At 44.8% G+C, this 64,056-nt stretch overlaps 1 protein-coding gene and 2 non-coding genes across 4 annotated transcripts; all 3 read left to right on the top strand.

The window, feature by feature from the left end:
• The first annotated feature begins 1,061 nt into the window (after positions 1-1,061).
• LOC126023681 (U6 spliceosomal RNA) lies at positions 1,062-1,166 on the top strand. Its single transcript, XR_007500778.1, has one exon. It is a non-coding gene; the product is annotated as a U6 spliceosomal RNA (small nuclear RNA).
• Positions 1,167-40,778: 39,612 nt separating this feature from the next.
• Positions 40,779-62,361, top strand: LOC126022533 (tubulin alpha-1B chain). 2 transcript variants are annotated; one of them, XM_049783483.1, is made up of 5 exons: positions 40,779-40,877; positions 42,969-43,191; positions 43,330-43,478; positions 43,719-44,021; positions 61,530-62,361. In XM_049783483.1, the coding sequence occupies exons 1-5, from the start codon at positions 40,875-40,877 to the stop codon at positions 62,205-62,207; spliced, it is 1,356 nt and encodes a 451-aa protein (XP_049639440.1). In that variant the 5' UTR covers positions 40,779-40,874; the 3' UTR covers positions 62,208-62,361. The 2 variants fall into 2 exon arrangements, with proteins under 2 accessions (XP_049639440.1, XP_049639439.1); XM_049783482.1 differs by lacking the exons at positions 40,779-40,877; positions 42,969-43,191; positions 43,330-43,478; positions 43,719-44,021 and adding exons at positions 58,865-59,008; positions 60,484-60,706; positions 60,850-60,998 and having other exon boundaries at positions 61,227-62,361.
• Positions 45,041-45,144, top strand: LOC126023737 (U6 spliceosomal RNA). The gene has a single exon (XR_007500813.1). It is a non-coding gene; the product is annotated as a U6 spliceosomal RNA (small nuclear RNA).
• Positions 62,362-64,056: the final 1,695 nt, after the last annotated feature.

The raw sequence follows: 64,056 nt of genomic DNA, 5'->3' as shown, positions 1-64,056 counted from the left end.
ACACTTAGCCTAATTATTTAACATTTAATTTAAATGGTAAAAACAGAATGCACGGGCCCGGAGAGAGCACAGTGGCGTTTGCGTTGCAAGCAGCCGATCCAGGACCAAAGGTGCTTGGTTCGAATCCCGGTGTCCCATATGGTCCCCCGTGCCTGCCAGGAGCTATTTCTGAGCAGACAGCCAGGAGTAACCCCTGAGCACCGCCGGGTGTGACCCAAAAACCAAAAACCAAAAAAAAAAAAAAAAAAAAAAAAAAAACAGAATGCACCTTAGCTTCAGGCTGTCATCATTCAATAAACTAAGTCTTTTGTCTGCTTTGCAGAGATCTGTGTTTGAGGCCAAATGAGGAAGCAGTTTGTCCTCAGATTATCCTCCCTGCCCCCCAGACTTCAACATTGTTTTAAGTTTACAGATAAGAGGCAGTGTACCTCGGGACCAGCCCATGAAGAAATTTTATCGTTTATTCTGCACAAACCACCCTTGTTGAAAAGAGTGCTTCTCTGATCTCTCACTAAAACCCCTTCTTGTGAGTGCTCAGACAAGATAGTTGCTTTTAGGACATGAGTTTGCTATTTCTCACCCTGCTGGCTTATTGCCAATAAAGCTCTTTCTCGATCCATCACTGTTTCTCTTATTCAATTAGCCCCGGAACTACAAAGGAACGGAACCTTCACAGTAAGTTTTTTTTTTTAATCTAAAAATGATTTAATAGTCAGAGAATGCAGCCAAACCCAGCACAGCTAAATTGAGCAAGAACTAGCCGAGTACCTCTGGGTGTAGCCTAATCCCCTTCCCCAATCCGTAAAAGAGAATGCTTTAACATGGAACCAAAAACATCCAGAATTGCCAATCCCTGGTTTAAATGTGGAAACAGGGCAAAGGGTCCTGACCAGGAATAAGCCAGCCACACCCCAGCCTGCAGCTCACCTGATGTCAGCTGCCCAACATCAAGGTCTATGCAGCAGCTCTGTGCCTGACAGCTGACCCTTTCTAGCTGCTTGGAATTTCACTTTAGGCAGACACCAGAAAAAACGCTGTGTGGATCAGAAAAATCTTATGGAGCTGGAAAAGACTGGGCTGACATTTTGGTTGAAACGATTCAGAGAAGATTAGCATGGCCCCTGCATTAGGATGACACGCTAATTTGTGAAGCATTCCATATTAAAAAACAAACAAACAAGCAAAAAAGACTACAGTTGTATTTCTTTTTTTTTTTTCGGTCACACCCGTTTGATGTTCAGGGGTTACTCCTGGCTAAGTGCTCAGAAATTGCCCCTGGCTTGGGGGGACCATATGGGACGCCGGGGGATTGAACCGCGGTCCTTCCTTAGTCCTTCCTTGGCTAGTGCTTGCAAGGTAGATACCTTACCTCTAGCGCCACCTCGCCGGACCCTACAATTGTATTTCTTTGGAATTTACCCAACTATGGTCATTTTAGTCGCTTCTCCTGGCATTCTCAAGGCCTTTTAGAACAGTTGCTACTCTTTTGGAATTTCATTTGCTCATGAAGTATCAGCTGCTTTGTGAGAATTGCAGTGTCTGCTCTTTCTTGTCAACCAAAGTCAAGGCTGTGTGGAAGCATGCCCTCCTCCCTGCTCCCACACACTGAGGAGGAAGTGAGAGCTGCTGCATCAGCAGGCTTCTCCTCAAGGTCCCAAGCTGCTAAAATAATTCTGAAGCTAGATAAGGAACAAGTAAGCAGGTGTCAACAAATTTAGAGATACCTTTGTAATTCAGGCAAAGGGAATACCTTTTCATAATACTGCCTGTTAGGTTACTGATCCTACCCTAATCAATAATTATACTCCACCCTAGGGTGACCTGGTAATAGTATATTGGATTATTCCTTACTTGATGTTCTGCTCCCATTCTAGAGTGGTACCTGATTCTTGTCAATAGAAACAGGGGTCTGAGGAAGACAAAGGCTCATTCTTTCGTCTTCTTCACTGAGCTGCACTCCATCTTAGGAGCAGAAAGCTTTTGTGGTTTGAATTCCTTGCTTGAGCACTGGATTTTCTGAACCCATTTTTGTACATTTTCACTGTGTGAATTATTTCCTCCGGATTTCTACAACTGGAACTGTTCCCCCTGTCCTAATCAGACAGGGGAATGGGAACTGCCTTTCCTCTCTGGGAGCTTGGTGGGAATCAAACCTCAACCAATCTCCTAGAAAACATGACACTTCATCGCCCTGTGTTTATAGAATTGGCTATTACTCAGACAGTCCTCTACTGCATGAATTTTATGGAGAGAGCATTCTCTTCAATACCAGCATGACGGCACTGGACAAAAAGCACTTTGAGGGTAAAAGGACTTTCTTGCTCTCCCTTCCTGTTCACTTGGTGCCTATTAGACTATTGCAGGATGCCCTCCAGAATAGCTGGGAAGGAGGGAAATGAGACAATGGTGGTGGGAAGTGGGAAGGGATGGGTGTTGCAACATTGTACGACTGAAAGGCAATTTAAAAAAAATCAGGGGTGGGGCCGGAGAGATAGCATGGAGGTAAGGCGTTTGCCTTTTCATGCAGAAGGTGGTTCGAATCCCGGCATCCCATATGGTCCCCAGTGCCTGCCAGGAGCAATTTCTGAGCATAGAGCCAGGAGTAACCCCTGAGCACTGCCAGGTGTGACCCAAAAACTAAAAAATAAATAAATAAATAAATCAGGGGTTACATGATAGATTACAGAGACAGGAATTAAATATATGTGACCTCCCCCACCAAAACATTTTAAAAACTTTTTAAAAATCATAGACTGTCAGAGCAATAGTATAGTAGGTTGAAAACAGTTGATTGGGGTTCTATCCCTGGTATCCCCTATATTCCCCTGAGTCTGCCAGGAGTGATTCTTAAGTGCTGAACCAGGAATAATCCTGAGCAATATCATGTATGATCCAAAATAAAAACAAAACACAAAAGACCACTAAAAAATAAAAATTCATAACAGACCAAAGAACAATGAGGGTTCTGAGAACAACTCTCTGCCTATAGATGTAAAGCCAGAAGGTTGTGAATTCAATGCTCTGCCCCACATGCTAGATGTAATCCCTCTGGCTCTGAATTCCTGGTGATACAATTAAAATGTGTGACCCTCAACAATCACAAAACAACAACAAATAAAAGGCAAGGGGAAAGGAACAATGAACACCAATGTTCTAATGCTGAATTCAGGCTTGCTTTCTGTTGTCAGGAAACTGGATAGAGACCTTTAAAGTTAGAAAATGGAAGTGGGGGTGGGGATGGAGGGATAATACAGCTACTAGGGTGTTTCCCTTGCATGCAGCTAACTTGGGTTCAATTTCCCAGCATGCCATGGTTCTTCAAACCCCTTCAGGAGTGATTCCTGAGCTTGGAGCCAGAAGTAACCCGAGTACCATCAGATGTGGCCAAAAAGTGAATATAAGATATTGTAATTTTTCTGATGAAAACACAGCTTTCTCTTCCAGAAATTTGACCTAAATGACTTCATCTATATCTTTCCACAACCACAAAGGTTGTGCTATTTTACATAGGACAAAACATTATCAAAATCACCAACTAAAAGTCACTGCAGAACTTTAAAGTAGATCACTAATCAGTCTCCAAAGGCCATGCTTGCAGACATTCTTGCTGCAGAGCAGCTGCAAAGCCATCATCTTCCCTTTATTAGCACCTTTCCCTGAGGCATCACTTCACAGTCTGACATGGGGTGTGGGGAGCAAACATAACTCCTAATAACTGGCTGGGGTGGCATATAGGGCACTTGCCTTGCACGCTCCTGACCCAGGTTCAACACCCAGCATCCCAAATTGTCCCTGGAACACAGATAGGAGTGATTCTTGAGTGGAGAGCCAGGAGTAAACCCTGTGAGCCCTGTCAGATGTGGCCCCAAAATTCCCCAAAGACCAAAAACCTCCTAGTATTCAAGACCCAGAGTAATAAAATAATTGGTAAGATTCTTGTTTTGCACACGGCTCACCCAAGTTCAGTCCCCAGCACCGTTTGATTCCCAGACTTTGCCAAGAGTGATCCCTGAGTGCAGTGCCAGGAGTAATCCTTGAGCACTGTCAGGTGTGGCCCAAAACAAAAACAAAAACAAAGAACAAAAATGAAAAAAGAAAAAGAAAAGGTAAATGCTAAACTTCAGAGGATGAGAGGTAACAAATATAACAGACACACTGCACCTACCTGACCTTTCAGCTTCCTGGCCTGGAAGGTCATCCATCTTTTCCTTCCTCTCTCCTCACACTGCAATGAGCACACACGCTTGTCTCTACCTGCTCCCTAAAGACCAAGAAGGTTCAGTGTTGCCCTGTGATGCCATTAAGGTCTTTTAAAGGTCCAGGAAAGGTAGAGAGGGAAGAGCAAAGGTGATGGACTGCTATATAATACTTAAAAGAGTGAATCAAGAGGCCAGAGAGATAGCATGGAGATAAGGCGTTTGTCTCACATGCAGAAGGATTGTGGTTCAAATCCCAGCACCCCATATGGTCCCCCAAGCCTGCCAGGAGTGATATCTGAGTGTAGAGCCAGGAGTAACCCCTGAGCATTGCCCGGTGTGATCCAAACCCCCCCACAAAAAAGAGTGAATCAAATAGAAATCTAAAGATCCCGTAAGAAAAAAATCTCTGTAAGGGCCAGAGATTTCACCCCAGCACCTCTAGGAGTGTTCTTTGAGTAGTAGCTGGAAATAAAAAATAAAAACCAAAATATCTCCATAAGAAATAGTAAGTTAAGGGGCCAGAGAGATAGCCTGGAGCTAAGGCATCTGCCTTCCAAGCGGTGATTCCCGGCATCCCATATGGTCCCTGTGCCTGCCAGGAATAACCCTTGAGTGCTGCCAGGTGTGACCCAAAAACAAAAAACAAAACAAACAAAAAAAAAGTAAGTTAAATAAGAAAAACAATACTGGGGCCTGGAGAGATAGCACAGCAGCGTTTGCCTTGCAAGCAGCTGATCCAGGACCAAAGGTGGTTGGTTCGAATCCCGGTGTCCCATATGGTCCCCCGTGCCTGCCAGGAGCTATTTCTGAGCAGACAGCCAGGAGTAACCCCTGAGCACCACCAGGTGTGGCCAAAAAATCAAAAAAAAAAAAAGAAAAAGAAAAGAAAAGCAATACTGAACGAACTTGCATGTACCATTTATATTTTTTAAAATATGACTTATATAAATATAGAAAAAAGACAAGAAGAAATGTTGAAGCCAAATTTGATGTTACTTTTGTTTTATTGCTTTTATTTATTTGGTGAAGCAAGAAATTTTTCAGGTTTTCTTTTTAATTTGGGAGGGAGAGGCATGTCCACATTGGGATGCTTGGGATCAAATCCAAATTCTCTGTGTGCAAGGCATGCTGTACTATCACTTGGCCCCATAAAGCAAGAAAGTTTTAATTGAAACTTACTTAGAAAGATGTGAGGGGAGGTCATCTCCTCTGGGAGACAACCCTGACTGGTCAGTATGGGGCTTATGGCTGACAGAATAAAGTTTTGTTTAGTTTTACTTCAATTGTGTGGTCTCATCCTTTGACTCTGGACCCTAGCATTTGAGGGTTCATCTGGAATCAAACAACAAAGGTGCCTAGGTCCTGCAAACATCACTGGGATCACCTCAAGCTGTTTAGGTTGCAGAATTGAAGATTGAAGAAGACACAGGAATCTCCTTGTTCCTCATGGTGGAGAGTCATAGCAGGAATGAGAGGGACCCCCTGCAGATCCAGCTGACTCAGCTCCCAGGACCAGGACAGAACGCAGATCTTCCTGATGTGTCACTGCACGTAACATGGACGTCTCCATTATACAGGGATAGCACACTCCAGATGTGTCTACTGGCTTTCCTGGTGAAATGCCTAATTTTCCCCAAGAAATAAATCAGCTAGAAGGCCCGTTGGTGGCAGTCAATCATAACCTCTGCATGGATTACTGGCTATATTTCTGACATGGCTATGACATTAAATATCTCTTTACTTTTATTTATTTGGCTTTGCCTCCCTGCTAAACTACAGATACTCGGCCTCAGTTATCCTGCAATCTTGTGTGTGTGTGTGTGTGTGTGTGTGTGGTTTTTGGGTCACACCCGGCAGTGCTCAGGGGTTTTTCCTGGCTCCATGCTCAGAAATCGCTCCTGGCAGGCACGGGGGACCATATGGGACAACGGGATTCGAACCGATGACCTTCTACATGAAAGGTAAACACCTTACCTCCATGCTATCTCTCCTGCCCCTATCCTGTAATCTTATAGAAATTTTCAGCACCAAGATTGCTAAATTCCCCGCTGGCTAGTATATTTGCAACTCAAAGGTTGAGCCAAGCCAGTTCCCAGCAACTTGCTTTTTCCTGCTCTCAGCTGAATGGTGCTAAAACAATAGCTTCTGCCTTTCTTGAATTCTACTTTCCGGAGGCTGTGAACTTCTTGCAAACCAGAAAACATCTATCTCATGTTTCACCTTACCTCTAGCAGGGCTCTTTCTCACCTACTGTATTTGCCGGCGTATAAGATGACCCCCTAATTTTGCAGTTAAAACATAGGTTTAGGCCTATATTCGCTGTATCAGACAGAATTTTTCTGTGCTGCAACTGTATGTACCACAGTGAGCCAATCACAACAAGCAAAGGTTCAAAGGTTATACTGTAATAGACTTCCTCTCTGACTCTGGCCCATTTGAGCAGGCTTTTGACAGTGTAGATTCGGGTCCAGAACATTGTCTAATTTGCATGCATAAAAAGCCTGCTTGGATTGGCTGAGTTAGAGAGGTAGTCCAAGCAGCCTTGCAGTGATTGGTGCAGGATCAAGTTGGAAAATTCGTTTTGTGGCAATAGTCAGACAATTTTCCTTTAGCAGTATATTGAAACATTTTTCAAGATATATTCGGTGTATAAGGTGACCCCCGATTTTCGGTTGACTTTTTGTTTCAAAAGTTGTCTTATAAGCCGGAAAATATGGTACATCAGGTAGTTATTTGATATGTAGATTCTAGGGTCCAGTACCATTGTGTTGTTTCTCCTAAGGATCCTCTGCCCTTTGTTTTCCTGAAAATACCTTGCATATCAGTGTCATGCTTAAAATGTCATCAGCTGGGGCCGGAGAGATAGCATGGAGGTAAGGCGTTTGCCCTTCATGCAGGAGGTCATCGGTTCGAATCCCAGCGCCCCATATGGTCCCCCTGCCTGCCAGGAGCAATTTCTGAGCCTGGAGCCAGGAATAACCCCTGAGCACTGCCGAGTGTGACACAAAAACCACAAAAAAAAAAAAAATGTCATCAGCTGAAAAGTAAAGTTTGTCGTCTCATGGATGTGGGTCCCCATACAATGCATTTTGTGTGGTCTCAATTATTTCATATTTCATATTCGTCCGCTCGTATACCTGTTTTCCTCTCGTGAAAGTACTATGACCCACGAGAATTGCTCAGACGCAACATGTCCGCAGCACTGATGCTCCTGCTATTGGCAATGATTTTGGGACAACCAGCAAGAATAAACATCCAATTTGCTTTTGAACTATACTTGGACTCTGACTCAGCCTGTAGATGGAGGGTTTGTGGGTCAAATTGTCACCCCAGGGATCCCTCCCCTAAACTTTGACTTATGCGATTTGTTTGGGGTTTCTAATTATGCTCCACAAGGTCTTCCACTATTGATATGTAAGTGTTAAGAAGTGGGTAAAGGGCCAGAGAGAAAGCATGGAGGTAAGGCATTTGCCTTTCATGCAGGACGGTGGTTTGAATCCTGGCAGCCCATGTTGTCCTCTGTGCCTGCCAGGGGCGATTTCTGAGCATAGAGCCAGGAGTAACCCCTGAGTGCTGCCGGGTGTGACCCAAAAACCAAAAAAAAAAAGTGGGTACCACACCATGTGTATGGGTTCCAGGGTAGGGAAGTTGCCCTGAGAGCATTCTCATTTTATGTGTGTCCAGAAGGGAGTCCCCAAAAATGTGAGGGGAGAGGGTGAACTTTCACTGCAGGGTGTAGGAATGTGTCAGGAAAGCCACCTGGCAGCACAGAGGGAGCCAAACCCTGAGGCTAACGCTGGAGGTCTCAGGTAGAGTTGGGAATGCTGTTAACCAGAGCTGTCTTGGCCCAAGTATTAGTAGAGCCTTTAAGAGAATACTTCCAGACTTACTACCTAGTAGGGAAGCATCACTTAACACAGGGGTATCAAACTCAATATACCTGGGGGCCGCAGGAGGCAAAGTCGGGGTGAGGCAGGGCCGCATAAGGGATTTCACAAAAAAAAAAAAAAAAAAAGTCCTCAAACGTCATTATTAACAGTTTTTTTTTTTTTTTTTTGGATTTTGGGCCACACCCGGCGTTGCTCAGGGGTTACTCCTGGCTGTCTGCTCAGAAATACCTCCTGGCAGGTATGGGGGACCATATGGGACACCGGGATTCGAACCAACCACCTTAGGTCCTGGATCAGCTGCTTGCAAGGCAAACACCACTGTGCTATCTCTCCGGGCCCCATTATTAACAGTTTTAATTATTTCTTCTGAACATAAATAGAACATTGAGTGAAAATCATGAACAGTTCTTCTGAACATGGCATCTTTTGCCTATTCCTTACTGCCAGAGACTTGACAGCGCTTCTTCTCACAAATCTGAACCACATTTGGCTTTAGAGAGGAAGCAGTTGAGACCCTCAGTATGGCTTGAAGATGATCATCATTAAGTCTAGACCTGTACTTTGACTTATTGAAGTTCAATGTGGAGAATAACTTTTCACACAAATATGTGCTCCCAAAAAGGCACATGGTGTGCTTGAACATTCGGGAAAGCTCAGGGAAGCTGGGGGCAATTCTCTCAAAACTTGCCCATGCATGTCTGCTTTTCCACTAATCTCCCTGAATTTGGCTTTGAGATCAGAGTTGCATTGCAGATCAATGAGCTCCATTTGAAGCACAGGAGGGACATCTTGCACATCAAAGGAAAAGGGGTCCACAAAAATTTGGAAAGTGGCTCTGTGCTTTTTGAAGTCTGCAAATCTGTGATCAAATTCCTTCTCTAGCTTAAAAATAGCATCAACATATTTCTCACCACTGAATGGTATGCCTGCATCCACAAGTTCCTTGCATGCTGGGAAACGGCAAAGGTTTGTCTGAGAGAGCTGGGATTTCCATAACACAAGTTTTGTGGAGAATGCTCTCACATTATCATAGGCAGCACTGATAAGCTGCCCCGGGCCTTGTAACATCTTGTTTAGTACATTCAGTTTATGTGTTGATATCATCAAGAAAAGCTAAGTTCATGAGCCATTTGTGATCACTCAACTCAGAAACAGCATTCCCATCCTTCTCCATGAAGGCTTTCACTTCTTCTCTCAACTCAAAAAATCTTTTCAGGATATTTCCCCTGCTGAGCCGATGTACCTTGGTGAAATAGAGCACATCTCCATATTCTGACTTCATTTCCTCTAAAAAAGCACAGAACCTCCTGTGCTTTAAGCCCCTGGATCTGATTTGGTTGGTGCATTTCACAACAACAGACATCAGAATTTCACACAGCAGGCATTTACTGCAAAGGGCCTGCTGATGGATAATCCAGTGAAGAGCAATGGCCTTCTCTATACCCTCCTCTTCAAGTTTTTTTTGAACAAGTGCCACCAGTCCATTTTTCCTCCCTGTCATCGATGGCGCTCCATGGTTATTATTCCAACAAACCTCTTCCATGGCAAACCTGCATTCTCAATGGCATCACACAGATGCCGAAATATCTTATTAGCGGTGGTCTGGCCATGCATTGGAATTATTGTAAGCAGCTCCTCTGTCAATTCAAAATTGCAATCAATGCCATGGACATAAATTGTGAGCAACTGAGTATGCATCAAAACATTTGGCTTTCTCACACAGTTGATGATAAATGTCACTTGACATGTCAGAAATGCGCTCTGCCACAGTGTTGGCAGAAAGACTGATTTTGCTAAACTGACCTTTCTTTTCTGGACAGATAATACTTGCAACCTGTAACATGCATTTTTTTAACAAACTCTCCTTCTGTGAATAGTTTCCCTGCCTTAGCAATCATCTCACTAACCATGTAACTAGCTTCGACTGATACAACGAATGTTGGTTGCTTTCTTGAAGAAATCTTGTTGCCTCATTAGACATGCTTTAAGACTGGCAACCCGCTTGGCTCTCTCATTTTCTTGATATTTTGCACATTCCTCAGCATGTTTAGTTGAATAATGGCATTTCAAGTTGTATTCCTTGTGCAACTTTCTCTGAGCAAATAAGACATGTGGGGATGCCCATTTGCTCAACATGTGCGTCTCCCACTTTTCCTGAAATTGTCTGTGCTCATCATCAATCTTTCTCTTCATTGCAGGCTTTGATGAAGTCATGATGAAGGTATGACAAAATCTAATTCTGTAATAAACTTCTCTCCCTTCTCTCCTTTAGGCCTCCGATAATGCAAGGGACAGCGGGCAGGAGCAGCGGAAAAGGTGCAAAGTATTCGCGATTATTTGCTTACCAAATATTCGCAATAAAAAATCACATTAGTTGGGCCGGGAAGGTGGCGCTAAAGGTAAGGTGTCTGCCTTGCAAGCGCTAGCGTAGGACGGACCGTGGTTCGACCGCGGTTCGATCCCCCGGTGTCCCATTTGGTCCCCCCAAGCCAGGGGCGATTTCTGAGCACATAGCCAGGAGTAATCCCTGAGCGTCAAATGGGTGTGGCCCAAAAACCAAAAAAAAAAAAAAATCACATTAGTTATAAAAAATTGCAAAAAATCGCATTAAACATTTGCATATCCCGAAAGGAACTGCTCGAGGTATGCTAATGTTTAATGCAATTTTTTCTTACTAATGCGATTTTTATTGAGATTATTCGGTAAGCGAATAATCGCGAATACTGCGATATTTGAAGGCCGGCTGCGGGCCACAAAATGTTGTACGAAGGGCCGCAAATGGCCTGCGGGCCCTGAGTTTGAGACCCCTGACTTAAGACAAATAAGAAGGAGGAGGGAGCCAGCAGTACAACACTGCTTTAATGTAGCAGTGTAAGCCCCAGCATCAAGCATGGAATAGATGAGTAGAAGATAGCCAAGGATCAAACTTCCCCAGAAATTACTTAAGATTGCTGATTGTACGTACATCTAGAGCACTCTCTGAACACCTTAAAAGAAGTGACCTTAAAAAAAAAAGGGACCGGCGAAGTGGCGCTAGAGGTAAGGTGTCTGCCTTGCAAGCACTAGCCAAGGAACGGACCACGGTTCAATCCCCCGGCGTCCCATATGGTTCCCCCCAAGCCAGGGGCGATTTCTGAGCGCATAGCCAAAAGTAACCCCTGAGCATCAAATGGGTGTGGGCCCCTCCCCAAAAAAAAAGAAAGGAAGTGGCCTTGCAGAACAGGAGGAGTTTGGACGTAGGTTCTTAAAATAAGGTGGATTGTGTATGGCCAAGGGAACAGGGGGGTTATCTGGAGGATGCCGAGGCAGGTGAAGGCCAATTTGCAGGAACGAAAAGATTCCACCTCTGGGTATGAACAGTGTTTCCCAAAATCACCTTGGATAACTGCCTTGGCTAGGCCACTATTTATTATTTTTGTGATGCTCTTAATAGGTTTCTGGCATAATTAATTTCCTCACTCACTTTAATCAGGCACGCATAGGTGCAGTTAAGATGCTTCTGCTAAGGTCCCAGTAAAGGCCCATAAGCAGGGACAGGGACGAGGAAGCACTAGGTGTTAGACAAGGATTTGACTCAGGTTCATAAAAAAAAGGGGGGAATATGGGATCCTGGGTTCTGAACAAGGAGGGATGCCGTTTTTTAAGGGACCACATGTTATAAACCTCTTAGACTTCTCTTCCTAAAGCCTAAGATTCCCCCACTCCAATCTACCTGGCATACCAGGTAGCCTATCTGGAAAGGACACAAGGGAGGGGCTGGAGAGATAGCATGGAGGTAAGGCGTTTGCCTTTTTTTTTTTTTTGGTTTTTGGGCCACACCCGGCGATGCTCAGGGGTTACTTACTCCTGGCTGTCTGCTCAGAAATAGCTCCTGGCAGGCACGGGGGACCATATGGGACACCGGGATTCGAACCAACCACCTTTGGTCCTGGATCGGCTGCTTGCAAGGCAAACACCGCTGTGCTATCTCTCCGGGCCCAGGCGTTTGCCTTTTATGCAGGAGGTCATCGGTTCAAATCCTGGCCTCCCATATGGTCCCCCATGCCTGCCAGGAGCAATGTCTAAGCCTGGAGCCAGGAATAAACTCTGAGCACTGCCGGGTATGACCCCAAATAAAAAAAAAGCCAATCATTTTAAAAATCAACAGAAGCGGGCCCAGAGATAGCACAGCGGAGTTTGCCTTGCAAGCAGCCAATCCAGGACCAAAGGTGGTTGGTTCAAATCCCGGTGTCCCATATGGTCCCCCGTGCATGCCAGGAGCTATTTCTGAGCAGACAGCCAGGAGTAACCCCTGAGCACCGCCAGGTGTGGCCCAAAAACAAAAACAAACAAACAAAAAAATCAACAGAAGCTAGAACCTCCCTGTGTCCCCTCCCTATATAATCTGACTTGTGACCTTGGGCGTGATAGTAGGTCATTATGGGGTTTATGGCTGATGGAATAAAGTGTGTTTTTTTAGCTTTAAAAAAAGAAAAGAAGGGGCCAGAGAGATAGCATGGAGGTAAGGAATTTGCCTTGCATGCAGAAGGACGGTGGTTCGAATCCCGACATCTCATATGGTCCCCCGAGCCTGCCAGGAGTGTAGAGCCAGGAGTAACCCCTGAGCTCTGCCGGGTGTGACCCAAAAACCAAAAAGGAAAGAAAAATGTGAGGGTAGAAATAGGAAGAAGTAGGGACCGGGCGGTGGCGCTAAAGGTAAGGTGCCTGCCTTGCCTGCGCTAGCCTTGGACGGACTGCGGTTCGATCCCCCGGTGTCCCATATGGTCCCCCAAGCCAGGAGCAACTTCTGAGCGCATAGCCAGGAGTAACCCCTGAGCGTTACCGGGTGTGGCCCAAAAACCAAAAAAAAAAAACCAAAAAAAAAAAAAAAAAAAGAAAAAAAAGAAATAGGAAGAAGTACATGAGAAAGAAGAACATGTTTGAACGAATACAGAGGCTTCTCCAGAGTGAAAATAAGCAAACAAAGAAACATAGATAAGCAAGTAAGAAATGTACTCAGGGAGAATATGGGCTTTAAGAGCCCATTAGTTTTGTTCCATTGCTGCAGATATTCCATTTAAAAAAAAAAGTGGGGGGACGAGGGGGTTGGTTAGATGAAGGTACAGAGAGACAGAACAGCCACAAAAAGATCTCCATGAAAGGCCAGAACAATAGTACCTTGCATATATGGTGCTGGCTTCAATCCCTAGTGCCACAATATGATTCTGCAAGCAAAGCCAAAAGTGATTCCTGAGCACAGAGCCAGGAGTAACCCTTGATCATTGCTGGGGCCAAAAACCAAAAAGAAAAAAGAAAGGGGGCCGGGCGGTGGCGCTGGAGGTAAGGTGTCTGCCTCGCCTGCGCTAGCCTAGGACGGACCGCGGTTCGATCCCCTGGCGTCCCATATGGTCCCCCAAGCCAGGAGCGACTTCTGAGCGCATAGCCAGGAGTAACCCCTGAGCGTCACCGGGTGTGGCCCAAAAACCAAAAAAAAAAAAAAAAAAGAAAAAAGAAAGGAGATCTCCATCAGGGCTAGAGAATCAATCCCTGGTCCTCCATATTGTCCCGTGGGCACCACTAGGAGTCATCCCTGAGCAGAGCCAAGAGTCAGCCCAGCTTCCAGCTTCGCACCCCCCCCAGGTGTGACCCTAAAACAAACAAACAAACAAAAAACAGTGATGCTGTTAGAAAATAAAAGGTTAAGCACAATCCACAAACATAATGGTTTTTTGTTTGTTTGTTTTTTGGGTCATACCCGTTTGATGCTCAGGGGTTACTCCTGGCTAAGCGCTCAGAAATTGCCCCTGGTTTGGGAGACCATATGGGACGCCGGGGGGATTGAACTGCGGTCCTTCCTTGGCTAGCACTTGCAAGGCAGACACCTTACCTCTAGGGCCACCTCGCCAGCCCCTGAAACATAATGGTTTTTAAATTGGGAGAAATTTTACAAAATAAAGTTGTTAAAGTGAAAAAAAGAAAAAAGAAAAGGTCAGCAGCATGCAGTAAAGAGAGGTAAATGGTACGAACAAAGCCATCACAGATCACCAACTTGCCATGTCTGACATCACCTTGTAAGATGACAGTACGTTCTGTAAGTCTTCGTGCTGATATCCTTTTTGTCAACTAAATGAGCCTTAAAATTGAGTCACACCACCAGAAACACAGTTCTGGAAGTGCTAAAAGTCCTGGGTTCAAGGTCCAGCTTTGTTCTTCCCTCTAACCTTGGGCTAATTTCACGTGGCTCTAGTTTGCTGATATGCAGAGTAGAGATTTTAGCAGAACAGACTGATAGCAGTTAGTCATGTTACTTTTAGTTCTCTCTCCCTTTATTCTATGACAGAATTAAATTGTTTTTGTTTTTGTTTTGTTTTTTTTGGGCCACACCCGTTTGATGCTCAGGGGTTACTCCTGGCTAAGCACTCAGAAATTGCCCCTGGCTTGGGGGGGGGGACATATGGGACACTGGGGGATCGAACCACGGTGCTTCCTTGGCTAGGACTTGCAAGGCAGACACCTTACCTCTAGCACCACCTCACCGGCTCCACAGAATTAAATTTAAAAAAATTTAAAAAAAAAAAAAGGGTTAGGTCTGCAGTGTATTTACTAATACCTGACAGGTATTATTACATTTTGGGGGGAGGAATGGTGAAGAAATAGTACAGCGGGTAGAGTGAGTGCCTTCTACACAGCTAACCATGGTTCAGTCCTTGCCGTGACATCTGGTAGCCTGAGCTATGCCAGGCGCTATTTCTCCACACTGATTCAGGAGTAAGTCCTCAGCACTGCCAGGTATGACTCAAAACAAAAACAAAGAAAAACATTTTTTTCTTTTTGGTTTGTGGTATCATATACAGTTATGTGGTGGCTTACTTTTGGCTCTATGTTTAGTGTTGGCCTACCATATGCAAGTCAAACTTCCTAAACATGTGCTATCTCTCAGGCCCCAATTTTAAATGTTAGATTAGGTATGTATAGGGTTTTCTTTGTGTTAATTTGGGTTTTTGAAACAAAGGCAGGTTCTTCTCTGCTTTATATGACTTGTATGCAATAAAAAGTGCAGGGACCTAAAAATTTATGGCAAAGTACCGAAATAACCAGTTGAAGTGTTTTTGCAGTTAGAGTAAAAAAAGATCCATCACTAGGAACCCATTACAAGCACATAGAGCTGCATCCCTATTGTTCATTTTTTTTGTTTTCTTTTGTTTTGGTTTTGGTTTTTGGGCCACACCCAGCAGTGCTCAGAAATCGATCCTGACAGGCATGGGGGACCATATGGGATGCCTGGATTCAAACCCTTGGTTCACTGCTTGCAAGACAAATGCCCTACTGCCCTACTGCGGTGCTATCTCTCCAGCCCCTGTTCACTTTCTTTTGCTCTAATTAGACTTAACAGACTGCTCTTTCTGACTAAATTGGCTCTTGTCAAGAAAAGAAAGAAGAAATGAGGCTGACCTTATCATTATACTCTGAGCATACATATCCCACCCCTATCTGAAACCACAGACAAGAAATACATCCCCAGAGCTCTATCCTGTCCTCCAGACTTCTCCTACCTTTCTTTATTGCCCCTGGCAGTCTCTGCACCTTTGACTTTCTTTTAATGCTATGAGATTCAAACTCTTGCTGTAGGAGTGGGATAAGTGGTGATCTATTAATTTCATATTATGACTGAATGCTGGAAGTGGGAAGCTACCCCAGTTTTTCTAAATGGGATGACCCAGCATAGTACAGAAGGGAGGGTACTTGCCTAGAACACCATCGACTGGAATTCAATAACCAGCACCACATATAGTCTTCTGAGCCCTGCCAGGAATGATTCCTAAGCATAGAGTCAGCAATAAACCTTGAGCACCACTGTATGTTGCCCAACAAATAATAAAATTTTGAAAATAAAATAGATCAGATAAGCCTACAGTTTGCACAGGAAGTTGTAAATAGAATTGCTTGATAAGGCTGTGTTTGGGAAGCATTGAGGCTCTAGAGACATATGTCTGTATCTTCTAAAATGTCAGATATGCATACACTTATGATTTAAATGATTAGTTAGTCTGAGAAGAGGGCCTGTGACCTTTTTTCCTGTAAAAACAACAACAACAAAAACAACAACACTGGCATTAATAAGCACTGGTGGGGCCGGAGAGATAGCATGGAAGTAAGGCATTTGCCTTGCATGCAGAAGGTCTGTGGTTCGAATCCTGGCATCCCATATGGTCCCCCAAGCCTGCCAGGAGCGATTTCTAAGCATAGAGCCAAGAGTAACCCCTGAGTGCTGCCAGGTGTGATCCAAAAACCAAAAAAAATATATATATACTGGCATTAGCTCTCAAATGGGACTCCTGTAACTGTTCTATCTCTGCTACCTCTCCCAATGAAGATTCCTTTGAGATAAATACACTTCAGAGACCTCTGCACCATATTTCCTAGTCTCCCTGTCTTGGTTTCATAATCCTTAGGGTACCTCTACTTTAGACCTGTTCCCTTAGTCTGATCCCCAGAACCAAAGGCCATCAATTATTCTTGTGTTTTCATCACATCAAAGGCAGGTCATGGGGAGCCAGAGCAATAGCTCAGTGGTAGGGCAATTACCTTGCACATGGTTGACCCCGAGCCTGCCAGGAGTCATTTCTGAGTGTAGAGGCTGAAGCAACCCCTGAACACCACCAGGTATAGCCCAACCCACCTCCCCAAAAAGGGCATGTCATGCTAGATAAAATAATAGAGCTAGAGGACTAGGAAGATAGCTCCAATTATGGAAGTGCACTATTTGCCTGAAGGAGGCCTGAGTTAGATCTCCAACACTAACAATTTAGTTCTGAGAGTTCTGAGAGCCAGTACAGATCTGCCTAGCAGGGCTCAGGAGGCTTGGGAGACACCATCCCAAAACAGAAATGTGGGGTCCAGAAGAAAGCAAGAAAGCATCTGTCATGAGGTGGTGCCTCTCACACATTATGAGTACCTCAGCAGAGCTGGGATGTTTGCACACAGCCAGATGTGTGTGAGCACCTTCACAATATATGCAAGCCTAAGGGGAGCACCACAACTATAGCTGTGTGTGTTGATCAGGACTACCACTGCCATGAACACTGCCACCAGAAAATGCACAAAACACCACAGGGGAAGAACAGCCCTTGGTATAAAGAGAAGCAGAAGACACTGAGAAGAGTGGCAGAGGGGGGATCAGGAGAAATGAGTTACAGCTTCTGGATGATTCATCAAAATATTCCTTGTCAGCCCTACATACATGAGAGAGAGAGAGAGAGAGAGAGAGAGAGAGAGAGAGAGAGAGAGAGAGAGAGAGAGAGAGAGAGAGAGAAAGGGGGGGTAGGGAGGGAGAGAGAGAGTTTTAGGCAGCTGAATACAGAAGAAAATATATGAAACAATGAATTGCTAGTACTTGGGAAAAGGATCGAAATGTCAACCTTTTCTTTCTTTTTATTTGGGGGGGGGTGCTGGGCCACTTCTGGTGGTGCTAAGAGGATTGTAGTGCTCAGAGATATGCGGTGCCAGGATTGAACCCAGGTTAGCCACAGGCATGACAAGCACCTTACCCACCATATTAGCACTCTGGCTCCAAAATGTCAACCTTTTTCTTTAACTTGTTTTGTTTTTGTTTTGGAGTCACACATGGAGATGCTCAGGGGTCGTTCCTGATTCTGCACTCAAGAATTACTCATGGTAGTGCTCACACACCATTTGAGATGCCAGGTATTGAACTCAGATCAGTCACATGCAAGGCAAGTGCCCTAAGTGCTAAACTATTGCTCTGGGCCCAAAGTGTCAACCTTTTTCTTGTAAACATAATATAGGAAACTCAAGGCTTTCTATACAGTGTTCTGAATATTTTTCATTTGTTCAAAGCTTTCAGTATGTGTTATGGTATTATAAGTTTGGCCACTTCTACCCTAATGCCTCGCATTTTGGGAATTTAACCAGTTGTTCATGGGAAAGTGTACGTTTAAGAGGTATCAGGCATTCATACATTCTCTCACACAAACACACACATCCTAACAGATGTCAGTTTCTAGCAAGAGATCATATCTACCCTATTTACTCACATAGTTTGATACTTATTTTTAGCAATGTCTGCCCTCCACAAAGTGACAAGTGTAGGGAAGTCAGACTGAACTCAGCTATTACTGTGATTCATGGTGAGGTCAGCCAGGCACCAAGGGGCCACAGTTGCTGCAGTGTCACTCTGCGGTCCTCCTGCTGATGTGGTTATGAAAACAGTGGAATTCAAAAGTACCAGAAAGCACAGCTGAGGCAAAACTCACTGGCCAATGGCCTCATAGGAGTTCTCTCTAGAAGGAAATCTTAGGGCTATCTAAACCATGAAATTGCTAACTTTCAGCAAGCAACTAACTCTCCTTAAGTGTGTTTTAACATCTACAATGAGATCCCAGGGATATAGTGGAATTACTAATTTTTGTTTGTTTTAGGGTCAACACAATGGTGTTTGAGGGCTCTTTCTGGCTTGATGGTTGGATTCTTTCACCCATGATCTATGAACAGTAACTATACACTGCCAGGAACCAAAGTAAGGGCTCCCTGTGCATGTGCCTAGCCTTTGAGGCATCTGCTTGGCTTTGAGTGATGGAGTTTCAAAAATCTTAACTAGAGGGGCCAGAGCAGTGGCGCTAGAGGTAAGGTGCCTGCCTTGCCTGCACTAGCCTAGGACAAACTGCGGTTCGATCCCCCGGTGTCCCATATGGTCCCCCAAGCCAGGAGCAATTTCTAAGTGCATAGCCAGGAGTAACCCCTGAGCATCACTGGGTGTGGCCCCCCCCAAAAAAAATCTTCACTGGAGAGGGCCGGAGAGATAACACAGCAGTAGGGCATTTGCCTTGCACATAGCCAACCCAGGAAACAGAGGGGGACCATATAGATGCCGGGGATCAAACCCGGGCTCATCCTGGGTTGCGTACAAGGCAAATGCCCTACCAGTGTGCTATTGCTCTGGGTAGCCTCACACACTTTTGAGGAGGGTCTCACGATTACCTCTATGTATCTGTACCCTCTGTCCAGGGGCCAGAGAAGGCGATGAAGATATTGTTTTTCTCCCTCAAGGAAGAACCATTCAATGGCAAGCTAGAATTCAGAGGACTCTAATATTCTGGGAGCAAGTTTTGGTCATCTAAGATTTCTCACTAAGGGGCACCCCTTAGGTTAGCTTCTGCTTTTGACAGTATATACCTCAAAGAAATATAAATGAGTAGACTGGTTTGGCAAGGCGGCAGTCTGTCTGGCAAAGTGAAAAACAACAATAAATGTGAGAAGTAGATAATTAAAGACCCAGCCAGGCTGGAGACTCACTATTATACTTTATATCATAATTACCTAGCATGCGTCTCCTCTAATACTCTTCAAACAAAATGCTTGCAACCAGTTTATCAGGAAAACCCAAGTTCGGAGTCCTGTGTGGTCCCTGAACTACATCCTGGAAAAATCCTTAGGATTCATGTTATATTGGAAAACAAATGAAGGCTACTGTGGGGACCTACCAAGTCATAGTGTGACAGTGCCTGGATGGGCCCACCATGGGATGTGTGCAGGTTTCACATCACATCCTAACACACACACACACACACACACACACACACACACACACACACACACTGTGAATTACTTGAAAAATAAAATTTGTGGTTTTTTTACTCTTTTTTTAATCCTTTTCTTTGAGAGATGGGTGCTATACCTAACCATGTTCTGGAGCTACTCTAGTGGTGCTCAAGGGACTATGAAGTACCAAGGATCAAACCTGGTGCCCTCCCCACCATAAAGCATTATGTACTAGTCCTTCCTTTTTCTTACATTTGTAACAGGCTGGGTTGTGTCTCATCCTTCTTGTATGTGGAAGGCCCTGGGTTTCATTCCTACTTGCACACACGTGACAATTTCCAAATGAAAGATTGAAAAATATGAACTAGCTGAAAAGTAGATTTCTTTTTTGTTTGTTTTAATCAAATCACCATGAGATACAGAGTTAAAAAGTTGTTGAGAGCAAGTTCAGGAGCCGGCGAGGTGACGCTAGGTGTCTGCCTTGCAAGCGCTAGCCAAGGAAGGACAGCGGTTCTATCCCCCGTCGCCCCATATGGTCCCCCCAAGCCAGGGGCAATTTCTGAGCACTTAGCCAGGAGTAATCCCTAAGCATCAAACGGATGTGGCCCGAAAAAACAAAACAAAAAAAAAAGAGAGAGCAAGTTCAGCGGGTAGGGTATTTGCCTTGCACGTGATTGATTTGCATTCACTAGCTGATAGCTTACGGAATTCATAAGGTCCCCTGAGCCTTCCAGGAGTAACTTTTGAGCACTTCTGGGTGTGGCCCCAAGCCAAACCAAAACAAAAAAGTTGTTGATAATTGAATTTCAATCATACGATGTTCCAACACTGATTCCTTCACCAGTGTTCATTTTCTGCTACTGGTTTCCCAGTTTCTTCCCCATTCCTCACTCCCATCAGCGTACCTCTATGGCAGACACCTTTCTTTTTCTTTTCTTTTTGTTTTTGTTTGTTTTGGGGCCACACCTGGCAGCGCTCAAGGGTTACTCCTGGCTCTGGTAGGTTCAGGGGACCATATGGGATACCAGGGATTGAATCTGCAAAGCAAATGCCCTCTCTCCCCCCCCCCCCTCTCTCTCCCTCTCTTTGTCTTTTCTCTCTTTTCTGTCTGTCTTTCTGTCTTCTCTCTCTGTCTTCTCTCTCTGTCTTCTCTCTCTGTCTTCTCTCTCTGTCTTCTCTCTCTCTCTCTCTCTCTCTCTCTCTCTCTCTCTCTCTCTCTCTCTCTCTCTCTTTCATTTTAGGCACCGTGGTTTGCAAATATTGTGACTGAAAGGGCATGTATATAACTTTGCTTGCTTTTAGTTCCCAGTTCTTGTCCAGAGTGATCAGGAGAAAGGGCCAGGTCTGTTTTCAAAGTGACTCTGGCCCCTCAGCTCCCATGAGATATCTCCTGGCTGCAGCCCAGCCTGCAGCCCAACAAGAAAATGTTTGCTTTGTACTTCTAGTAAACTAACACTGAATCTCCTCAGTCCCACCTGTTTTCTGAGAAGAAATTCAGCAATATCTTTTATGAATTGGCTGCTTTAGGGAATTAATATTTAAATAGCCACTAACCAAATGCTCTTTTTTTTTTTTTTTTTTTTTTTTTTTTTTGTGGTTTTTGGGTCACACCCGGCAGCGCTCAGGGGTTATTCCTGGCTCCAGGCTCAGAAATTGCTCCTGGCAGGCACAGGGGACCATATGGGGTGCCGGGATTTGAACCGATGACCTCCTGCATGAAAAGCAAATGCCTTACCTCCATGCTATCTCTCCGGCCCCTTTTTTTTTCTTTTTTTTTTTTTTTTTCCAAATGCTCTTTTATTGTTCCCTGTAGCCTGTAGTCAGTTGTAGAACTTGCAGCTTGTCCTTGGAGTTGAAGGTTTTGAGAGAAAATAGGCTTTCAAAGCAGCTCCCAAAACAATCATTCAGTGCAGGGAAATATTAGGGAAGGAGAGTTTGGGAAGGAACCTCCTGGGTGCAGGCTGCAGGGCCTACCCAAAGGGGAGAAGGCCATCCTTAGGGGCTTTGGGGCAATATCAGACAGGGTCCAAGCTAATGGAAAAACAAAGAATACTTCTGTTGAGCTAAATGAGCTTCAGACAATCTCAGTAGCACCCAAACAGGTCTAATTTCTTTTTTTTTTTTTGTTTTTGGTTTTTGGTTTTTGGGCCACACCTGGCAGTGCTCAGGGGTTACTCCTGGCTGTCTGCTCAGAAATAGCTCCTGGCAGGCACGGGGGACCATATGGGACACCGGGATTCGAACCAACCACCTTTGGTACTGGATTGGCTGCTTGCAAGGCAAAGGCCGCTGTGCTATCTCTCCGGGCCCAGGTCTAATTTCTTTTTTTTTTTTTTTTTTGGTTTTTGGGCCACACCCAGTAACGCTCAGGGGTTACTCCTGGCTATGTGCTCAGAAGTTGCTCCTGGCTTGGGGGACCATATGGGACACCGGGGGATCGAACCGCGGTCCGTCCAAGGTTAGCGCAGGCAAGGCAGGCACCTTACCTTTAGCGCCACCGCCCGGCTTTTTTTTTTTTTTTTCTAATTTCTTAATATTTTAATCAAAACCTCCTAAAAAATCTTATGCTTCATATTACCCTTCTAAGGTCATATTTCTAAAGTCATATTTCTAGCAAGATATAGAATGAAATCAAGCACATTATTTTTTACCATAGTCAGTACTGAAATTAAAAGAATATGCAGAGGAGCCACAAAAATAGTAGAGCAGGTAAGGTGCTTGCTTTGCACTCTATCGACTCGGTTGAGTCAATCCCTAGAACCCCATATAGTTCCTCAAGCACTGCCAGGAGTAACCCCTGAGCATCACCTGGTATGACCCTAACATCAAAAACAAAAGTAGTCTGAGAAATAGCACAGCAGCATTAAAAATATTAGTAGGGATGCTGGGGAGTTAACCCACAGGGCTGGAATACATGTTTTGTATGCAGGAGTCCCAGGTTAAATCTTTTTTTTTTTTTTTTTTTTTTTTTTGGTTTTTGGGCCACACCCGGTGACGCTCAGGGGTAACTCCTGGCTATGCGCTCAGAAGTCGCTCCTGGCTTGGGGGACCATATGGGACGCCGGGGGATCGAACCGCGGTCCGTCTCCTAGGCTAGCGCAGGTAAGGCAGGCACCTTACCTCGAGCGCCACCGCCCGGCCCCCCAGGTTAAATCTTGACACCACATGATCCTAGGTTAGCCACGTGCAAGGCAAACACCCTACTGCTGTGCTGTGGCTCCAGCCCCAAAATGTTATTTAGATTTGCATCTCCCTGATGATTAGTGATGTGGAGCATTTTATTCATGCTTTTTTTGTGGGGTTTTTTTTGGCCATCTGTATTTCTTTTTTTTTTTTTTTTTTTTTTTTTGTTTTGTTTTTGGGCCACACCCGGTAACGCCCAGGGGTTACTCCTGGCTATGCGCTCAGAAGTCGCTCCTGGCTTGGGGGACCATATGGGACACCGGGGGATCGAACCGCGGTCCGTCCTAGGCTAACGCTGGCAAGGCAGACACCTTACCTTTAGCGCCACCGCCCGGCCCCCATCTGTATTTCTTTATGGGGGGGTTGTTTTTGGGTCACACTCAGTGACACTCAATGGTTATTCCTGGCTCTGTGCTCAGAAATTGCCCCTGGCAGGCTCATGGGGACCATATTGGATGCCAGGAATCAAACCACCTTCAGTCCTGGGTTGGCCTCGTGCAAGGCAAACAAATACCCAACTGCTGTGCTATCTCTCCAGCCCTAGCCATCTGTATTTCTTCTCTGAGGAAATGTTGGTCCTTTTTTTTTTTTTGGTTTTGGTTTTGGTTTTTGACTCACCCGGCAGTGCTCAGGGGTTACTCCAGGCTCTATGCTCAAAAATTGCTCCTGGCAGGCTCAGGGGACTATATGGGATACCAGGAATCATCAGCTTGTCATTCTTTCTTTTTCTTTTTTCTTTTTTTTTTTGGTGGTAGTGTTTCTGTTTACTTTTTGTATCAGAGTGATGTTAGTCTCATAGAAACAGTTTGGGATTACTTCTGCTTCTTCAATTTCCTGGAAAAGCCTGAAAAGGATTGGAAGTAGATCCTCTTTAACAGGGGAGGCGAACAAGATTGACACAAAGAGCCAAAATTTTAATTTAATTTTAGTTTAATTTAAACTGTGAGAGTCGAGAGCCACACCACGCAGTGACCTGCCAAAACAGACAAACACTCACACAAAAGCATGTAATTTTTTTTTTTTTTTTGTGGTTTTTTTGGGTCACTCCCGGCAGTGCTCAGGGGTTACTCCTGGCTCCATGCTCAGAAATTGCTCCTGGCAGGCACGGGGGACCATATGGGACGCTGGGATTCGAACCGATGACCTCTTGCATGAAAGGCAAACGCCTTACCTCCATGCTATCTCTCCAGCCCCTACAAAAGCATGTAATTTTAACAATAATCTATTAAACACATATTGCATTTTGCCATTTTGAGTGAGGGTCAAAATCCTGTAGTGATGGTGAGGGTGTGCTGCGTCCTCCACACGAAGAACTAACCCAAGATGTGACCCAACATGTGACACACGGTCCCCCGCTCACTGGCCCTGCAGTTGTTTCCGAGATGTGGGAGACAGGATGACGCAGCCTGGGAGCGGGACTGCGCGCTAGGAGATCTCTCCTCAGGTTCCTCCTCAGAAGCAGCAGAACAAAATTGAAACTTGGCAAAGAGCCACAGCATACGAAATAATGAGAAATAATGAGCTGCATTCATTTTGGTCGGGAGCAGCATGCGACTCGTGTGTTTGCCACCCCTGCTCTTTAAAGATTGAAAGAATTCACTAGTGAGGGGGCTGGTGAGATAGCACAGCAGTAGGACATTTGCCTTGCACATGGCCAACCCAGAATGGGCCAGGGTTCAATTCCCAGTATCACGTGGTCCCCCAAGCCTGCCAGGAGCGATTTCTGAGTGCATAACCAAGAGTAACCCCTGAGTGCCCCCACGTGTGGCCAAAAAAAAAAAAAAAAAAGGAAAGGAAAAAAAGAATTCACTAGTGAATCCATCTGGGTCTGGACTTGTGTTTTTAGGAAGTCTTTTGATCACCACGTCAGTTTCTTCACTAGTAATAGCTCTCTGTTCAGGTGTTTCAGATCATCTTAGCTCAATATTGAGAGGTTATAGGAGTCCAAGAATTTATCCATTTCTTCCAGGTTTTTGTGGCATAAAGATTCTCATAGTAATCTGATTACCCTTTACTGTCTGTAATGAGTTCTCTCCTTTCACTTCTGATTCAGTTTATTAAGTTTCTCTGTCTCTTTAAGAGTCTTGCTAATGAGGGGCTGGAGAGATAGCATGGAGGTAAGGCTTTCATGCAGGAGGTCATCGGTTCAAATCCCAGCGTCCCATATGGTCCCCCGTGCCTGCCCGGAGCAATTTCTGAGCCTGGAGCCAGGAATTACCCCTGAGCACTGCCGGGTGTGACCCAAAAAAAACACCAAAAAAAAAAAAAAAAAAGAGTCTTGCTAATGGGGCTGGAGCTGTGGTACAAGTGGTAAGGCGTTTGTCTTGCTGCATGCTAACCTAGGCCAAACCACAGTTTGATCCCCAGCGTCCCATATGGTCCCCAAAGCCAGGAGTGATTTCTGAGCGCATAGCCAGGAGTAATCCCTGAGCGACACCGGGTGTGGCCCAAAAAGCACACACACACACACACACACACACACACAGAGTCTTGCTAATGGTTTATCAATTTGTTTATTTTTTTAAAGAACCGTCTTTTCTTCATTGGTCTGTCTTGGAGAATGTCTCATGTGCATTGGAGAAAAATGTGTATTTAGCATTTCGGAGATGAAAAGCCCTCACAAGGCTCCTCTCTTCCATTTCTTTGAAGCCAATATATTCTTGAGCTTTAGTCTTTTTGATCTATCAAAAGGTGACAAAGCAATGTTGAAGTCTCTCACTACTGTTGAGCTGCTATTAATGTCTTTTTTTCAAGTCTATTCGCAGTTTTTTTTTTAAGTATTTTGCTGGCCCAACATTAGATGCACATATATGTTTAGGAGTGTAATTTCATTCTTTGATTATCCCTTGATTATTAAGAAATTACCCTCTCTCGGGGCCGGGAAGGTGGCGCTAGAGGTAAGGTGTCTGCCTTGCAAGCGCTAGCCAAGGATCAAGACCGCGGTTCGATCCCCTGGCGTCCCATATGGTCCCCCAAGCCAGGGGCGATTTCTGAGCGCATGGCCAGGAGTAACCCCTGAGCGTCAAATGGGTGTGGCCCAAAAAACAAAAAACAAAAAACAACAAGAAATTACCCTCTCTGTTTCTTATAACCTTTTTAAACCTGAAGTCTATATTGTCTGATATTCATAGAGCCACCCTAGCCTTTTTAAAGGAGTAAATTACTTAAAAGATTGTCTCCTAGCCTTTGACTTTGAGTCTGTATTTGTTTTGATGATTCAAGTGTGTTTCTTACAGGCAGCAAAATGTTGTATTCAATTTTCTGGTCCATTTTGTCACTCTATGCCTTTTTTTTTTGTTTGTTTGTTTTTGGTTTTTGGTTTTTGGGCCACACCCGGTGACATTCAGGGGTTACTCCTGGCTATGCGCTTGGAAGTCACTCCTGGCTTGGGAGACCATATGGGACACCGGGGGATCGAACCGCGGTCCGTCCAACGCTAGCACAGGCAAGCACCTTACCTCTAGCGCCACTGCCCAGCCCCACTCTATGCCTTTTTTATTGGTGCATTTAATCCATTGATATTGAGAGAAATTATTGTCATTCCATCACTGTCTTTACATTATTTCTAGTTTCCTCTTTCTGCTCCTCAGCCCTATCCCCCAAGTTGATTTTTTTTTTTTTTTTTTTTGGTTTTTCAGGCCTCACCCGTTTGATGCTCAGGGGTTAAACCACGGTCTTTCCTTGGCTAGGTCTTTCCTTGGCTAGCGCTTGCAAGGCAGTCACCTTACCTCTAGCGCCACCTCAATGGCCCCCCAAGTTGATATTTTTGCTTTGCTTTGTTTTGGAGCTACACCCCACAGTGCTCAGGGGTTACTCCTGGCAGGCTCAGGGGAATATATGGGATACCAGGGATCAAACCAGGTTGGCAAGGTGCAAGGCAAGCTCCTTATCTACTATACTATTGCTTAAGCCTCCCAACTCAGTAAATTATTAAATTCCAGATCAAAGGTTTGTCATTGTCTGAAATTCTATAATGTTTGTAGCTGGTTAAACCAGAACATAAACTCTATTTCTTTTTTTTTTCTTTTTTTTTTTTTTGGGGGGGGTGCACACCCGGCAGTGCTTAGGGGTTACTCCTGGCTGTCTGCTCAGAAATAGCTCCTGGCAGGCACGGGGGACCATATGGGACACTGAGATTCGAACCAACCACCTTAGTTCCTGGATCCGCTGCTTACAAGGCAAATGCCGCTGTGCTATTTCTCCGGGCCCCATAAACTCTATTTCATTTAAACCATTCCTTGAAGTCCCCTCAGTATCCTCCTCTGAGAGAACAAGGTTTCATGAGATAAATTTTACACTGATCATCACTGAAAACAGAAGGACTGTTTGAAATAGGACCATTAGGGAGAATGAGTTTGTGCAGTGATTTCTATCTCTAGTGTTTCTGGCACTGAAGTAAGTTTTCAGGCAAACAGAAGTACTAGGGGCCTAGCAACAATCCTTAGGAAGCTTCCCGGTTGCCAGCAACAATAAATACCACAGAGACACAAAGACTCCACCTCTCTCACATACACACAATGAAACAGGGTTTATTATTTCAGATACAAGAGCACTCCGGTCTTATACTTTCCTCTTCCCTCTTTATATTAATCTTTTTTTTTTTTTTTTGGCCACACCCGGTGGTGCTCAGGGGTTACTCCTGGCTGTCTGCTCAGAAATAGCTCCTGGCAGGCACGGGAGACCATATGGGACTCTGGGATTCGAACCAACCACCTTTGGTCCTGGATCGGCTGCTTGAAAGGCAAATGCCGCTGTGCTATCTCTCCAGGCCCCTATATTAATTTTTGAAGTTTTGTAGACACCTACTGAAACAAACTGCTGGAAATGCCCACTGGCCAGCCCATATGACTGTCTTGCTTAAACTCTTATATTCAAATCTCCCTCTTAGTACTGTGCCTTTTTTTTTTTTTTTTTTTTTTTTTTTTTACTATTTTTGAGGGGGAACTGAAAGAAGATGGGTTGTTACTGAGTGAAATAATAATGTGCAAATTAATTACCGCATTTTCAATTGTCAGTTTTCTGTAAAAATTACATTTGATCTCTAGCCTCTGATGATATTCAATTCTATCTAAAAGACCTGCTCCAAGGTTTTTTTTGTTTGTTTGTTTTGGTTTTTAGTTTTTGGTTTTTGGGTCATACCCAGCAGCACTCAGGGGTTACTCCTGGCTCCTGGCAGGCTCAGGGGACTATATGGGATGCCGGGATTCGAATCACCGACTTTCTACAAGAAAGGCAAACGCCTTACCTTCATGCTATATCTCCGGCCCCTGCTCCAAGTTTATTCCCTAATATATTTTTAGCTTAAATTTTTATTTTCATTTTTATTTTGATCATAATGGCTTACATATCTTTCACAGTAGTATTTTAGGTACGTATTAACATTGAATCAGGGGAATACCCATCACCAAATTTGTCCTCCCCCATCCCTGCCTAATTTTTATTTTAAGAAAAATAGAGGCAGACAGAAAATGAAATAGCTCTGTGGCAAGTTTAGGTTTTTCCATGATTCATTCAAGAAAATTACATAAAAACCTTCCTCTGCCAATTTCACTCCTCTAAATACCTTGCTATTTTCCTTATCTCTCCTTCCACCCCTGTATCTTTTTTTTTTCACACTTTCTATGTGCCTTTGACCAAAAAAGTGGTTTGATAGCTGCAATCTATTGAAAGTCAGCCCTCGACACAAGAAAAAGAAAGTGGTTTGAAATAGATTTTCTCTGAAGCTATAAACTCTTTAGGATAAAGTCATGTGATATGCAAAGTAATAAGTGAAAATGAAACTCCCCCAGCTTGGTAGCCTGTCTCCTAGCAACTATGATATGTTGCTTAGTAACATGGGAGAAGAGATTGAAATATTTTTTAATCTAAAAACACTAAAATCGGGGCCGGCAAGATGGCGCTAGAGGTAAGGTGTCTGCTTTGCAAGCGCTAGCCAAGGAAGGACCACGGTTCGATCCCCAGGCGTCCCATATGGTCCCCCGATTTCTGAGCGCTTAGCCAAGAGTAACCCTGAGCATCAAACGGGTGTGGCCCGAAAAACCAAAAAAAAAAAAAAAAAAAAAACAAAAAACACTAAAATCATCCAGAAATGAATAGTAGGCTTATTAAAATATACTAAATCTAGAGACAGTCTGGCCACAAATTGGGGCTTATTTTAGGCCAGACAATCTTTTTGTCTTATGGGCCAACTCAAGGTTCACTCCTGGTTCTGAGCCCAAGTATTACTCCTAGAGGTGCTCAGGGGAGTTGAGGTGCTAGACAAGTGCCTTATCCCTGCTTTATTTTCTCTCTGGTTCCTAGACCATAAATCCTTTTTTTTGGGGGGCGGGGGGTTGGGCCATACCCTGTGACGCTCAGGGGTCACACTGGCTATGCACTCAGAAATTGCCCCTGGCTTGCGGGACCATATGGGATGCCGGGGGGATCGAACCGGGGTCTGTCCTAGCCTAGCATGTGCAAGGCAGATGCCTTACTCCCTACGCCACCACTCTGGTTCCCTTAATTCTTCTTTTTTTTTTTTTAATTTAAATTTTTGGGTCACAATCAGTGATGCTCAATATTTACTCCTAACTCATCACTCAGGAATTACTCAAGGCAGTACTCTTCAGACCATGGGACGCCATAGATCGAAACCAGGTCAGCCCCAGGCTGTCCATGTGCAAGGCAAACACCCTACTCACTGTGTTATTGCTCCATTCCCCAAGAGAAAGAGTTTTATAAGCAAATGAAGAAATGCAGCCTTAGGCTGGGGAAATAGCACAAAGGACTGTGGGCAATGTTTGCATGGATTAATCCCTGGCACCAATAGGACTCTAAACACCATTGGGAGTAACTCCCAGAAGTCCAGAGTACACGTGAGTGTGGCTCCAAAATGTTATAAAGTCAGGGTTGGAGCGATAGCATAGTAGGAAGGGCATTTGCCTTGCACATAGCTGACGCAGGTTCAATCCCTGGCATCCTATATGGTCCCCCAAATCTGCCAGGAGTGATTTCTGAGGGCACTGTCAGTTGTGACATGCCCCCAAAAAGTTATAAAGTAATAATTCTACCCTAAAAATGTATTTTTATGATAGAGTTCTTGCTTTGTATATATGAAATTGTGTATTTGGATCCCTGGCGTAGGAAAAATAAAAAGTATTAATTCTGAGGAAATATTATTTATTGAATCATATTCTCTGATACCCAGAATAAAGAATTAGTATTTTGGCAAGAGGATCTACTCCTCCCAGTTTAGTGCTCAGGTACCATTTAGTACCCAGGATCAAAATCAGAAAACAGATTATCAACAGTCTTCTCCACATCCTTATTTTTCTTCTCTTCTCTGAAAACCTTTAAGCTTCTTCAAGTTTTATTACTTTTTTCCCTAAATGTCAAGTTTTTTTTTTGTTTTTTTTTGTTTTTTTTTTTGTTTTTTTTCAAGCCACACCCGTTAGATGCTCAGGGGTTACTCCTGGCTACGCGCTCAGAAATTGCCCCTGGCTTGGGGGGACCATATGGGACACCGGGGGATCGAACCATGGTCCTTTCCTTGGCTAGCGCTTGCAAGGCAGACACCTTACCTCTAGCGCCACCTCGCCGGCCCCCCCTAAATGTCAAGTTTTATCAGTAAACTTAAACTACCTCACTAAAACACCAGAAGAGAATTAATTATGAATAATTAAAATGTCTATCTCACTGGAGAGATCATATGAAAGTTAAGACACTTGGGACCGAGAGATAGCATGGAGGTAAGGCATTTGCCTTTCATGCAGGAGGTCATCGGTTCGAATCCCGGCGTCCCATATGGTCCTCCGTGCCTGGAGCCAGGAATAACCCCTGAGCACTGCCGGGTGTGACCCAAAAACCACCAAAAAAAAAAAAAAGAAAGTAAGACACTTGCCTAGTCCAGGGCTGTTGCTGCTGTAAGGATTGCAGAAGTTAAAAATCAGGTTAAAAATCATTCCCTGCAACAACAATGAAAAAAATCATACCCTGCCTCCAAGAAGGACCAGTCATGACTAAAGACACCAAATAATGATTGGAGCCAGGAAAGAAAAACAAGACGTTTGTCCATACTATACTTTCCCCGCAGATGCAGCTATATAATCCCACTGCAGACTGCAGGCTGGCATGACTCTGGTAGCCTCTGCAGAGACTGTCAGACCTTGCCCAGGAGTGCCGTCCCTGCCCATTAAAAATCTGAGATATGGGCCCGGAGAGATAGCACAGCAGCGTTTGCCTTGCAAGTAGCCGATCCAGGACCAAAGGTGGTTGGTTCGAATCCCGGTGTCTCATATGATCCCCTGTGCCTGCCAGGAACTATTTCTGAGCAGACAGCCAGGAGTAACCACTGAGCAACGCCGGGTGTGGCCCCAACAAAATAAATAAATAAAAATAAATAAATAAATAAAAATCTGGGCCCGGAGAGATAGCACAGCGGCGTTTGCCTTGCAAGCAGCCGATCCAGGACCAAAGGTGGTTGGTTCGAATCCCGGTGTCCCATATGGTCCCCCGTGCCTGCCAGGAATTGTTTCTGAGCTGACAGCCAGGAATAACCCCTGAGCACCGCCAGGTGTGGCCCAAAAACCAAAATAAATAAATAAATAAATAAATAAATAAATAAATAAATAAATAAATAAATAAATAAAAATCTGAGATATACTTGAAAAATACTATTCTCATACTGTATCACCAGCATATAATGCTGTTCTCATTTGACTTCAAATCAGCATATCCATCCTTCAAGACCAGATTTTCTCTAAGCAGCAGTCCAACCTCCAGTTTTCAAGTTCACACTCTGCCCTCAATCACTCTATGACCCCACACAATTTAAAATTCAATTTGCAGAATCACATCTACGAGAGATCCTGCCCACCAAATCCTTCTTGCTTCTGATTCTATAAAGAGCACTACTATCAAAAAAAATAAAATAAAAAAAGAGCACTACTATCGTTTCATTTTCAGTTTTCCAGATACAAAACTGAATTTCCAATTAAACATCATTGGCATTATTCCTTTGTGAGACTTCTGTTTTGTTTTGAAGTGCTCAGCAATTCTCATCAGTTCAATGCAAAAAGCCCCATTACTTGGTCCACACTGGGGGTTCTTGGAGGATCTCCAGGATTGGACCTGGTGATATTCAGAGAACTCTGCGGTACTGAGGGGCCAGAAAAATAGCACATGGTAGAGCATTTGCCTTGCACGTGGCTGACCTAGGACAGGGGGTGGTTCTATTTCTGCGGCATCCCATATGGTCCTCCAAGCCTGCCAGGAGCTACTTTTAAGCGCAGAGCCAAGACTAACCCCTAAGCACTGACTGCTGGGTTGGCCCAAAAACAAAAAACAAAAACCTAGGTCAATTCTCAGGTCAAATGCATGTGAAACATGTGCCCTAACCACTGCATTATTCCTGGCATGGCTTTATTCTTTTTAATAGTTTTTACTATTATCCCTTTCTTTCTGGGTTTTGTTTGTTTGTTTGTTTTTATCATACCCGGCAGCGCTCTGGGGTTACTCCTAGCTCTGCATTCAGAAATCGCTCCTGGCACGCACAGAGGATCATATGGAATGCCGGGATTCAAACCACTGTCTGTCCTGGAATGGCTGTGTGCAAGGCAGATGCCTACCGCTGTGCTATATCTCCGGCCCCTATTGTCCCTTTCTATCCATTTGCACATAGGTAAAGGGTTTGAAATCTTCTGATTAAAAAGAAAAAAAAATTTTTTTTTTGGCTTTTGGGTCACATCCGGTGATGCTCAGGGGTTACTCCTGGTTATGTGCTCAGAAATCGCTCCTGGCTTGGGGGACATATTAGATGCCAGGGGATAGAATTAAGGTCCATCCTGGGTCAGCAGCATGCAAGGCAAACACCCTACTGCTGTGCTATCGCTCCGGCCCCTGATTAAGATTATTATAATAATCTTTATTTCCTATTTCCCCACTCTACTTATCTGTCAGACCAATTTTATAAAAGTGCTATTCACTTTCTCTTTTTTTTTTTTTTTAGGGTCACAGCATCACAAGAGCATCTGAGCACAAAGCCAGAAAGGGCCTCTGAGAACTTCTAGATATCCAAATCCCACCTCACCCCACCCCCCAAAAAAAGAAATGTGGGGGCCCAGAGAGCTCAAGTGGTAGAGCACAGCACTTACGGAGCATATGTAAGGTTCTTTTTTTTGTTTTTGTTTTGGGGAAATCCCAGTGGTGCTCAGGACTTACTCCTGGCTCTGCACTCAGGGATCACTTGTGGTGTGGAGACCATATGGGATGCCAGGAATAAACTCTGGGTTGGTTATGCACAGTGCTAGTACCCCCACTATTATCTCTCTCTATTAGCCCTTTTTGTTTTGTTTTGTTTATACCTGGCGATGCTCATGTTCAGAAGTTACTCCTGGCTTTGCACTCTGGAATCATTCCTGGCGGTGTTTAGGGGACCATATGTGGTGCCTAAGATCGAAACTAGGTCAGTACCCTACTCTTATGGCTCTGGCCCTCTTTTTAAAAATTTTTATTGCTTTTTAGAAATACCTCTATGAGGACAGGAGAGATAGTATAGCAGGTAAGGCGCTTGCCTTGTATGCCACCAATCTGGGTTTGATCCCTGACATCACATATGAGTCCTGAGTCTCCAGGAGTGAGTGATCCCTAATCACAGAGCCAGGAATAAGTCCTGAGCACCACTAGGTATAGCCAAAATAAGTCACAAGATAAACAAAACAAAAAAACACCCACTTATGAACATATGGGTTTTTTTTGTTGTTTTTTGTTTTTTTTTAACATATGGGTTTGTTTGTTTTTTTTGTTTTGTTTTGTTTTGTTGTTTTTTTTTTTTTTTGGTTTTTGGGCCACACCTGGTGGTACTCAGGGGTTACTCCTGGCTCTGTGCCCAGGAATCACTCTGGCCGGTGCCCTGGGGAGCATATAAGATGCCGGAAATCGGACCCAGGTCAGCCATGTGACACAAGCGGTAGGGCTTTTGCCTTGCTACACGTTAACCTAGGACAGACCTCGGTGCAATCTCCTGGCGTCCCATATGGTCCTCCAAGCCAGGAGCGATTTCTGAGCACATAGCCAGGAGTAACCCCTAAGCATCATAGGGTGTGGCCCAAAAAACAAAAATAATAATAATAATTATATTATATATACATATATATACATATATATATATATATATATAAAATCCTAAAAGACAGCTAAATACATCTCCCTAAAATACTGGAGTTATCAGATCTGTAGTATCATGTGACATGATTTGTGATATATGTTATACAAGACCACTTAGGTTAATACATGAAGACTGATCTGGGAGTAAGTAGGACAAAATCCAAGAAAGACTAAAGTTGCCGGGCAAGTAAGTATGTCATACTCACTTATTAAATGTTAAATGGGGAGGACCCGGAGAGATAGCACAGCTGTGTTTGCCTTGCAAGCAGCCGATCCAGGAGCAAAGGTGGTTGGTTCGAATCCCGGTGTCCCATATGGTCCCCCGTGCCTGCCAGGAGCTATTTCTGAGCAGACAGCCAGGAGTCACCCCTGAGCAGCGCTGCCGGCTGTGGCCCAAAAACCAAAAAAAAAAAAAAAAAAAAAAAAGTTAAATGGGGGACTATTTTGGGGACATACTTACTAAAGAAAAAGACTTGAGGGGCTAGAGCAATAATACAGTAGGTAGGGAGCTTCCCTTGCAGTGGGTAACCCAGGTTTAGTTCTTAACACCCAAAGTCCTCAGCCTACCAGGAGTGAATCCTGAGAGCAGAGACAGGAAGGAGTAAATCCTGAGAATCTCCGGGTGTAGCGCTCCCCCCAAATAAAAGTTAAAAAAGAGGAACCAGCTAAACACTTTAAAAAAAAAAAAGTTGGGCTGGAGAGATAATACACTGGGTAGGGTGCTTTCCTTGCATGTTGCAAACTTCTGTTCAATCGCCAACATCCTATATGGCTCCCCAAGCCCACCAGGAGTGGGCAGAGTCAGAAATAGCCCCTGAGCCCTTCTGGGTGTGGCCCAAAAACCAAACCAAATCAAAACAAAAAGTCAGGGTAGACCCAGGTTCGATCTCCAGGACTGTTTTTGGTTCCCTAAATACCTCTAGGTGTGACCCAAAATCCCCCCCCCAAAAAAAACCAAACAAAAAAAAATGTGGAGAGACTAGGGCCAAGCCTCTCATGTAGGCTCAAGTGCACTAATATAATCCCTTGAGGCCCAACAGGAGTGATCCCTGAGCAGAGTCAGAAATAAGTCTTGAAGGCCGAAAAGATAGCACAGCAGTAGGGCCTTTGCCTGCAAGTGGCTGATCCAGGACGAATGATGGTTGGAATCCCGGCATCCCATATGATCCCTCATGCCTGCTAAGAGCAATTTCTGAGCCTAGAGCCAGGGATTGTGAGCCAAAAATCAAAAGCCAAAATAGGGGTCGGAGAGATAGCATGGAGGTAAGGCATTTGCCTGCATGGAGAAGGACGGTGGTTCAAATCCCAGCATCCCATATGGTTCCCCGAGCCTGCCAGGAGCGACTTCTGAATGTAGAGCCAGGAGTAACCTCTGAGTGCTGCCAGGTGTGACCCAAAAAACAAAAATAAATAAATAAATAAATCTTGAGCAAAGTAGGGTGTAACCCCAAAACAAAAAAAAAAATTAAAAGGAGGAGCTGGAGCGATAGCAGAGCCGTAGGGCGTTTGTCTTGCACGCAGCCAATCTAGGACAGACCTTGGTTCAATCCCTCGGTGTCCCGTATAATCCCCTGAGCCAAGAACAATGTCTGAGCACATAACCAGAAGTAACTCCTGAGCATCACAGGGGGTGGCCCAAAAAGAAAAAAAAAAAAAGTAAAAGGAGATAAATGCTCATAATCACTTATTATCAGAAAAATGAACATCAAAATGATAATAAGATGTTATCTCCAACCAATGAGGGTGGCATTAATCAAAAAGACCAGGAATAGGGCCAGCGAGTAGTAGGGATCTTGCTTTGCAGGCAGCTGATCGGGTTAGATCCCAAGCATTCCATATGGTTCCTTAAGCCCATCAGGAGTGATTGTAAGTGAAGAGCCACTAGTAAACACTGAGCACTGCCAGGTGTGGCCCCAGAACAAAACAAAAATCAAGCAAACAAAAAGACAAGAAAAAACTAGTGTAGCATGTGTATGGGTGGAGGATAGTGGGTGGGTGGAGCATGTAATTAAAGATAAAGGAGGGGCCCGGGGAGATAGCACAGCGACGTTTGCCTTGCAAGCAGCCAATCTAGGACCAAAGATGGTTGGTTCGAATCCTCGTGTCCCATATGGTCCCCTGTGCCTGCCAAGAGCTATTTCTGAGCAGACAGCCAGGAGTAACCCCTGAGCACTGCAGGGTGTGGCCCCCAAAAACAAACAAACAAACAAAAAAAAAGATAAAGGAACACTTATTCATTGTTAGTGGGAATATCATCTGGTTCAGAAGAAAATAGTACAGATGGGCCAGAGCAATAGCACAGTGGGTAGGGAATTTGCTTTATACACACCTGACCTGAGTTTGATTCCTGCCATCCCATATCTTCCCCTGAGACTTCCAAGAGTAATTTCTTAGTGCAGAGCCAGAAATAACTAATCCCTGAGCTCTACCAGGTGTGGTGCTCCCTTCCAAAAAGAGTAAGGACAGAGATTCCATATGTCCCAACAATTCTTTGATCTATCCCTAAAAACACTAATTCAAAAGGATATATGCACACTTTTGTTCATCACAGAAGTACAATTGCCAGGATATATAAAAATAACCCAAATATTTCCAGAGATAAATAGATAAAGTTGTGTTATATACACAATGGAATACAAGTGTAAGAAAAGATAAATCTTTGGGGAGGGGAGGGGAAACACTCATTGGTACTTAGAGCTTACCCTTGGTGCTGTACTCAAGTATCACTCCTGCAGTGCTTAAGAGGTTACCAGTATTATTTTTGGAATAAAACATTTTATTAAATACCTTTGAATTAATAAAGATAATAAAAAAGAAAAGTCATTCATTTAATTCAACATGCATGTACATGTGTATAATATCTACTGTATAATAAGCACTTTGCCAGGAACTAGGATACATGTTTTATTTGGGGGGGGGTGGTGTTTGAGTCACACCTGGCAGCACTCAGAGGTTACTCCTGGCTCTTTGCTCAGAAATTACTCCTGGGGCCGGAGAGATAGCATGGAGGTAAGGCGTTTGCCTTTCATGCAGGAGGTCATCGGTTCGAATCCCGGCATCCCATATGGTCCCCTGTGCCTGCCAGGGGCAATTTCTGAGCCTGGAGCCAGGAATAACCCCTGAGCACTGCCGGGTGTGACCCAAAAAAAACCAAAAAAAAAAAAAAAAAAAAAAGAAATTACTCCTGGCAGGCTCGGGGGACCATATGGGATGCCGGGATTCAAACCGGGGTCCGTCTTTACCGCTATGCTATTGCTCTGACCCCTAGGATTCATGTTTTTTTGGTTTTTTTTTTTTTTTTTTTTTGGTTTTTGGGCCACACCCAGCGGTGCTCAGGGGTTACTCCTGGCTGTCTGCTCAGAAATAGCTCCTGGCAGGCACGGGGGACCATATGGGACACCGGGATTCGAACCAACCACTTTTGGTCCTGAATAGGCTGCTTGCAAGGCAAACACCGCTGTGCTATCTCTCCGGGCCGTTTTTTTGGTTTTTGATTTTTGGTTTTTGGGCCACACGCGGTGACACTCAGGGGTTACTCCTGGCTATGCGCTCAGACATCGCTCCTGGCTTGGGGGACCATATGGGATGCCGGGGGATCGAACCGCGGTCTGTCCAAGGCTAGCACAGGCAAGGCAGGCACCTTACCTCTAGCGCCACTGCCCAGCCCCAGGATTCATGTTTGAATAGAAGGCATACACACAGATAATTTAAATTTCACAAATACAATTAGGAAGTTTTATGGGGACCAGAGAGATAGTACAGTAGTAGGGATTTGCCTTGCACACAGCAGACCCAAAACAGACCCGGATTTGATTACCACCTCCTGCATCCCATGGTCCCCCAGCCTGATGTGGCCCCCCCAAAAAAAAATCACCAGAAGTTTTATGATGACTTTACCATGGAAAATAATCCATCAGTAGAATATTTATATGTATATGTTCATTGATGTAAATTAAAGAAATAGGCAGTAAGAAAAGTGAACTCGTTAAAAAAAATTGCTTCTGGAGAGATAGCACAGCGGCGTTTGCCTTGCAAGCAGCCGATCCAGGACCAAAGGTGGTTGGTTCGAATTCCGGTGTCCCATATGGTCCCCCGTGCCTTCCAGGAGCTATTTCTGAGCAGACAGCCAGGAGCAACCCCTGAGCACCACCAGGTGTGGCCCCAAAAACCAAAAAAAAAAAAAAATTGCTTCCCATTGTTTGCATGCTATTACGATTGATGAGAAAGAATAAAAAGAACAGATTCATGATTTCCCCTGCTCTCCCATTTATAAATCTAAGATTATCAGTACTAAAGTAGTCTATTTCTGACCTAGATTTTATTGTTACTTATGCCCAAGAGAAGGGGAAATATCCTCATTTACATATGAACAGAACAGAAAGGCTCTGAGATGGAACTACAAAGAATCAATTGATGAATACTCCTTTATTTAATCCTCTGCAAATTGCAATTTTGAAGTAGGACTTTTGGGGAAGTGACATATTTCTTTTATACAGGGAAGAAAATGAAATTCAAGATTATGCCTCTTGTCCCCAAAAGGATATTTGAACACTTTACGAGATTTAGTAGCATCTGTTTTTTTCCCCTTTGTTTGTTTTAGGGTCACACCCGGCAATACTCAGATCTTACTCCTGGTTCTGTGCTAGGGATAGCTCCCAGTGGGCTTGGGAAACCATATAGGTTCTGGGAAGAACCCTGATCAGCTCTGTGCTAGGCAAATGCCCTGCCTGCTTGTACTATTGGCCTGGCTCCCCAAAATATGTTTTTACTTTGCTAAAGGGGAGATTTTTCCTATGAAATATGCCAAAAGTAACAACGTAAAATATGCCAAAAATAACATAACTATGTTATTTATTTTTGGGTTTTAGTTTTTTTTTTCCTCAGGAAAGCTACTGCAGCAAATATAAAGAAGCAAAGCAGAGAGCTGCCGAGAGCAAGCGGGTGAAAACCAAGGCTGCCATTGTCACACTACAACCTGCAGTAGCTACTGCCTTCTCCCAATCTCCCTCACACCTACTCTGATGCCAGGCCAGCAGAAATGAATGGGTTCTGCAGAGAACTATAAGTGGTGCTCATAGACCTCTTCACCTATCAAGGCAAACTACAGAGAAAATCATCTGCCAAAACTTAAACAACTGACCATACCATTCCTCTTTACCTCTGAAATTTCATTGGCAGCATCAGGGTATACTCAGCCCAAAGTCTAATTCTACTAGCCCACCCACCCCTGTTGATATAATAGATTCTTTATCAATAGAAAAACAATGTTACTGCAAACCATTGCTAGAAGTGAAAGGAAAGCATTTTTATCCCAAGAGGCAATTGAGCAACCACCAGAGACTCTAGCTGAATAGCAACGATGTGAGGCAGTCAACAATTCCCACACTGAGAAACCCAATCTCAGAGGAAGAGCTTTACAAAATCACAAAGAGCTACATACATAAAAAAAGAAACACAATTATTAAACTGACAGAACATAGTTATCCTTGAATGAAAGAAACATTACACAAAATTCTTCGTTTTACATGATACAGTACTCCTCCTCTTCTTAATTTGATATCTGTTGTTGTTTCTTTTTAAGATAGAATAAGATCTAGCAACAGTACAGGGGTCAGGGCACTTGCCTTGTACTAGTTCCATCTGGATTTAACCTTCCGTCATCCCTTTTGGTCCTCCAAGATCATAAGGAATGGAGCCCGAGTGGTGGCACAAGCGGTAGGGCATTTGACCAAGGTTCAAGTCCCCGGCGTCCCCCAGGCCAGGAACGATATAGTCAGGAGTGGCCCTTGGGTGTGGCCCAAAAAGAAAATAAAAAAAGATTACCAGAAATGTGATTCCTGAGTGCAAAACCGGGAGTAGTACCTGAGCACTGCCGGGTGTGGCCCTAACCAAACCAAACCAAACCAAACCAAAAGTACAATGTGAAACATAACCACATGCATAGGCAGTACTAGATTCTGAGCTATTATTTCTCCTTATATTTTCTAAATTCTGTATCGGGCAAGGGTTCTTTTAAGAAACAATAAGCTCATAAAATATATTAATAGACTTCTGATAAAGTATTGCTTTTAGTATTTCTACTTAACTATGCCACAGTCTTTAGATTTCAGTTATTACCATACAATAATTATCCATGTGCTTTCATATTTGGTATTGTTATTCTTTCCATTGTCCCATTTACTATGAATCTTTCCATCCTTTTCTTTAAATGGGGGAAAGAGTACAAAAGAGAGTGGGAAAAAATTACCTACATCTCGGAAATCACTTTTGGGTGGCTCTAGAATTTAGTCATTTTTAAAGCTAAAAAAAATAATCAAATTTGCCCGTCATTTAAGCTGAGACCCACCTTTATTCCTACTTATTTTTAAAGAAATGAGACATCTTGAATCCTCACCCAATGTAGCTGACTCTGTGTTTTGAGGGAGGACCTCGGGGTGTTTCTTCATTAAACCGTTCCTCTCAACTCACATTCTGCAATTCAGTGTTGGAAAAGCCTGACATTGGTCGTTTTAACTGTACATTGAAGTTTAGGCGACACAAAATCATCCAACCTCCATTCTTTTTCTTCCCTTTCCTCTCTCCCCAGCCCCACCCCATAATGGATGCTCGGCTAGCTGTTTTTGCACGGGCTCTTTGTCTGAAGGATGCAGTAGAGGGATGCTAGGGAAAAAGGGGTGGTGGAGCGATTACCTCATCCCATGCCTCTTGCACCAATCACCGCTCGCCGGTCATGACTTCTCTGGGCAGACTGCGGGTTCTGGACCAACGGGAAGAGGCCCCAACCCATTCCCATGGCGACTGGATCGTATTTAAGGAGCCGCATCCGCCCATGTGCCGTAGGTTTTCTTACATCGACCGCTTGAGAGTCGCGCTGTAAGAAGCAACAACCTCTCCTCCGCCCTCTCCGCCGCAAGCAGCAACCATGGTAAGAATTTTCTTTCTTCGGCTCTTTCCGACATGAGGTGCAATCAGCCTTCGAAAAACTACGTGGAAGATTGCAAGCCCCATCGATTATTCCTTGACAGTTTTTTCGGGAAAGGGAGCCGTAGGCTTTGTTCCCGATGTTTATTTAGCATTGCCCCCATATCTGCCGCAATGCGGGTGCAGAAACCCAGGGCGCTCCTGTGGGGAAGAACAAAGGCTGCTAGGAAGGAACAACAAAGGCTGCTAGGCTGCTAGACTGTTGCTTTAAGGAGCCTTTCGGAGCTGCAAGCTGGCTTTGGTGAAAGGCTGCTCACGGCTGGGTTTGTCTATGTGACTCCTAGTGGCTTTTTCCTTCTTTGCAACTGTTGCCCGGAAACTGGGAGGGGAGGATTCATCGCAGAAAGATTGGGGGGATCAATGGGTGCAACAAGGGAAGGGTTGGGGTGGGGAAGGAGAGAAGGACCGGGACAAAGCGAAGGCTTTATCTGCTATAAAATAGAACCTTTTGGGGAGTCTGTCTTGCTCGCAGCCGACTGGGGTTCGATCTCCCATTAGCCGAGCTTGTCCAGAGCGATTTCTGAACGCAGAACCAGGAGTAACAACCCTCCCAAAAAAGAACCCTCTTAAGATTCGTGCACTTTTAGAAAAATAGCCAATATTAACGGGAAAACAGTTCCGGAGGGCTTTGGAGGCTGCGGCGTCACAGGGGCGGGGTTGTTTGTTTCTGGCTTCCCTGGCCTTGTAGCCCTGGGCGGGGTTCTCTGTCGACCGAGGACTTAAAACCTTTCATTTTGCAGAACCGCAAATGGTTCTTTTTGAGGGGCAAAGTCAAGATTTTCTTTTGCCTGGGAAGGTGGCGTGGCGGTGGGGGTAGAGAATGGATTTTCTGGGAGCAGGAAAGGACGCCCCAGTCCAGTCTGGGAAACGCCCTTCGCCTTCCCCCCTCCACCCTCCCTCATGAGTCAGGGAGGAGACAATGGGTGTGCAGCCACCGACATCTTAAAGAATACAAGTCCATGATCACTTAACTGGGCTTTTATTTAAAAGCTTGTCCTCTGATGCTTGTTTCCAATTTAGTAATTTATTAATCCTAATTGGAATTTTAATAATGATTTTTCAGATTTTTTTTTTTTTGCAGTCGAGAGGTTCTGGGAAAAAAGGAAATGAAAATGAAATAGCTGTAAAAAGAATTCCCCTCTGTTCAATTCTCTTTTATTCTAGCGCATTTTCTTTAATTCATTAAAATTCAGGCATGTGGTGCCAGAGGAGGAAAACTGGCAGAAGAGCACAATGAGATCATGGAGGCAATTGCTGGAAATCGATCTTCTGTGTTAAATAATGTAGCACAGAGTACAGGCTAGTACCAGGCACAGCAGCTGCAGCAATGCAGGAGGCTGACTTTGTTCGCCTCTCCCCCAGTCCTGATAGATTCTGCAGATAGACTGCAAAGGGGTGTGGCTTCTAGTCTCAGCTGCAGTACAAATGTCCATCTTGAAATGCCAGGTCATATCTAGAAACTCATCTTTATGAAGAAGAGGAAGCAGAAATAGTGATTCCAACAAAATACTGATTAAATTTATTTCATTTTAAATCATTTGTACTTTTTAATTTTTTAATATGAAAAATCTGTTGCAGCATGGCTGTGAAGACAATGAACATGACTATGAGAAAAACAGCTCATCATTATTCAGACCACACCCATATGCAGCATTTCAAGCAAATACTTTTATTTATTTAATTGTTTCTGCCATGAGAAGAACATGATCATAATACATAAGAAGTTAGTATTCTACCTTATGAGCCTCGTGAAATAAACTGCCTAGACAGACAAAAAAAAAGTTAGTATTTTACTTGGGCCAGAGAGATACCACAGCAGTTGAGAAAAGATGGACCTGGGTTTGATTCCCAGTATTCCGTATTCTCCCACAAGCCTACCAGGAGCGATTTCTGAACCCAGAGCCAGGAGTAACCCCTAAACACCATTGGGCGTGGCCCAAAAACAAAGCCAAAACCAGTTAGTATTCTACTAGAAATTTTTTACTGAAAATGTTAATGTGACCTAATTTTTTTTTTTTTTGTCTTTCCTCCCCAGCGTGAGTGCATCTCCATCCACGTTGGCCAGGCTGGTGTCCAGATCGGCAATGCCTGCTGGGAGCTCTACTGCCTGGAACACGGCATCCAGCCTGATGGCCAGATGCCCAGTGACAAGACCATCGGGGGAGGAGACGACTCCTTCAACACCTTCTTCAGTGAAACGGGCGCTGGCAAACATGTGCCCAGAGCTGTGTTTGTAGACCTGGAACCCACAGTCATTGGTTAGTGGCCTCATTGAGAAGCTCAAGTGGGGGGGGTGTTGGTGGGCAGGAGTATGTCACAGGGACTCCATGGGCATCGGCTTGAGCAGCATGGTGCAGGACGTTGCTGATGAGGGACTATTTGATATTCTTTTCCAGATGAAGTTCGCACTGGCACCTACCGCCAGCTCTTCCACCCTGAGCAGCTCATCACAGGCAAGGAAGATGCTGCCAATAACTATGCCCGTGGGCACTACACTATTGGCAAGGAGATCATTGACCTCGTCTTGGACCGGATTCGGAAACTGGTAAACTTTAAATAATTTTTTTCAAACGCTATGCTGCAAAGTAATAAAAAGTGAATAAGTTAATCCTTTATCACCTTTTAAATTAAACCATGAATTATCAGGTATAATTTAATGAATTTTTAACTTAGGATTTGCTAATAAGCATACTTAAATAATAAACAGTAATAAACATGCTTAAATAAGCATTCACTGTGCTTCTACATAAAAAGTTGTAACTATTTTCTCTATTTTTTTTTCCAGGCTGACCAGTGCACAGGTCTTCAGGGCTTCTTGGTGTTCCACAGCTTTGGCGGGGGAACCGGTTCTGGGTTCACCTCCCTGCTGATGGAACGTCTCTCTGTCGATTATGGCAAGAAGTCCAAGCTCGAGTTCTCCATCTACCCAGCCCCCCAGGTTTCCACTGCTGTGGTTGAGCCCTACAACTCCATCCTCACCACCCACACCACTCTGGAGCACTCTGATTGTGCCTTCATGGTAGACAATGAGGCCATCTATGACATATGTCGTAGAAATCTTGATATTGAGCGCCCAACCTACACTAACCTGAACAGATTGATAGGTCAAATTGTGTCCTCCATCACTGCTTCTCTCCGATTTGATGGGGCCCTGAATGTTGATCTGACAGAATTCCAGACCAATCTGGTACCCTACCCCCGAATTCATTTCCCTCTGGCCACATATGCCCCAGTCATCTCTGCTGAGAAAGCCTACCATGAGCAGCTTTCTGTTGCAGAGATCACCAATGCATGCTTTGAGCCAGCCAACCAGATGGTGAAATGCGACCCTCGCCATGGTAAATACATGGCTTGTTGCCTGTTATACCGTGGTGATGTGGTCCCCAAAGATGTCAATGCTGCCATTGCCACCATCAAGACCAAGCGTACCATTCAGTTTGTGGACTGGTGTCCCACTGGCTTCAAAGTTGGTATCAATTACCAGCCTCCCACTGTGGTTCCTGGTGGGGACCTGGCCAAGGTCCAGCGAGCTGTGTGCATGCTGAGCAACACCACAGCCATTGCTGAGGCCTGGGCTCGCTTGGATCATAAGTTTGATCTGATGTATGCCAAGCGTGCCTTTGTTCACTGGTATGTGGGTGAGGGCATGGAGGAGGGAGAGTTCTCCGAGGCCCGTGAGGACATGGCTGCCCTTGAGAAGGATTATGAAGAGGTTGGTGTGGATTCTGTTGAAGGAGAGGGGGAGGAAGAAGGGGAGGAGTACTAAAGTTAAAATGTCACAAAGGTGCTGCTTTTACAGGGAAGCTTATTCTGTTTTAAACATTAAAAAGTTGTGATCTGGTCATTTAATTTGTATGTGGCAGTTTATACTCATGTAATTACTGACCTACACTTAAGACATGATCTAAGCTATGGTGGTTCTGTGAGTGGTTTGAATAAAGTATTCCCTGTCTTAAATGAGTAGTCTTGTGTTTTCCATTTGGGTGTTTAAAATTTTTCATGTGTTTGGTATGCAGAGAACAAAGAATAACTGGCCAAACCAATATTATAAAGTGATTTACTTGGCTTTTGTCTAACATAGAATTTCTTTAAGAAAGGAATTATGGTGTTCGCTTCAGCAGCACATACTAAAATTGGAACTGTACAGAAACAATTAGCATGGCCCCTGCACAAAGATGACACAAAATCATCCCCCGGTGTCCCATATGGTCCCCCAAGCCAGGAGCAACTTCTGAGCACATAGCCAGGAGTAACCCCTGAGCGTTACTGGGTGTGGCCCAAAAACCAAAAAAAAAAAAAAAAAAAAAGATGACACAAAATCGTGAAGCATTCCATGTTAAAAAAAAATAAACGTGGGGCCGGAGAGATAGTATGGAGGTAAGGCATTTGCCTTTCATGCAGGAGGTCATCGGTTCGAATCCCGGCATCCCATATGGTCCCCTGTGCCTGCCTGGAGCCAGGAATAACCCCTGAGCACTGCTGGTGTAACCCAAAAACCACACACACACAAAAAAAAAACGTCCCACCTGGGGTACCAAAAAAGAAGAAAAAAAAGCATGGGCTCTGGAGTAATAGCACAGTGGTAAGGTGTTTGCCTTGCACGTGGCTGACTTGGGAGGGACCTGGGTTCAATTCCCATATGGTCCTCAGAGCCTACCAGGAGTGATTTCTGAGTGCAAAGCCAGGAGTAACCCCTGAGCGCTGCCAGTGTGGCCCAAAAACTAAGGAAAAAAAAAAAAATGGGCGTGTAGAAATGGCAAGAGTTGGTGTAAAGTTTATTATTACTATCATCACCCTCATTAACACAAAGTAACTCCCCCAGGCTTATACTTATTTCTATTTCTTGTATTTGTATTTTGAGTCACACCCAGTGATACTCTGGTATTATTCCTGACTCTGACCTCAGGAATTCTGGCTGATTCAGAAGACCATATGGGATGTTAAATTGAATTCAGTACTGGAGATAGCAGAGCAGTAGGGCCTTGCACACCGCCGATTCAGGATGAACAATGGTTCAAATCCCAGCATCCCCAATGGGCCCCGAGACTGCCTGAAGTGATTTCTTAGCACAGAGCCAAGAGTAACCCTGAGCGGCGCTGGGTGTAACCGCCCTCCCCCCCCCCAAAAAAAAAAAAGAATTGAGGGCCCGCAAAGATAGATGGAAGTAGGGTGTTTGCCTTGCATGCAGATGGACGGTGGTTCAAATCCCGGTGTCCCCTATGGTCCCCCGAGCCTGCCAGGAGCAATTTCTGAGCGTAGAGCCAGGAGTAACCCCTGAGCGCTGCCGGGTGTGAACCCAAAACAAAACAAAGAGTCTATTTACAAGAGCCAATAACTGGGTCTGGATAGCACAGTGGGGAGGGTGTTTCTTTTCATTTGCACATGGCAGACCTGAGTTTGATTACTGGCATCCTATATGGTCCCCAAGCAGCCCAGAAGTGATTCTTGTGTACAGAGCTAGGAGTGATTCCTGAGCACTACTAGGTGTGGCCACAACATAAAGAGCCAATAACTGTAGAAACAAAACAGTAGAATTTTTTTTTTTTTTTGGTTTTTGGGCCACACCCTGTGACGCTCAGGGGTTACTCCTGGCTATGCGCTCAGAAGTTGCTCCTGGCTTCTTGGGGGACCATATGGGACGCCGGGGGATCGAACCGCGGTCCGTCCTAGGCTAGCGCAGGCAAGGTAGGCACCTTACCTCCAGCGCCACCGCCCAGCCCAACAGTAGAATTTTTGCCATCAGTGATAACACTATGGAAACTTTTTTTTTTTTTTTTTTTTGGTTTTTCGGTTTTTCAGCCACACTCAGTGACGCTCAGGGTTTACTCCTGGCTATGGGCTCAGAAATCGCTCCTGGCTTGATGGGACACCGGGATTTGAACCACCATCCATCTTGAATAAGGCTGCTTGCAAGGCAAACGACCTACCTACCACTGTGCTATCGCTCCAGCCCCCTAAGGAAACATTTTTGACCAATGTCTCTCCAACAATACAACAGAGTTCAGTTGACGATCCAATTGAGAAAAGATTAAGAGCTCAAGGATAGGGAGCTTTCTGGTGATATCATATTTTGTTCTGGGCCAAGGATGTAGCTCAGAGGTAAAGCACTTTCCTTGTCTTATGAAGTTCTGGGTTAAATACCAGCACCAAAGAAATCTGGAGGTTTTTCTTTTCTTTTTTTTTTTTTTTTTGGGGGGGGGGTTGGGCCACACCCGGCGGTGCTCAGGGGTTACTCCTGGCTGTCTGCTCAGAAATAGCTCCTGGCAGGCACGGGGGACTATATGGGACACCGGGATTCGAACCAACCACCTTTGGTCCTGGATCAGCTGCTTGCAAGGCAAACGCCACTGTGCTATCTCTCCGGGCCCAAGGTTTTTCTTTTTTGTTTTGTTTTTGGGTCACACCCAGCTGTGCTCACAGTTTGCTCCATATATTTTGTTTTAATGCCTATTTTAGTACTGTTTTTTTTTGGGGGGGGGGAAGGGGGGTCATACCTGGCAGCGCTCACGAGTTACTCCTGGCTCTATGCTCAGAAATCGCTCCTGGCAGGCTCGGGGGATCATATGGGATGCTGGGATTTGAACTGCCATCCTTCTGCATACAAGGCAAACACCTTACCTCCGTGCTATCTTTCTGGTCCCTAGTACTATTTTTCTTCTAGAACATGGACAAATTAAGGATAGTGTATTTATTGAAATATATATTAAATGTTTTTAATGGAACAAAACAAACCAAGAACAATTAATATTGTGTATTATGGTTCTGGGGCTTGATACTCAGCACTTCAGACAGACAAGGCAAGTGCTAATACCACTGAGCCATATCCCCAATTCCAAGATCAACTAAATTGTTTTCAGTGTTTCGGACAACTCTTATTCTGTGCTCAGGAATCATTCTCTATGTCATTCAGGATACCATGAGTATATATATATACTCGTATGTGTGTGTGTGTGTGTATACTAGTATACTACATATAGTATACTAGTATACTTATGTATACTAGCTATATTTTCAGCTATGTTGCCCTGAGTCCTTAATTTTTTTTGGTTTTGTTTTTTTGTTTTTTTTCGGTCACACCCAGTGGCGCTCAGGGGATTCTCCTGGCTCTGAGCTCAGAAGTCACTCCTGGCAGCCTCGGGGGAACATATGAGATGCCGGGAATGGAACTATAATCTGTCTGGGGTTAGCCAGGCAAACACCCTACCCCTGTGCTATCATTCCAGCTCCCTCAATTAATTTTAAGGCTAATACAATACTGCTCAGCATTTTCCTCTTTTTTTTTTTTTTTTTTTTTTTAGTTTTTGGGCCACACCAGTGGCTCTCAGGGATTACTCCTAGTTTTTCACTCAGAAATTAGTCTGGAAGGCTCAGGGGCCAAATGAGTTGATGGGGATCTTATCTGGGTTGGCCAGTGTAAGGCAAACACTATCTGCTATGCTATCACTCAGGCCCTGCTCAGCATTTTCACTTGAAGGTAATGCAGATAGATCTGATACTCAAAATTAGACTTGTATATTATTGCTTTTATTCAGAATTTAATAATTGGAAACTGGGGCCATTGCAATATTACAGCAGAATTCTTTACTATTGCGGAATTCTATTCTATTACTAACACTGTTGTATTACTAATATGGCAAGCATTCAAGCACTCTGCTATATCACTCTGGTCCTCAAATATAAGGGTTTGTTTTTGGTTTTTGGTTTCTGGGCCACACCCAGCAGCACTCAGAGGTTGCTCCTGGCTCTATGCTCAGAAATCGCTCCTGGCAGGCACAGGGGACTATATGGGATGCCAGGATTCGAACCACCTTTGGTCCTGGGTCAGCGGCTGCTTGCAAAACAAACGCCCTACCACTCACTACGCTATTTCTTATATTTCAAATATAAGTTTTTAAGGTATATTCCCAGCCCTTACCAAAACATAAAGGACAGTTAAACTTCCTTTATAAAGTTCCTTCCTTCCTTATTTTTTCTCTTCCTTTCCTTTTCTTCCTCTCTTCATCTCTCCCTTCCATCTTCTTTCCTTCCCTCCCTCTTTCCCTTTCTCTTTCCTTTTTTTGTTTTTGGGTCATATCTTTAGTGCTAAGGGCTTCCACCTGGCTCTATGCTCAAAGATTACTCTTGGTATTTAGGAGATCATCTGAAGGTATTGGCAAGTGCTTAACCTCTATACTATCTCCCCAGCTCCCAAAAAGTAAGTTAGATATATCACTATTATTTTGTTGTTTTAGGGCCACAACCAGCACTCCTCAGGGGTTACTCCTAGCTCTGTACTCAGGAATCACTATTGGTGGGCTCAGGGGACCATGGAATAGATCAGAGATCAAACCTGGATCAGCAATGTACAAGTATACTATTGCTTGGCTCCAGATATATAACTATTATTGGTTGAATACAGTCTAAATAAAAGAAGTAAAGAAAGAAGTCAAAGAAACCGGAGTGATAGTACAACAGATAGAGTGCTTGCCTTGCCCACAGCTCAGCTAATTCAGATAAGATCTCTAGCATACTATATGGTCCCCTGAACACCACCAGAAATGATTCCTGGAGTAACTAACCCCTGAGCATTTCTGAGCATGGCCTAAAAACAAAACAAACTATAAAATAGGTTAAAGCACTTGGATCTTAATTTCAGTGATAAATATTAATATTAATTAGACATATATTTCTTTTTTTGTTTTGTTTTGCTTTTGTTTTGGGGCCACACCCATTGACACTCAGGAATCACTCCTGGCTTGGGGGACCATATGGGACGATGGGGGTCGAACCACCTCGGTCCATCCTAGGCTAGCTTGGGGAAAGCAGACACCTTATTTCTTGTGTCACCGCCCCAGCCCCTAGTTGTGGTTCTTGCACATATGCACACTGGGACTCTAATTTGGTTTTTGGGCCTCATCCATTGGTATTCAGGAGTTACTTCTGGCTCTGCACTCAGGGGTCATTCCTGGAGGTGCTTGGGGGACCATATGGGATTCCTGGCATCAAATCCAGGTTGGCCATATGAAGGACAATGCCCTACCCAATGTGTTATCATTAACAGTCCTAGGGCTCTTAATTGAGGTACACAAATTATGATTGTAGTACTTGCTGAGGAGGGGGTCTTATCCTTTTATATAGTACTAACACATACCTCACTATGGTACAGTGAAAATGCTTGTGTCACAGGGATCACAGAGAGCACAAAAAAATTAAGTTGGGCTGGAGAGATATCACAGCAGAAGGGCATTTGCCTTGCACGCAGCTTATCTAGGAAGGACGGTAGTTCGAATCCTGGCATCCCATATGGTACCCTATGCCTGCCAGGAGTGATTTCTGAGCAGAGAGCCAGGAGTAACCCTGAGCACTGCTGGGTGTGGCCCCAAAACCAAAAACAAACAACAACAAAAACCCTGATAATTTGAAAATATTGTGAAAAAGTTTTTCTCTGGGATTATGACCTTTGCAGTTCCTTGGTACCTGGATTCTTAGATTCAAATACCAGGATTGAATTGTGACTGGATGGAATGGTACAAATATTTTGTATCTAAAAATTATAAGGGCCCGGAGAGATAGCACAGCGGCATTTGCCTTGCAAGCAGCCGATCCAGGACCAAAGGTGGTTGGTTCGAATCCCGGTGTCCCATACGGTCCCCCGTGCCTGCCAGGAGCTATTTCTGAGCAGACAGCCAGGAGTAACCCCTGAGCAACGCCGGGTGTGGCCCAAAAACCAAAAAAAAAAAAAAAAAAAAGGTGATAAAAATTGTAGCTACTATTATGTGTTTATAAATATACATGTTAAACTTTATTTTTGTTGTTTGTTTGTTTGTTTGTTTGTTTTTTGGTCACACCAGATGATGCTCAGGGGTTATTCCTGACTATGTTCTCAGAAATCGCTCCTGGCTTGGGATACTATATGGGACACCAGACGATCAAACCACAGTCGGTCCTAGGTTAGCGCCTGCAAGGTGAACACTCTACAGCTTGTGCCACCACTCCAGCTCCCATGTTAAACTTTTTTTTAAAAATGTGCTGGACATGAACTTTTGCTGACTCATCTAAGAATTTTGGGCATTGGGCCAGAGAGATGACATGGAGGTAGGGTGTTTGCCTTGCATGCAGAAGGATGGTGGTTCGAATCCCGCCATCCCATATGGTCCCCCAAGCCTGCCAGGAGCGATTTCTGAGTGTAGAGCCAGGAGCAACCCCTGAGAGCTGTCGGGTGTGACAAAAAAAAATATATGTATATATATATATATATATATATATATATATATAGGTTTTTGATAGCATAGCGGTAGGGCGTTTGCCTTGCACATGGCTGACCAGAATGGACCTAGGTTCAATTCCAGGCATCCCACATGTTCCTCTGAGCCTGCCAGGAGTAATCCCTGAGTACTGTTGGGTATGGCCCAAAAACCAAAAATTAAATAAAAATATATTTGGGGGGTACAGTAGGCAGAGCACTTGTCTGGTACACAGCTGATGATTTAATCCTATGACACACAATATGGTCCTCCGAGCACCACCAGGAATGATTGCTGAGCACAAAGTCAGGAGTAAGCCCTGAGAACTGCCTGGCAGAGAAAAAGAAAAAGTTTCTGGTTGGGTGGAGATAGTTTAAAACATGGCTAATACACATCCTTACACGAGAGTTTATTTCCCCTTCCTCATGGTCCCCTGCCAGGTGCAATCAAGGATTAGACCTGAGCATTCTAGAGGTATGACTCAAAAAGAATAAAAGATTCTCTTGACAAAAATTGGAGGATGGGCCGGGCAGTGGCGCTAAAGGTAAGGTGCCTGCCTTGCCTGCGCTAGCCAAGGAAGGACCGCGGTTCGATCCCCCGGCGTCCCATATGGTCCCCCAAGCCAGGAGCAACTTCTGAGCACATAGCCAGGAGTAACCCCTGAGCGTTACCGGGTGTGGCCCAAAAACAAACAAACAAAAAAAAAAATTGGAGGAAGTTCAAAAACAGAGGGACCGGAATGATAGCACAGTGGGTACTGTTGCATAACAGCTGTTTGGATGGGGCTGGATGGTGATGGGATGGATGGAGGTCTTTCTCCTCCAGCCCCGGGCCACGTGTCTCCAACTCCCTCCAGCCATGGGGTTTGCAGGTTCAGGGTAGCACCAGGGAGAAAATTCACAGGCAGTCAGGGTTCAGGAAATATCAGCTTTATTCAGGTCCTGGCCAACATGTGTGTGGCCTATCATAACCTTTTACACTGGATCCCTATTCAGCCCTGCATTGTACCATGTCTCTCAGCCATCTCTCCTCCTGCCCCTTCCATCCTCCAAAATCCTCTCATCAATCCCCTCCCCCCTAAAGCTAAACCTACCGTATTTTCCGGCGTATAAGACGACTTTTGAAACAAAGTCAACTGAAAATCTGGGGTCGTCTTATACGCCGAGTATATCCCAAAAAATGTTTCAATATGCCGCTAAACAAAACAAACAAACAAACAAAAAAAAATCAGGCCGCAGAGTTTCCAAATCTCTTTCTTGGGGGCTCCCAAACAGTACTCAGGAGATCTGGGGGCCACTTCTGGCAAGACCCAGCTAACCGTGTTGGTGGTTCAGTGCTAGGGTCCGAGGATGGGGTGTTGTTTGGTTCATGTAGTGGGAGAGATTAACTGACGCCACCAGGGAATTGCCAGAAAAGGTGCCTATGATAAGAGACCAATCACTTCAAGGCTGCTCAGACCGCCTCTCTAACTCAGCCAATCCAAGCAGGCTTTTTTTGTTTGTTTGTTTTTGTTTTTGGGCCACACCCAGCGATGCTCAGGGGTTACTCCTGGCTGTCTGCTCAGAAATAGCTCCTGGCAGGCACGGGGGACCATAAGGGACACCGGGATTTGAACCAACCACCTTTGGTCCTGGATCGGCTGCTTGCAAGGCAAACGCCGGGCCCCCAAGCAGGCTTTTTATGCATGCAAGTTAGACAATGTTCTGGACTGGAATCTACACAGTAAAAGGCCTGCTGATTGGCCAGAGTTAAAGAGGAAGCGATTTCTGAACTTAGAGCCAGGAGTAACCCCTGAGCGCTGCCGGGTGTGACCCGAAAACAAAAACAGGCCGGCGGCATGGTGGTGCTAGAGGTAAGGTGTCTGCCTTGCCAGCGCTAGCCTAGGACGAACCACGGTTCGATCCCCCGGCGTCCCATATGGTCCCCCAAGCCAGGAGCGACTTCTGAGCTCATAGCCAGGAGTAACCCCTGAGCATTACCGGGTATGGCCCAAAAACAAAAACAAAACAAAAATAAAAACAATTACTATTGCTTAGAACAGTAGCAAATGCCAATTTGCTACAAATCTTTTTTTTTGGGGGGGGGTGGTTTTTGGGCCACACCCAGTGGTGCTCAGGTGTTACTCCTGGCTGTCTGCTCAGAAATAGCTCCTGGCAGGCACGGGGGACCATATGGGACACCGGGATTCGAATCAACCACCTTTGGTCCTGGATCGGCTGCTTGCGAGGCAAACACCGCTGTGCTATCTCTCCTTGGTCCTGGATCGGCTGCTTGCGAGGCAAACACCGCTGTGCTATCTCTCCGGGCCCTGCTACAAATCTTTACTACATCTTTATGTTGTAAAGATGGTAGTTGCCCAAATAGCAAAGAGGAGTTTCTCTCACTATACCAAAGACTCTAAGTAAATATTTACAGGGGGCAGAAAATACAATAAGGGCTAACCTAGAGTGAATCCCAGACACTTTATATCAGGGGTCTCAAACTCAATTTACCTGGGAGCCGCAGGAGGCAAAGTCCGGTGAGGCAGGGCCGCATAAGGAAATTATTCGGTAAGCGAATAATCGCAAATACTGTGATATTTGAAGGCTGGCCGCGGGCCACAAAATGTTGTACGGAGGGCCGCAAATGGCCCACAGGCCGCGAGTTTGAGACCCCTGCTTTATATAGTCTCCTAAACCTGCCAGAAATGACCCCTCAAACAGCACATAGGCAGGAGTAAACTAATAAACCTGGAGCACAGGGTGTGGCTCAAAACCAAACCAATAGTTATAGTCCCTCTAAAAAGCACAATAAAAGTAGGATCTATATAATAATTAAAATGTAGCTAGAGGTCAGAGAGATAGCACAGAGGTAGGGCATTTGCCATGCAGATGCCCAACCCAGGTTGAACCTGGGTTTCATTCCCAACATCCTATATGGTCTCCTCCTGAGCCTGCCAAAGGCAATTTCTTTCTTCTTTCTTTCTTTCTTTTTCTTTCTTTCTTTCTTTCTTTCTTTCTTTCTTTCTTTCTTTCTTTCTTTCTTTCTTTCTTTCTTTCTTTCTTTCTTTCTTTCTTTCTTTCTTTCTTTCTTTCTTCCTTCCTTCCTTCCTTCCTTCCTTCCTTCCTTCTTTCTTTCTTTCTTTCTTTCTTTTTCTATCTCTCTCTTCTTTCTTTCTCTCTCTCTCTCTTTCTCTCTTTCTTTCTTTCTTCTTTCTTTCTTTCTTTCTTTCTTTCTTTCTTTTCTTTCTTTCTTTCTTTCTTTCTTCTTTCTTTCTTTCTTTCTTTCTTTCTTTCTTTCTTTCTTTCTTTCTTTTGTTTGTTTTGCTTTGCTTTGCTTTGTTTGGGCCACACAGGGGTTACTTCTGGCTATGAGCTCAGAAATCGCTCCTGGCTTGGGGGACCATATGGGATGCCAACAATTGAAAAACTGTCCATCCAACCACCGTCTGTCTTGGATCAACTGTGTGCAAGGCAAACATCCTACCTCTGTGCTATCACTCCAGACCCCCAGGGTCAATTTCTTTCTTTTTTGTGGGGGGGGCACACCCAGTGATACTCAGGGGTTATTCCTGGCTATATGCTTAGAAATTGCTCCTGACTCGGAGGACCATATGGGACCCCGGGGAATTGAACTGTGGTCTGTCCTAGGCTAGCACTGGCAAGGAAGACGTCTTACCACTTGTGCCACCGATCCAGACCCTCAGGGTCAATTTTGGTTTCCCCCCAATAAAAGAGTAAGCTAAATATCCACTTAATACTTTATATTCTAGCAATAGATAACTTTAGGGGTTGTTGGGTTTTGGGTTTTTTTTGGGTGGGGCCCACACTCAGCAGCGCTCAGGGTTACTCCTGGCTTTGCACTCAGAAATCACTCCTGGCAGGCTCCAGGAACCATATAGAATGCTGGTGATTGAACCTGGGTCTGTCTGGGGTCAGTAGCATACAAGGCAGATGCCCTACTGCTGTGATATCACTTCAGTCCTAGTTTTGAAATATGACAAAGTATATGCATTCACCTATAATTTAAAGATATATCCAATATATTTAGTATGGATAAAGGTGTCTGTTGGAGGGAGAGTTAGCTTTTCTCTCAAGTAGCAAAATAAGTTAACATTATTTAGTAATTTTTTTTTTTGGCATATACCAGACTGGTGGCAGGGATGTGACTCAGCTATAGAACAAATACCTTCCCTGTGTGAGGACTGGATTCTATTCCTGCCACCACTAAAACAAACAAAAAAAGATACTAGATTAGATTATAGTTAAAGGTGCCTTTTAGTTCTGTGAAACCTGAAATGTCATCAGGGACTTAAAAAAAAAAACCTTCAAATACTTCCTCATTGACAACAGAGCAACAGAGGAATTCACAGACAACAAGGTTAGTGAAGTTAATGGTTTTCAGAAGGTATCTGGGGAGACTTAGAGGCACACAGGAGCAAATCTCTGCTGCTGAATCTCTCAGGTTCTGCTGAAAGCTAAGAGGAAGGTGCCTATTTTCAAATGGCTTTTCACAGGGAGCTGAAGGCAAAATGGAGTTTTGTGGTTCCCTATGGACAGCAAAATGGAATTGGGTGGCTCCCTAAGCTTCCAATCTCTGTAGACTAATTATTTTTCATTTCTTTTTAAGAATAAGTAAGGGAGGAAAAAACAAATTAGAATATTCAAATGTTCCCATGTCCTTTATTTGTAAAATAAGTACAAATTTGAGTTTTTAATTAAAAACCTTTTAATGAGGGTGGGGTAGGAAACGGAGCGGTGAGTTAGCAGTAGAGCATTTGCTTTGCAAGCGGCTGACCTCGGATGGACTTCGGTTTGATCCCCTGGCCACCCATATGGTCCCCAAAGCCAGGAGTGATTTCTGAACGCATAGCCAGGAGTAACCCCTGAGAACCACCGGGTATGTCCCAACATACACACACACACACACACACACACACACACATACACACACACACACAACCCCTTTCAACAGGGGCCGAAGAGATAGCAGAGCAGTAGGGTGCAGCCGATCCAGGATGGACAGTGATTCGAATTCCGGCATCCCATATAGACCCTGACCCTGCAAGGAGAGATTTCTGAGTACAGAGCCAGGAGTAACCCCTGAGCACCGGGTGTGGCCCAAATACCAAAAATTAATAAACAAAAACAGGGGGGCTGGGAGGGATAAATAAAAACATCCTGTTTGGTTCCAAGTTTATGAATGGCTTTAAATATATATATATCATATTCTTATAAATCATGCCCATATACCAGGGTAAATATTATTATTATAGTGTTCAGATTCTTGTCTTCAGGCAATCAAGATGGTCAAATTCAGTAGAATCTTTGAGGAAAGGAAGAAAAAAAGCTAGAAAATTGGAACATGTCTTTACATGTCCTGAAGTAGGACAAACTAAAATTCTGTTTTGGAGCCAGAGCCTAGGGTCTTTGTCTTGCACGCAGTCAACCCCAGCTGGGCTGGGTTTGATTCTCGGCATCCCAAATGGTCCCCAGAGCCTGCCAGGGGAGATTTCTGAGTGCAGACTAGGGGGTAACCTCTGTGTGTGTCGGGTGTGGCCCAAAACAAAAAAACAAAACCACTTTTGTTTTATATTTTCTTAGCTGAGGGTGGGATGAAGTGGGGGGATAAGTACACAGTATGCACTTATAGTAAAATAAATGGAGTAGAAAAGAGCAAGTTGTTTCAGAAGAATATTTTTTGCATATCCTGGGCCCATTCTCTTGATATGCCTTACAGGGAATTTTTCTTTGTCACCCTACCTATTTCCTTTCTGTCCTAAGATCACTACATCATTATTTGTCTGATATGAAGGGTATAGGCTTTACCAAATATGAATAAGTAATAAAATAAACCACATGCATTTTCAACCCATATTTAGCTTTTTCGTAACTAATACTGAGAGGATATTCTGATTAACAACAACAATGAATTTATTGGTGTGTGTGGTTCTTGGGGTTTTATACAGGGTCTCCTACTCGCAAGACATCTAAGCCCTAACCCAATTTGTGCCCCACAGCTATTTAAAACAACACTTTTATTATAATAAACACTAAACACTTACGAATCCCCAAGGGTTAGCAATGTAGTTTATGGTCTTAAATGGAAATTCCTGGAAAAAGAACAAACACAGTCTTTCACCATGAGTCTCTGAGCACTAAGCTGTAACCTATAGAGCTATCTCCAGTAACAGAAGCAGTTTTTATTATTATATAGCTTTTAAGAAGCCTAAGAAATCTCTACTTGCTCAAATAAGTTCCTCACCATTCAAATTTCTTTCCCGATGTTATCAATTCAGCTACCCAACCTGAAATGTCTTTAAACATTCTTTTTAAAAGCCCTTAAGCGGGCCCGGAGAGATAGCACAGGGGAGTTTGCCTTGCAAGCAGCTGATCCAGGACCTAAGGTGGTTGGTTTAAATTCCAGTGTCCCATATGGTCCCCCTGCGAGCACCGCCAGGTGTGGCCCAAAAACCAAAAAAAAAAAAAAAAAAAAAGCCCTTGGGGAAGGAATTGGCATTGAAATATTGTCTATCTGAAACCCAACCCAATCATGAAGAACTTTGTAATTGTAATTCATGGTGACCAAATACAAATTTGAAAACCAAAAAATTATGGCTGCACAAAGCGGATGAGAATTGCTAAAAATAGGGCCTACACCAAGGGTCTCAAACTCGCAGCCCGCCGTACAACATTTTGTGGCCCGCGGCCGGCCTACAAATATCGCTGTATTCGCAATTATTTGCTTACTTTTTTTTTTTTTTTTTTTTTTGTGAAATCCCTATGCGGCCCTGCCTCACCACAACTTAGCCTCCTGCGGCCCCCAGGTAAATTGAGTTTGAGACCCCTGGCCTACATCGTCCTTTAAACAGTTCCACTGTTACACTTTGAAAGTGTGAAATATTTGCTTTGTCTTTAATGTGCTTTAGTGTGTGCTCTCACACACACACAAACACACCACAGAATTTATTCGGTCTTCTAGGCCTCATGTGCCACACACAGTCTGAGGCATGCAATGGGGAATGTCTTGCACACAGTGAAATATTTACCTCGTCTTTAATATGCTTTAGTGTTCTCTCTCTCCTCTCTCTCTGTGTCACACACACACACACACACACACACACACACACACAGTCTTGCACACACAGTGAAATATTTGCTTCGTCTTTAATATGCTCTAGTGTTCTCTTCTCTGTCACACACACATACAATGTCTTGCACACACACAGTGAAATATTTGCTTCGTCTTTAATGTGCTTTGGTGTGCTTACACACACACACACAACCACGGAATCTATTCGGTCTTCAGAAGACCTCACGCGCCACAGTCTGAGGCATGCAATGGGGGATGTCTCGCCTTCCCAGGGACCGAGAAAAAGCAAAGGCAAACTCGCTGACACGCTGTAGCCAATAACAGCCATCAGTGGCTGGTCATGGCGCCTCCTCTGGACTCGGCCCTGAGGTAGGAAAGCGAGGCTCGCCTCCCCTCAGACCAGACCCTCTCCACCCACAACCTCTTCCCCCATCACTCCCCAGCCCGCCGCGCGACTCTCGGCCTGGAGGGGAGGGGAGGGCAGGGCAGGGCAGGGCAGGGCAGGGCAGGGCAGGGAGGGCGGGCAGGCCCGGAGGGGGCGGGCGGCCGAGCCGGGCGGCGAGTGGGCGCGCAGGGCCGGAGGAGGGGCCTTGGCCGTGGCACCGCCCGGGTCCGCCCGTTCCTGCCGGGCCCGCTACTTAAGAGGCGCCGCCGCCCGCGCCCCACTTCCTGTGAGCGTTACTCAACTCGACCCTTAGCTTGTCGAGGACGGTAACGAGCCCCGCCGCCTGCTCCGCCCGCTTTCCTCCGTCTGCTCGGGAACCCCCACAGGCCCATCATGGTGAGTGGCGGGAAGGGCCCGGGGCCTCAAGGGGCCATCGTGGCGCCCCAGGAATGCGAGGAGAGAGGGGATGGGTCGTGCATTTGGAGGGGGATTAGGGGTTCCGTCGGGTGGTGCAAAACGGGGTGGGGTAGCCGTGGGGTGCTCGGATGCAACAGCGGTGGGTCGCACGCATGCAGGCCCTAGACTGCCGCCATGGAGTCCGTGTACGACTCGTTTTGGGGCCCAGAAAGACTCCCCAGAAAGTGGGGGGACTCTGCATTCTTTGCCCAACTCCGGGTCTAAAGAACGGGATGCACGAGTTCCATTAGTGATTGGGGTCCTTTTACTCCCCCCTGGCCGGGGAGCAGCTCCCGAAGAAGCCCAGGCTTTGCTTCTGGACGGCGCGCGCTTCCTCCCCGTCTGCGGCGGCCGCGCGCGGGCGCACTCCCCGCCCCGACTTCCTCTGCATTGCTGCTGCGCGGGAAGCCGCGCGCGGCTACTGCGCAGGCGCGACCGTTACCTTCTTCCCGCCAAGGCGTGGCGGCGAAGCTGTGCGCAGGCGCCTCGCGCCAATGCGGCTCAGGCCAGAGGGCGTGGCTCCTAGTTTAGTCGCCGGGTGCCCCCCCTTTTTTTTAATTCGAATTTTGGGCCACATCCTGCGATTTCAGAATTACTCCTGACTCTGCAGAAAGTACTGAGCGGAGGGCATTCTTATGGATTGCCAGGGATCGAACCCTGGTCTGCCTTAGGCCCTTCTCAACTGTGTTATTGCTTAAGCCCGTACAGTTTTGCCTTTTCTTGCAAACTAGGAGAATGTGAAAGAGGAACCCGTGTATATTGCATTCATTTTTTAAAATTAATTTAAATTTAAAATTTAGCCAACGTGCTAAATAGGCCGCCTCAAGTCTTTGACATCTATATCACTAAGAGCCTGTAGGAACAGATGGTAGAGGGATTTAGAAGGAATGGAAGCCAGATATAGGTCCTGATCTGGGTTGCAGATTATCTTTGGCCACAGCCGCTCGGGTGGGGGTGGAGTTGAACCCAGTGCCTGCCGGGAATAAATGGGGCCCTCTTGAATTGCTTATTCATTCAGTGCTGCAGGGCCCCGCCTCTTCCCTACAGATATTTCCTGGTCTGGCCACGTGCTTCCTTTGCAGGGAACAGTCAGAAATCTGATAGCTTTTAAGACCAAAAGCAGGATTCTTAGGGCCATAGTACTGTAACTTAAATACCCTTAACAAGAAAGAGGGTGTAATTAAAACGATTTCTAGACATAATCCCAGTAGAGAGTGGGTGGTATGAAAGGCAATGAAAATAGTTTAAGGGGCCCTGGCCATACTGAAGGTACTTCCTGTTTTCAAAGATTGATGATTCCTTAGTGCTTGGGAGATCATCTCATTTTAGTTGGGAAAATTTGTAATATCTATAATGTTTTGCTCATAAATCATGACTGCATCGCCTTAATCCTGACTGTTCCCTTCCTTCCCCAGCGCGAGTGCATCTCCATCCACGTTGGCCAGGCTGGTGTCCAGATCGGCAATGCCTGCTGGGAGCTCTACTGCCTGGAACACGGCATCCAGCCTGATGGCCAGATGCCCAGTGACAAGACCATCGGGGGAGGAGACGACTCCTTCAACACCTTCTTCAGTGAAACGGGCGCTGGCAAACATGTGCCCAGAGCTGTGTTTGTAGACCTGGAACCCACAGTCATTGGTTAGTGGCCTCATTGAGAAGCTCAAGTGGGGGGGGGTGTTGGTGGGCAGGAGTATGTCACAGGGACTCCATCCATGGGCATCGGCTTGAGCAGCATGGTGCAGGACGTTGCTGATGAGGGACTATTTGATATTCTTTTCCAGATGAAGTTCGCACTGGCACCTACCGCCAGCTCTTCCACCCTGAGCAGCTCATCACAGGCAAGGAAGATGCTGCCAATAACTATGCCCGTGGGCACTACACTATTGGCAAGGAGATCATTGACCTCGTCTTGGACCGGATTCGGAAACTGGTAAACTTGAAATAATTTTTTCAAACACTATGCTGCAATGTAATAAAAAGTGAATAAGTTAATCCTTTATCACCTTTTAAATTAAACCATGAATTATCAGGTCTAATTTAATGAATTTTTAACTTAGGATTTGCTAATAAGCATACTTAAATAATAAACATGCTTAAATAAACATTCACTGTGCTTCTACATAAAAAGTTGTAACTATTTTCTCTATTTTTTTTCCAGGCTGACCAGTGCACAGGTCTTCAGGGCTTCTTGGTGTTCCACAGCTTTGGCGGGGGAACCGGTTCTGGGTTCACCTCCCTGCTGATGGAACGTCTCTCTGTCGATTATGGCAAGAAGTCCAAGCTCGAGTTCTCCATCTACCCAGCTCCCCAGGTTTCCACTGCTGTGGTTGAGCCCTACAACTCCATCCTCACCACCCACACCACTCTGGAGCACTCTGATTGTGCCTTCATGGTAGACAATGAGGCCATCTATGACATATGTCGTAGAAACCTTGATATTGAGCGCCCGACCTACACTAACCTGAACCGCCTTATTAGCCAGATTGTGTCCTCCATTACTGCTTCTCTCCGATTTGATGGGGCCCTGAATGTTGATCTGACAGAATTCCAGACCAATCTGGTGCCCTACCCCCGAATTCATTTCCCTCTGGCCACATATGCCCCAGTCATCTCTGCTGAGAAAGCCTACCATGAGCAGCTTTCTGTTGCAGAGATCACCAATGCATGCTTTGAGCCAGCCAACCAGATGGTGAAATGCGACCCTCGCCATGGTAAATACATGGCTTGTTGCCTGTTATACCGTGGTGATGTGGTTCCCAAAGATGTCAATGCTGCCATTGCCACCATCAAGACCAAGCGCAGCATCCAGTTTGTGGACTGGTGTCCCACTGGCTTCAAAGTTGGTATCAATTACCAGCCTCCCACTGTGGTTCCTGGTGGGGACCTGGCCAAGGTCCAGCGAGCTGTGTGCATGCTGAGCAACACCACAGCCATTGCTGAGGCCTGGGCTCGCTTGGATCATAAGTTTGATCTGATGTATGCCAAGCGTGCCTTTGTTCACTGGTATGTGGGTGAGGGCATGGAGGAGGGAGAGTTCTCCGAGGCCCGTGAGGACATGGCTGCCCTTGAGAAGGATTATGAAGAGGTTGGTGTGGATTCTGTTGAAGGAGAGGGGGAGGAAGAAGGGGAAGAATACTAAAACTTTAAGCCCTGAATCATGTCTTCCTTTAAACAACTCCAGCTCTAGATGACAGTAAAGCTTTATTAGATCCTATTTTTAAATGTGAATCATGTCTTGTGTACCTCTTGACTTTATTTCCATCATGTCTCAATAAATGCTTTTAAATGTCTGACTTACATGTTTTTCCTTAATGGGTTTTTTCAATTTAAGAGAAAATGATCTTATCTATATAATGTGCAAGAAGGTAATATCAAGGTACCAACTTCCTTTCTGAAAGCCCTATTGGGGAAAGAAAAAGATCTAGGTTAGAATCTGACCTTGGACCTCATCTCAGTTTTATAGTAATTAAGACAAATCAAGGGCTTGCATATAACAAACCCAAATTCCAAAATCACATGGTCCTAATTTTATGGGTAGCCCTGCCATTTTTTTGAGCAAATGTGCGATACCTTCCATGGGCCATGTATGTATGGGTAGTAACAAGGAAGTGTTAGTTTGTAGTTTTGGGTGGCAGTAGTTCACATTCTAGTTAGCTTTATCAAAAGGAAAAACAAAATATTAGTTCAAAGGACTAGAGCATGTCCTTTGCATGCATGGTAGTTGGGTTTGATGCCACAAAGTCTGGACACTGCTGGGAGTGCCCCCAAAACCAAGTACTATCTTTTTTTGTTTTGTTTTTGGGTTACTCTTGACAGGTTAGGGGGATCATATGGGATGCAATTACAACAGCATCACTATGACCTACCCCCCTGAAGGACTGGAACTTATATGTGGCAAATTGAGGTTCAGTCTTCGGCTACACATGGTCTCCCAAAAACCAGGAGTATCCTCAAAGTACTGCCAGGTGTTCCCCCAACCTCTGATCTTAATAAACCAAGAAAACTGCAAGAAAGGTTATTTTACAGCCATTTTAAAATTTGAAATGGTGATTTGAGGGGACTTGGGCCACACCATTGGTACTCAGGTTACTCCTGGCTCTGCTCAGAAATCACTCCTGGTAGGCTTAGAGGACCATATAGGTTTCTGGGGATCAAATCTGGGTCTGTTCCAGGTTAGCCACCTGCAAGGCAAAAATGCTCTACTGCTGTGCTGTCACTGGCCTCCCACAAAAAACATTGTGATTTACAAAGTCCTTCAGAATTGGGTTTCAGACATACAATTCAGGGCCAATCTCACCACCTTCCTCCAGCATTTTTCTAGTGTATCACAACACCTACACTTTGCCCTATCCTGTCAGTATAACAGGCCCCTTTAAAATTTAGATTGTTAAGAGTTTGAGTCCCTTGATAACATTGTTAACTTTGGCTTGGATTTTTTTTTGGGGGGGGGGCACACCTGTCACATCTCAGGTGTTACTCCTGGCTCTGTCCTCAGAAATTGCCCCTGGCAGACTCTGGGGACCATATGAGATTCCAGGATTCGAACCACTTTCAGTCCTGAATTGGCTGCATGCAAGGCAAAGGTTCTACCGCTGTGCTATCTCTCCGACCCCTGGCTTGGATATTTAGTTGTCCTTTTGTTTTTAAATCTCCACCAATGTACCTGAGACTGCTTGGCCCCTGACCCCAACCTTCATATTTATGTTTCTCTCCCTCCACTCATTTCTCACTATGCTCTGGGACCAAGGGTATATACAGCCTTTTTTTTTGGGGGGGGGGGGGGGAGGGGGTTGGTTTTAGGCCACATCCAGTAGTGCTCAGGGATTACTCCTGGCTTGGCACTCAGAAATCACTTCTGGCAGTTGAGGGGACCATATGAGATGCTGGGGGATCAAACCCAGGTAGATTCCTGTTGCAGGTAAATGCTCTACCGCTGTGCTATCACTCTGGCCCCTATAGTTATTCTTAAGTATGGAAGGCATGTATTC

The sequence above is a fragment of the Suncus etruscus genome, chromosome 11 (genome assembly GCF_024139225.1).
Source record: "Suncus etruscus isolate mSunEtr1 chromosome 11, mSunEtr1.pri.cur, whole genome shotgun sequence".
Lineage (NCBI taxonomy): Eukaryota > Metazoa > Chordata > Mammalia > Eulipotyphla > Soricidae > Suncus > Suncus etruscus.
The sequence above is the reverse complement of the archived record's forward strand: the minus strand, read 5'-3'. Positions and strand labels throughout refer to the sequence as shown.

Bases quoted from the DNA above. Each gene is read 5' to 3' on its own strand.
- LOC126022533 (XM_049783483.1), top strand. The intron at 43,192-43,329 runs GTTAGTGGCCTC...ATTCTTTTCCAG, and splicing joins CCTGGAACCCACAGTCATTG to ATGAAGTTCGCACTGGCACC. The intron at 44,022-61,529 runs CTGAACAGATTG...ACCTACACTAAC, and splicing joins AGCGCCCAACCTACACTAAC to CTGAACCGCCTTATTAGCCA.